The sequence below is a fragment of the Onychomys torridus genome, chromosome 2, assembly GCF_903995425.1.
Source record: "Onychomys torridus chromosome 2, mOncTor1.1, whole genome shotgun sequence".
NCBI classification, from domain to species: Eukaryota; Metazoa; Chordata; class Mammalia; order Rodentia; family Cricetidae; genus Onychomys; species Onychomys torridus.
Window position 1 is genome coordinate 75,695,927 of NC_050444.1, and position 72,089 is coordinate 75,768,015.

The 72,089-nt window shown below is 41.4% G+C and overlaps 1 protein-coding gene and 1 non-coding gene across 2 annotated transcripts; one reads left to right on the forward strand and one right to left on the reverse strand.

Moving 5' to 3' along the window:
* The first annotated feature begins 4,967 nt into the window (after positions 1 to 4,967).
* Rad23b (RAD23 homolog B, nucleotide excision repair protein) lies at positions 4,968 to 50,277 on the forward strand. The gene is made up of 10 exons (XM_036179323.1): positions 4,968 to 5,403; positions 25,414 to 25,495; positions 27,218 to 27,297; positions 32,015 to 32,283; positions 40,377 to 40,432; positions 42,885 to 43,012; positions 44,598 to 44,733; positions 45,738 to 45,865; positions 46,625 to 46,825; positions 48,660 to 50,277. The coding sequence occupies exons 1-10, from the start codon at positions 5,338 to 5,340 to the stop codon at positions 48,771 to 48,773; spliced, it is 1,260 nt and encodes a 419-aa protein (XP_036035216.1). The 5' UTR covers positions 4,968 to 5,337; the 3' UTR covers positions 48,774 to 50,277.
* On the reverse strand, positions 35,408 to 35,491 carry Trnat-agu. The gene has a single exon. It is a non-coding gene; the product is annotated as a tRNA-Thr (tRNA).
* Positions 50,278 to 72,089: the final 21,812 nt, after the last annotated feature.

Genomic DNA, 72,089 nt, shown 5'->3' on the forward strand with positions numbered 1-72,089 from the left:
TATTTCCTGAAACCAATTGAGTGCTTTCCAAAACTGCTAGTGCTGAGGCATTGATGGTATAGTACCACAGCTGCCTTCCAGAATGCTAGTGAAATCCCTCACCTTGATTCCCTTTTCTTTAGCCTGATAACTGCAGAAGGGAGCTCTGAGGCTTTGCTGACAATTATCTCACCTTAGTGGCCTTTGTGTTATGGCATAAAGATGACATCGTATTATCTAGCATGTGAACTGTGGTACTCTGGGATTGGGCAACTACATCGTATAAGGACTCAAAAAATGTATTCAACCTATGCTATTGGGTCAAGAGTAGGTACGTATAATGTTGAAGTAAAAACCACAGTTCTCATCTTAAAGGGAATAAGAGATGATTTATTCTGGAGCCATTCTGAGTGACAGTGGCCAGGGAACACAGATTTAGGTTACCCCAAATTCCATGTTCCAACACGGAAATAATTTCATGAAGCTTTTATAGTTTTACAGAACTGAGAAGTAACAAATCAAGGCAAATGTAAACTACATTGGTGGGTACATCAGAGATGCAGGTACAGTGAGATGGGGGTAGCTCTTCTGCAGGTTCAAGGTTCTACCTGATGGCATTCTCAGCTTTTGGATAGGTAGAAGCTAGATGCCCAAGTCAGTAGATTCTAAAAGGCTTTTATCTGTTGCCACAGATGTTAGTTCCAACACAGAAGGGCAAGGGATGGCTGGTCCAGAGGGCCAGAACTTGGCCCAAGATAAAGTAATTAGCTTCTGGATCTGCAACATTTCAGTCTCTCCACAGTACTGAAATTCTAACCAGCCAATCAGTGTCCTCTCAGGAGCTTTCCTTCATAGCCAGACACAGCTTCTTCCCAGAAGGTTTTGACCACAGTAACACGCAGTCTTTCTAGAAATCAAAAAATTACTCACACAAAATATTTAACACTGTACCACTCGGGATGCTAAGATCCAAGCACAGCAAGTTCAAGATCAGCCTGGTTACATAGTTTCTCTCTAAACAAGAACATCAAGGAGCAACAGAGATGCCTCAGCAGTTAAGAATGTTCTTTAAACATTTTGTTTTCAAAATTGGTGTATGTGTTATGCCCAAGATTGTCAGATGGGGATGCTACCTTTTACATTTTCTTATTTATTGGTAGAATGTTTTGGTTTAAAATTAATTATTTTTCCTGGAAGCTCTTTGTTCTGTACTGAAGGCAGCCCTGTCTGTGTTTCTATGCTGTTAGGAGGGGGCCGACTGCTGTTCCCAGGCTGTGTTGACCAAAGCAAATGTGAAATCAGCTGACATCCTGTTGATAGCTACTTCAACAAACCATATTTTGGGCCTTTGTTTTGTATATAAAGAAAATAAATGAAAATTTAAAAAGAAAAAAGAAAAAAAGAGTGTTCTTTATTCTTCCAGAGGAACTGAGTTTGCATCCCAGTATCCATGTTGGGCAGTTCACAATGGCCAGTAACTGCAGCTCCATGAGATCTCACACCTTCTTCTGGACTCTGAAGTCATCCACACATGTGGCATTCTCTCTCTCTCTCTCTCTCTCTCTCTCTCTCTCTCTCAAATAAAAACAACAACAAAAAAATCTTATTTTATTTTATTTTGAGACAAGTTTCTGTAGCCCCAGCTTTTCTAGAATTAACTTTGTAGATTATTAGCTTGGCCTTTCAGAACTCAAGAGATCGGCTTGCCTTTGCCTCTCAAGTGCTGGAATTAAAAGCCTGTGCCACCACCGCCCAGCCTAAAAATAAAAATCTTAAGAAAAAAACTTGTGACCCAAGCTAGAGAAGAATCTGAAAATGAAAACTAGCCATTTAACTATTGGGAAAGACAGAGGAGTATCCAGCCAAAGAACCCCCAGGTGCTGAGGCCCAGAGAGCAGGAAAGGCTGTTTGAGAGATGAAGGCAATCTGGAGGATGGCAGTCAATGGGAGGGAGACAGGGAAAGAGACAAGCTCAGAGACTTTGGCAAGAGTCAGCTCATGAGGGCTCTCAGAGGCCAGGGATAGTTTGCATTTTATTCTAATGTACAACTAGGGATTGTTATGGTTTGAATCTTAAATGTCTCCCTAAGGCTTGTGTGGTAAAGGTGGAGCTGCCAGCCAGTGGAGATGTGTGAGGTGGGAGGGAGTTAGGTTATGGGGGCGGGTGCTCTTGAAGGGAGTGGAGAACCTGTGCCTTCCTTCTCTTCGCTTCTGTATACTGCAAAGCAAGCATCTCCATTGCCATGCCCTCCCAATACAACATACTGTGTGGGCCATAGGTCCAAAAATGCTCAAGCATCCATGGACTGACACTTCTCAAACCACGGGACAAGGGAGATCTTTTGTCTTAAATTGATCACTGTGGCATTTTGTCTTATCAGGAAGTCAAACACAGAGATTAAGAATAAATGTTTTTGGCCTTTAATCCCAGCACTCCAGAGGCAGAGCCAGGAGGATCTCTGTGAGTTCGAGGCCAACCTGGGCTACCACGTGAGCTCCAGAAAAGGCTCAAAGCTACACAGAGAAACCCTGTCTCGAAAAAACAAACAAACAAACAAACAAACAAAAAGAATAAATGTTTTGATTTATGGTTTCAAAAGACAACTTTGATCCAGGAATAGTGGTACACCCTCTAATTTGAGACCTCCTCGAGAGGCTAAGGTAGGAAGGAGAATTGCAACTTTCAGTTAAGCTTGGGCTATGTAGTTGAGACTCTGTCTTAAGAACCAAAGCCAAGTTGCAAGGGGGTGGTGATGCACGCCTTTAGTACCAATACTTGGGAGGCAGGGGCAGCAAGTTGATCTCTGAGTTCAAGGCCATCCTGGACTACAGAGAGAGTTCCAGGACAACCAAGACTACACATACAGAGAAACCCTTTTCTTGAAAAACAAACAAAAAACAAAAGAAGAAACAAATAGTAAAACCCAAAGTTTAAGGTATTGGATATTGGATGCTTTGACTGCTGATCAAGTTGGGGTAGGAATTGGAATTAAAGACTCGTTAGGAGACAGGTGACTGATGATGGTTGTAAAAGCAGAAATCAGGGGAGGAAATGGCTGAACTTGAAAGTTTAGATTGGAGAGTAAAATGGTTAAGATTTGACAGTAGTTTGGATGTGGTGGCTAGCTATCAGGAGTCAGGGAAGAAAGAGACTGGAGGATGAAGACTAGGTTTTGATCTGAGTACCTGGAGAAATGGAGATGTGATGCACTAGGGGACAATAGCAGAAAAATGGTTTGCAGGGAAAGTCCACAAGGAAGTCAACTGCTACCTTTGCCTATATATATTTTTTTCCGGAGTCCTGTTACCCAGAGAACAATACTGCTTTTGCCTTTGGCTAACCCTAGGGCTTAAGGGAGAGATTCCAGTTACCAGCTTTTCAGAGCAAGAGTTGAGATCACCTGGTGACTAAGACTAGATCCACAGGAAGACAGAAGGCAGAGAATTATACATATTTTGGTTTTTTTCAAGACAGGATTTCTCTGTGTAGCTGTACGCCTTTTCTGGAAATCACTCTGTAGCCCAGGCTGGCCTCAAACTCACAAATGTGCCTCCCGAGTGCTGGGATTAAAGGCGTTTGCCACTACAGCCCAGCTGAGAATTAGATATTTATCACAGTGCAGGGACATATGTCAGAAGAGAGGGAGCTTGGCCATGGAAAGTTCCATGAAAGAATTATATCCTAGGATCCATGAAAATCCAAATAGTGATACTGAGGATGCTGGCTCAGAGAGGAAGTTTGTAATTGTTCTCACTGTGGTCCGACTATAACTTCTTTTTATTCATTCTCTCGTTTTAAGTCTAACTGGGGTCACTGTACTAGTAAGAAGCAGCATACAGACAAGCATCTATGGTGTCACTTACTATCCTGGTGACTGAGTGCATAATACTTGACACCTCTGCATTCCAGTCTTCTTATCTCAGTGTAAATGGGCATACTGCTAAAGCTAAGCACTTAATTTTATGTTCCTTGACACTAAGATTTAAATGCATCATCCCACTCTCTCCAACCATCAGTGAGCTGAGTGGCATCTCACTTTTACTGCTAGGGAACCAGAAGCACATCCACCCATTCCTCTAATGTTTACCTTGTACCTACCTACCCCATGCCAAGCGCATTTTGTAGGCTCTGGGGTATACTGTGGACAGAACAAAATCTATGCCATTGTGCAGCTTCAGCCTGGGCATTAGGGTAAGGGAAGAGATGACACGCATGCCAAATCCACGCATTGTAATCAGAAGGTGATAAACGTTACAGAGAAAAGTAGAGCTGGGTAATGGGATCTGGAGAAGCTGCTAGTTTAAGTGGGGGTAGGCAGGATAGACTTCTCCAAGAAGGCGACCTCTGAGCAAAGGATTGAAAGGGCCCAAGTGTAAAAGGAAAGCGCTTGGGGTGAGACAGAGGTCAACTGCTTAATATATCCACCAACAACCGCACAACAGGGAGAGCAAAAGGAAGCACTGAAAGGCGTGACATAACCAGGCCTCCTTAAATCCGCCTTTTTTTTTTTTTTTTTTTATAGGTCGGAGATCCCACGGCTAGTGAGAGAACGCAAGGTTCGAGAGCAAGCAATGCAGCGCTGGAGTCAGTGTCGCAGGATCAAAGAAGCAACCCGCATTACACAGGCTCGGCTGGCGGCGTGCGCCCCATCAGGGCCGGCCCCAGACAATCCTTGCACAGAGGCTCCGCCCGCTCCACCGCCCTCTAGGTCCCATGCTCCCAGCTCCGCATCCACTCAGGCCGATCTCCACGTAGCCGTTCCCCGGCTACGGATTGCGCAATTCGGGCCGCTAGGCGGAGCCTGGACGTAGGCGGAGCGACGGAGGGCGGGCGGAGCGGATTAGGCGGCCCCTAGCGCCGCTGCCCACAATGTGCGCCTGCGCACGCCCGCAGCGCGCCGCGGACGTTCCAGCACCTCCCATCGCCCCGCCTCCAATTCCCGGGCGGAGTTCCTGTTCACGCCTGCGCACTGCGTCGCCGCACCCCCGCGCCTGCTCAGATCGCCCGGGTCTGGCCCCAGCCTCCGGGTTTTTTTTTCTGGTGGGGGAGGGGGCACGTCTCGGCGAGTCACGGTGATGGCGGCCACCATCCTGTGGTGAGGTAGCGGGCTCTCTGCGGCTCTCGGGGAGTCCCTCGCGCCTCCTGCGGGCCCGGTGGCTGGCGCGTGAGGGAGCACCGCGGGGCCGAGCTTGCGGGGAAGGCGGCAAGGACCGGCGGCGCGGCCAGGGAACGAGGGGCCCGGGGCGAGTGAGACTCGGCGGGGCGAATGTGACAAGCCCCCCCCCCCCCACCGCCTTCCTCCTGAGAGCGCGAGGATCGCGGCCACCCCGGGGCGCCCAGGCCCCGGCGCAGGCACCATGCAGGTCACTCTGAAGACCCTTCAGCAGCAGACCTTCAAGATCGACATCGACCCGGAGGAGACGGTACGCGCGCGCCGCAGGGCGAGGGCAGCCAGCGCGGGCCCGGGGGTCGGGGTGGCGCGGGAGGGCCCCAGGGGGGGCGTGAGGTCACCGCGGGCTTTGTGGGCCGGGAACCGGCAAGGCCTGGAGGCAGATGGCGTGGAGCAGCACCGGCCCGCGCGGGCCACTGGAGGCCGCGGCCCGGAGCGCGTGGTCGTGGGGCCGGAGGGGGAGGGGGAGGGGAGGCCCCGAGGCCCCGAGGCCCCGGGCGCTGGAGCCTGGCCCGAAGTGCACACACAGGTGGGGGAGGGAGACCCGGGCGTCGCCGCCACCCTCCGGTGACCTGGTTGGGTGCGGAGGTCCAGGGGTCGGTTACTCAAGATGACGGGCCTTAAATGTGCCCGGTTTTGTCTGCAGCCAGGAGAGATGGTGGGGAAAAATGAATTCTTTGCCTCTTAGAAGGAACCCTTTTATTTATGTTTTGTCTTGGATAGTTTTTACGTGTCGTCCCCCCCCCCCCCACCCCTCGCCCCCGGCCAGCTCCCCAGCCACCGAACCCACACCCGCAGGTAGATGACGCTTTGCGGTCTCGTTGGTGGTGAAGAATTTTTGCATTAGGAACCTTCAGATCCGGATATAAACGAGGTCTCTCCGTCGTCTTGGGAACCAGCACGCTCCTCGGACTCCCAGAACCAGTAGCATTTGAAGGGAGGGGAAAAAAAATAAAAATAAAACTTTGTGTTCTGCAGTTGAAGCAGATTACGCTGAACGAGTTCACGTGATAAATTCCAATGCTGTCGTCTTCAGTTCTGCCCATAAAAAGATGTACTATATTGAAGTTAATACAACTTTATGTCAGGAATCTTAAAAAAAAAAATGCCATGCGTGTAAGTTTCCTCACGTGCTTGTAGTAAGCCAGCAAATTACTGCATATTTGTGGGGTTTTTTTTTTTTTTTTTTTTATATGACTGATTCTAGTTTGAAGATCTACGGATGTGGTGTTAATTAAATAGGTCGGAGTTCTATTTGTGCCTCTGTAACTCGTTTACTGCGACGTGGACATATTACCCCGTTTCATTTTCTGAAACAGGAATAGTACCAGCAGCAATGTGAGGATTAAATGCCATTTGGTTGGTTCATAAATTAGGCCTACTCTGTAATCAATATAGATGTTTTTGTGAAGACACGGTGTTAGGTTTTACCTGTCTTATCTAATATTCTAAAGTCTTGTACATCTTTAATAAGAAGCTGGGACAAAATGAGTTTATATGTAGTTATTTAATTTGCAGACATAGGCAATAATTCTTGAAGGTACAGAAAATACCAATTACGTGTGTGAACTCTGCAGTCTTCTCAGAAGCAGTAGTTATAACCTAGTGGACTGTGGCCCAATAGAATAAAATTCTTACCGAATTTTCCTCTACTACTGAAAGAGTACTGAATAATAAATTGAAAGATGAAAGTGCCTGGCTGGAGATGCAAGCATCTGTGAGTCCCCAAGGTCTATCACCAGCACCTTGAAAAAAATTACACATAGCTACCTGTTTAATGATGTTAAGCAAAATATGTAAAATGCCTGCTTGGCTTTAGTTCATTGGGGGTGATAAATGGTATAAGTAAACTTTTTAAGTTTATAATACTGCTTTAGCTCAGTGGTAGAGCACTTGCCTAGCAAGCACAAGGCCCTGGGTTCGATCCTCAGCTCAAAAAAAAAAAAAAAAAACTGCTTTATCCCAGAATCACTAAAACAGAGAATAGGTCTTTATTTCTTTAATACATAAACTTCACACTACTGAAATAAATAAATAAATAAATATACTGGGTTTTTTTTTTGTGTGTGTGTGTGTGTGTGTGTATACGCTGTATAAAATTTGTGCCACACTTTAGCCCCTCTACATGTCTGCTATTATCTTTAAGCTAATGCAGTATTAAATTCCTAACTGCGCTTAATGTTTACAAAGTTTATTTTCAGGGGATGTAATATTTTACACTTTAGAAATACATGTTTGGTAAGTTGTTAGTGACTTCTTCAACTTAGAACAAATATATAATTTGTTGCTATTAATGTAATATAAAAATCAGTATTGCAAAAGATATTTTATAAGGCATGTTTTGATTCCATATTGCATGCCTCCCCTGTTTCTTTGTGCTGGGGATCCAGTCCAGGGACTTTTGGGCTTTATGCACACTAGACAAGCTTTGTACCAGTATTTGCATCATAGCATCTTTATTTACATCTATAGTGAGTTTTGATTAGTTCATACACTTTTTTTTGAGCTGAGGATGGAACCCAGATCCTTGCACTTGCTAGGCAAGTGCTCTACCACTGAGCTAAATCCCCAACCCGCACATTTTTCTCTGTTATTTTGTTTGTTTGTTTAGTTGCTCATGTATTTGAACAGTGTTTAATTATGTAGTCCTGCCTGGCCTGGACCCCACAGAAAACTACCTGCCTCCACCTCCCCTGTGCTGGGATTAAAGCTGTGTGCCACTACCCAGCAAGGTTTAGAGATTAGTTGGTATTTTTTGTTTTGTTTTTCCGAGCCATCTCTGTGTAGCCCTTTCTGACATGGAACTCTCTCTATAGACCAGGCTGCCCCCGAACTCAGAGATTTGCCTGCCTCAGCCTTACTCAAGCGCTGGGGTTAAAAGGCTTGGACCACAACACCCAACTCAATTTTTTTTTTTTGATACAATGTTTTAAAAGATTATTTAGTGAAGATTATTTTAACAATGGATGATGAGAAATACTTTGTTTTTAATTTGTTACAAAAATGTAACAAGGGATTTTAGAAGAAGCTCAGTTTGGGGATTTATAAGTGGATGGGCAGGTTTGTGCCGCCAAGCCCCATGACCTAAATTCAATCCCCTGGACCTGCATGGTAGGAGAGAAGTGGATTCTGAAGGTTGTCTTCTGTTGGGCAGTGTGGCACTTGAGCACCCATCCCCATGAATGAATGAATATGTTTTAAACTAGGATCTTAGGAAAGCTTGCAATTAACACGTTGTACGTTTTGTGGTTACAGGTTTGTCCTTAACTAGTTTTGTTTTTAGAGCTGAGGATCGAATCCAGGGCCTTGTGCTTGCTAGGCAAGGCTCTACCACTGAGCTAAATCCCCAACCCCTTAACTAGTTTTTACTTAGAAGGATCTGAGGAAATTAAGTAATTTAAGGCACCTTATTTAGAAACTCTAGGGAGTGCTGGGCATGGTGACCCACGCCTTTAATCCCAGCATTTGGGAGGCAGATGCAGGTGGATATCTGAGTTCAAGGCCAGCTTGTAGGTGGATTTTTCTGTCTCTCCTGCCAGCCCCCAAATCACAACAGAAGACTTATCATTGAACTCAGCTGAGAGCTTAGTCTTGTTCCTAACTAGCTCTCACAATTTAACCCATAATTTTATTGATCTACATTCTGCCACATGCCACATGACTTTTACCTCTATCTCATTTTGTCTGACTGATTTTTCTACATCTATCTGGATTCTCCACCCACCTTCCCTGCACCCGCTGCTCAAAAAATCCTGCCTAGCTATTGGCTGTTCAGCTTTTTATTAAACCAATCCTAGTGATACATTCACAGTGTACAAAAAAACCCCTTTAGAAAAAGAAAAGAAAGAAACTCCTGGGACCTTGACATGGACATTCGCAAAATGAGAAAGAATTGAGAGCTAAGGGCACTCATGGAGTGATTGATTCATTGCTGGACTGGTCAGTGCTGTGTGAACTCCGCTGGTAGTGCTTAGTGTGGGGACACTAAAGCTATGGTTTGGGTTTTCTGGAGTTTTATCACCTAGTTGAGGCTCAGTGGTTAAAGGGCAAGGGGCATGTTTTGTTTGCTCTTGCTTTTTGAAAGCTGAAAGTCCCTCTGACTTTTTAAAATGACAAGATCAAAAAACAATTTGAGTTTTTGTTTTTTTTTTTTTTTTTCCTTCGAGACAGGGTGTCTGTGTGTAGCCTTGCACCTTTCCTGGAACTTACTCTGTAGACCAGGCTGGACTCAAACTCACAGAGATCTGCTTACCTCTGCCTCCCGAGTGCTGGGATTAAAGGCATGCGCTACCACGGCCCAGCGGGATTTTATTTTTGTGTGGGTGTTTAGGGACACGAAAGTCTTTGTGCCACCTGTGTGCCTTGCCTGTGGAGGCCAGAAGATGGCATCAAATTCCCTTGGACTGGAATTAGGGACTATTGGTAGTCACCATGTGGGTGTTGGAATTTGAACCTGGGTAACCACTGAGCCACCTCTGAACCCCACAGCCTTTTTAAAAAATATTTTGAGCGCTTACTGCATTGTGCATTTACTTGGCCATTACCATATACTGTTTTCACCATTACCCTTTTTTAAGAATAATTTATTTTTATTTTATGTGCATTGGTGTTTTGTGTGCATGTATCTCTGTGTGAGGGTGTCAGATCTTGGAGTTACAGACAGTTGTGAGCTGCCATGTGGGTGCTGGGAATTGAACCCAGGTCCTCTGGAGGAGCAGTCAGTGCTCTAAACCGCTAAGCCATCTTTCCAGCCCCCATTACCCTTTTTTAAATGATAGTAACACATTCTTTATGGAATAGCCGAGCATTAAGAAGCAAATTGAGAAGTGTTGGGTGTAGGAAGAGAGGTTTTTAAGAAGATCTGCTTCATTTTTTTATAGTGTTGCAAGTAGACGATTACGGAAAAAAATGATTGTATCATATGTTAGTGCAATTTTGAAATGTGTAATAGAACACTTCTGTAAACTTTTTATTGTTGCTTTGTTGGTTTTGTTTATTGAGTGTCTGTAGTCACTGTATAGACCAGGATGGCTTGACTCTGGTGATTCTCTTGGGACCACAGGCCTCATTGCTGGATGGTATAAAATAGCAGTTCTCAACCCATAGGTTGCGACTCCTTGAGCATTGAATGACCCTTCAGGGGACACATAGCATATCCTGCATATTATATGTTTACATTATGATCCATAACAGTAGCAAAATTACAGTTTGTGAAGTAGCCACGAAAATAATTTTATGGTTGTAGGTTATCACAACACGAGCTATATTAAAGGGTTGCAGCATTTAGGAAGGGTGAGTGTTAATATTCTGATCCTGCCTTTTGGCGACACCCTCTGTCCTGTTGTAAAAGCCCATTCTTAAGGGAAAACTGCTCATTTCTCTCTTCTCTCTTCTTCCACTTTCCTCCCACGAGGCGCACACCTCTCAGAACTCCTTGTCCCCCTCTCTCTATATCCCTCCCCCCCTCCTTTCTTCCCCTCACCAAATAAAACTCTTCACTATCTATCTGTATGACATCTGTCTCTCACCCATCACTGGGCACCTTGGCTGCAAGAACTACCCGCCAGCACGTGTAAATAAATCATAATAGTGAGAACCACTGGTTTAAAGATCCTTAGCGTTTCTGCAGTTTGGTGCCAGTAAACATTTAGCAGGAGAGAACAAAGTTTTTAATCCAAAGTCCCTGAGCTGTTTCAGAAGTTTTGCTGCTGATTAAAACTGTTAAGAACAGGGAGATTGCTGGGTGGTGGTGGTGGCGGCGCACGCCTGTAATCCCAGTATTCGGGAGGCAGATCTCTGTGAGTTCGAGGCCAGCCAGGGCTACAGAATGAGTTCCAGGAAAGGCGCAAAACTACATAGGGAAACCCTGTCTCGAAAAGAAAAAAAAAAAGAAGAAAAGCAAAACTCCTTTCTTTTTTTTAATTTATTTATTATTATGTATACAGCATGTATGACTGCACACCAGAAGACAGCACCAGATCTCATTACAGATGGTTGTGAGCAACCATGTGGTTGCTGGGAATTGAACTCAGGACCTCTGGAAGAGCAGTTAGTGCTCTTAACCTCTGAGCCATCTCTGCAGCCCAAAAATCCCTTTAATATGAATACATTATAAGTATAATATTAAAACTATGCATTTGTATGTTTTTTGCTTTTCGGTTTGTTTTTTTATGAATGATACACACATTGTGGTTAGTTTTTATATTTTTTTCATTGTGTGGGTACTGTGTGTGTGTGGAAGTGCACGCTTCACTGTGCGTGTATGTGTGGGTCAGAGGACTACTCTGGGGAGTTGGCTCTCTTGTGGATGCTAATCTATGGATAAAACTCAAGGGCACCAGGCTTGTGTGCATGTGCTTTTACCTCCTGAGCCATTTTGCCAACCTTAATGTTTTTGATAAAATAACTATAAAGATAATTTGCATCTCTAAATAGGTAGTTTGCTATATAGTAATTACCCCCCTTTGTGGTTATCTCTTAGGATTTTGGAGATTGTTATAAAATAACTGCTTTAGTTTTATTCTGTACAATATTTTTGCTAGCGATTACTTTTTAGTGATTTTTTTTCTGTTTTGGTTTTTTTTTTTTTTTTTTTCAGTATAGTCAGTGCCTGATACAGTGCTTTCTAGGTTATTAAACATGAATAGTAAATATGTTAAACTATCATATTACAAGGTGAATTTAAGGGTTCTTGGTATATAGATAGGGCAGATACAGTAAGACTGTAAAATCTGGTTTAGTTTTTCTCAGACTTTTGCTTTTTCTGTGCTTACAGTAAGGCTTTTGTTTTCCTTAGGTCCTCAATAAAGATTTTCACTGAAATGGATGCATACTACTTATAAACTATGAAGCTACTAACATTCTGCGTGTGTGTGTGCATGTGTGTGATAACTGCTCTGCAGAAACTGAAATAGAGTGAGGTGATGTGATGATGGTACTTGATGAGGTGGCTACTTTAAAGGCCTTTCTGGAGAAGATAGACCCCTAAGATTTTAAGAATGTCTTTTGGGAATCTGAAAGACCAGTGGTTTTTTGTTGTTGTTGTTGTTGTTGTTTTTGGTTTTTTTGGTTTGGTTTGGTTTGGTTTGGTTTTTTTGTTTGTTTGTTTGTTTTTTTTGGTATGTGGAGCTGAGGATCAAACCCAGGGCCTTGTGCTTGCTAGGCAAGCACTCTACCACTGAGCTAACTCCCCAACCCAAGACCAGTGTTTCTAAGGTAAAGGCGAGGAGCTGAGAGTTAGACAAGGGCTCAGAGTATGTAGGCTGCTGTAGGATAGGGTTTTTCAAAGATAGAAGCCTTTTGAAAAATTGTGGGGTTTCCTCTTATTTTTTGAGACATGTCTAACTCCATAGGCTAGTCTGGCCTCAAACCTATGGCAATCCTATTCTACCTGAATGCTGGGATTATGGGCATGAGCTCATTTATGATGAGAAAAAAAGGTTATCTGATCTCGTGTGGGAAAGAAAGCAAGGAGAGGGGCTTGTGCAATAATTTTAAGCAATTGAACCTTTGACCAGAATTGGAGAAGGAATTGAGAGATATTTTGCAAGGTAGAATTGTGAGAATTTTTTGGATGGGTTGACATTGTTAATTTGGTAATGTAAATTGTGTGAATAATTCCTTTCCAGAAATGTGGAAGACTGAAAAAAAAAAAAAAACAGAATTGGAGAGATGGAGTAGGAACATTGAGGTACAAATGTTATTTGTTGAGTCTGGATTACAGAGAATTTTAGATGAGAGATTACATGGAGATATGAAAAGAAAGAATTAAAGGTCAAGGTACAGGCAAGACCATCTTTCATAGGTAATCAAACTAACATCATTTACTTTTCATGATGCACGTTAATCACTTTTTTTTTTTCCAGCAATATGGTGTTCATTTGAAAATAATGCCTACCTCCATGTTATGATGCTGAGAAGTACTATGTTCAACTTCATATTTTTAAAACCACAAATGCGGAAAAAGGATAATAGAAAAGAAAATGAACACTATCAGCCCATTGTTACTGCTCTACTTCTGCACATGACATCAGCTTCTGGCTCCATTTCCACTAGGATACTGCTCACAGGGTCAATAATGATCTTTATTCTGTCTTGGCTTCAGTCTCATTATTAACAGTTAGTTCTTAACATTACTGGTAACTGCTGTTTTCCCCAACCCCAGTGTATTAACTACTTTCTGTTGCTGTGACAAGACACTCATAACCAAGAGCAGCTTCTGGAAAAAACTGTATTTTGCCTTATGGTTCTAGAGGGAGAGTTCAGAATGGCCAGGGAGTCAGGGCAGCAGAAAGCCAGAGCGGGAAACTGAAAGAAAGAGAATATTTGTCCACTTGCAGGAAGCAGAGAGAGAGAGAGTGAACTAGAAATGGAGTGAAGCTATAATTATAAACTCTTAAAGCAACCCCCAGAGGTGTACTTCCTCCACAAAGCTCCACTTCCTGAAGGTTCCATAACCTCCACAAACACTGCCACCAACTGGGGACCAAGTGTTCAAATATCTGGGCCTATGGGGCATTTCTCATTCAAAACACCACACCCAGAATGTTTTTAGCTTTCCATTCTATTTTCATTTCCTGATTCCAACACTGATGAGATTTTTTTTTTTTAAAAGATTTATTTATTTATTTATTGTGTATACAGAAGAGGGCACCAGATCTCATTACAGCTGGTTGCTGGGAATTGAACTCAGGACCTCTGGAAGAGCAGTCAGTGCTCTTAACCTCTGAGCTATCTCTCCAGCCCCAAAGCTCTTTGTTTGTTTTCAGAGCTGAGGACTGAACCCAGGGCCTTGTGCTTGGCAAGTGCTCTACCACTGAGTTAAATGCCCAACCCCTCTGATGAGATTTTTTAAAGCGTTTGATAGTAATTTATTTTCACTGTCTCTCAGTCCTTTATCTTGCTACTGTTCCCCAGCTGTGTCCTCATGTGGAAAATGAGAACAACAGTATGGGAAGTGTTACATGATAGTGTTTTGAAGATTCTGTGGATTTGAAATAATATGTATGTGGAATTTGATGTCAACAAGTACTTGGCGGTATGGTCCCACTCCTACACCACTGTTGCAGTTGGGCATTACAGAAGCTGTAAAACTCACCTTGGTGTTGCACTTGTACTTGTGGAGTCAGGCACTATTTAGTTGCTTGGACTTGTCTCAGACTCTTGAACGTAAACAGCAGTTGCTTACCTGACAATCATTCTAATCCATTCCCTTTTCCGCTGCTGAAGGAAGATTTAACTTTCTCTTCCTTATTTTTAGCTGAAAAAATCCTAGTTTTTTTCTTACTGAGGATTTTGACAATACATCTATAAGGCCCTATTACAACTACCTACTTGTTACTGTTTTTTTTTTTTTTTTTTTTTTTAATTGTAGCTGCCTGACTATTATGGATGTCCACTTAAGGCTAGTCTCTGCATTTTTTTTTTTCACTGTATCCTATCTCCTGTCTTCTGAAAAGGACACCTATATTAATTACCTTGAGTGACAGTGACCAAATATATCCAAGAGAGCAACATAGGGAAAGGTGATATATTTCCTTCATAGTTTCAAAGGATTCAACCCATGGTTGCTTGGCCTCACATACTTTGGTAGAACATCATGGCGGCTGGAGCTTGTGGAGGAGGAAGCTGTTCACCTCATGGAATCAAGAAACAGAGAATAGAAATTACAGGTTAGACTTCAAAAGGAATTCCCCCAGTGACTTACTTCCTCCCTGAAAGTTTCCAGAATCTCCCAAGATAGTGCTACTAGTAGCAGACTGTTTTTTAACACACGAACCTTCTGGGAGCTTTTCATACTTGACCCTAGCGTTTCTGCTTCTTTCGGTTTCCAGTTTTAGAGTGTATAGATGTTTGTCTCCATCATTTATTACTCCTCTTCCCCTTCTCATCCCCTTTGAGTTATGGCTCTGTTTCACTGGTTTCCATGTCTCACTGTCTTCCTAGTGCCCTAGACAGTGTGCTTAGAGAATTGTGTCTCTTATTCTGCTCTCCCACTTGCCCAGTTGTCTTTGTCCTTGATGACAACTTTTGAAAATCTCTCTCTACTTTAGAAAGGGAATATCATAAATTACCTGCTTGCTTTTAAAGTTGGTATGAAAATCAGGTAATCTGCCTAAAAATATATTGTGGAAGAAGTTGTGCTATATTTTTGAAATAAAAATCCACTTTCATCAATTTTATTTTGATCAGTCTATCCTTTCTGTAAAAACGATTCTTTCAGCTTTACTGTCAGTGGCTTTGAAAGGTATAAGCTGGAATCAAGGTCCCACCATTTCGACTTGAAAATTAGATTTTGGGGGGGGGGGTAGTTAATGTATGAAATTTGCTTTTTAAAGAAGTGTGTTAAACCTAAACCACCTATAGCAGACTGAATCCTGAGAAATGATGCTATGCCATCTTTTTTTATGAACACTTGGGTAGTGAAGTGAGTCTCACTTCTGAATGAATTTTGTAAACTCTTTAATAAATATCATGTAAGCTCATTCAGGCAGTGGAGGTGGATCTGCTGCTAATGACTGATGCATGTGATCAAATACTAGATGCTCCAACAGTGAGCAAGACTATTTCTCATCCCCTGCTTTGGTTGATTGATTAAGCAGGCAGGTTACCCTGACCCACACAATAAAATGGTTTATTTTTGCCCTTTTAGAAACTTTAAAAGCTGTAGCTAGTGTGCAATTAACTTTATACACTCTCCCATTTCTATCTCCTTTGATCTTGTTAAAATCATAACATCTGGAATGTATTTTAAGAGCAATTAAATTGATGTATATAGGTTGACTTAGGAACATAGTTTCCCATAGTTTCTATGGGAAAAATAATAGCCTCTGGGTAATAACTCTAATGAAGATTGCCTTTTAAAATAATTACATTTATTTGTCCACAAATACCACAGCCCTCATGTGGCAGTCAGACGACAAGCTGTGGGAATTGATTCTCTCCTACTTCCACCATGTGGGTCCTGGGAATCAAACTTAGTTTGCCCTGCTTGGTAACAGAACCCTCTACAGCCTTTGTTTACTGTCTCTTCTCACATAATGCTCTAATATCATCAGTTGCTGTTTTAGGAGAAAGTCTCTCACTTGAGTTCAGTGGTGCAGTTATCCTGTTTCCATTGCAGTTGGTAGAAACTTTACTTTTTTTTTCTTTTTTCAATCCCTTATCCCCCACCCCCCGGTTTCTCTATGTTGACCTGGCTGTTTTGGAACTCACTGTGTAGACCAGGCTGACCTTGAACTTGGAGATCCACCTGCCTTTGCCTCCCAAGGGCTGGGATTAAATACGAGCACCACTACTGCCTGGTAGTAGATACCTTATAATCAGTTTTGTTTCTGTAACTATTCAGAATCTGCTTTGGAGGAGAAATTTAGCAAACTCTTAGGTGTCTGTCTCAGGTTTTTTGGATACCAAAGAAATTTGGGTAAATTTGAAGTCCCTTGTATACATATTTGGCTTTGGAAATTTTTTGTGTGTGTGTCTTGGACAGCAGCAGCATGCCATGGTATGCATGTTGATATCAAAGAACAACCCGGTTCTCTCCTTTTACCTTGTGAGTCTCTGTGGTCTAACCCAGGACCTCAGCACTGACCATTACACCTTTACTTGCTGAGCCATCTCTCTGGCCAAGGCAGGGTTTCCTACTATTTGCAATTGTGTTGCACATCAGGCTAGCTGGCCTGTAAGTGCTCGTGTGTGTGCGTGCGTGTGTGTGTGTGTGTGTGTGTGTGTGTGTGTGTGTGTGTGTGTGTGTGAGAGAGAGAGAGGGGGGGGGGTTTTTCCTGACTCCCCCCTTCTTACAGTAGGAGTGCTGGGATAACAGACATGTGCCACCAAGTAGAACTTCTATATGGATTCCAGGAATCCAAATTCATGTTGTCTGTTTTGTTTTTCAAGACAGGGTTTCTCTGTTTAGCTTTGTGCCTTTCCTGGAACTTACTCTGTAGCCCAGGCAGGTCTCGAACTCACAGAGATCCATCTGCCTCTGCCTCCCGAGTGCTGGGATTGCAGGCGTGCACCACTACCGCCTGGCTATGTTGTCATTTTTGAATTCAAATTATGATTGTAGCAAGCAAGTCTCTTGAAGCCATTTAATGCTATTTTAATTTAGATTATATAGTGGTATAGTCGCCCCCTTGTCTATTCCCTCTTTTTTAATCTAAAAAAATGCAATATTTTTTGAATATTGTTAGTAAGTATTGATGAGCAATACAACATTTTATTTCAAGCTCTACTTTTCGCTTTAATTAAATCTAGGTTTGTTATGGTTAAAAAAAAAAAAGTACAAACTTTTGTCCTTAGTTGATTAACTTCTTTAGAATCTCTTTCAAGTAATGACAGCTATTGTAGGTTTGTTTTCAAAAGTAAATTGTACGGCTACTAGGTCTTTTTCCTTTAACAATTTTGTAGACATTTCTCATTCACTAATACTGCACAGTATTCAAATGGATGTTTGTGCAATAATTACTATTCCAGCTTGATGAGTGTTTAAACTTGTTTTCAGGTTTTAGTGTTAAAGCTGTGTATGTCTGCCTTGGGAAGACAGTGGGGAAAATCTCATTTGCATTGAATTACTGCCTCAGTGGCAGGTTCATTGCCTTTAAAATGGCTGTGTCAGTGGTCATAAGTATTAGCAGCATGTTCACCAGTAACTTCTATGTAAGTACTTGCCTGTTGTAGGAGGATTCCTTCCAAAATGGCTAACTCCTTGATGCTTGCTATTGACTTAAAACTGCAGTTCCTTCCCATATCCCATACAAATCTCTCCTGGCTGCTTGGGTGTCTCCATGACATGGTGGCTGGCTGACATTCAACTAGTACAAATCACGGAGATGTAATGTGGGTGAGAAGAGCTAATTGCAGTCACATCTCAGCTATATGCAGACAGAAAGTTCCAGACCACTCCCCAGCCCCAAACAAAAATTCTCCGGTACATAAATCCCTCAGATGAGTTTCACTGATGAACATTCTCCCTGTACTATAAATTTTATCTAGATTACTTGAATACCTAGTGTAATGTAAATGTTATGTAAATAGTGGTTATACTGTGTTCTCTGAGAATAGAAACAACTATTTCAGTCACTGTTGAGTCTTGGAATATAGAACTTGTAGAAGTAAATGGCTGCCATATTGTGAAGCTCTTTCCTGACGCATGGCAGGTTCACCATTAGCTTAACCAAATTGTCTGCTCCTGTCATTTTACTGTTTTCCTACAGGTGCCAGGACTATTTTGTACTGCTTCTTAATTTCATTTGCATTTTTTTCCTATTTGAATTGCATATTCAGATAATCAATTTTTCTTTGTTTAATAATGGATGTCTAGCGTTATTCTATTGAATACCCATGGTTCCCAGGGATTGCGCTACGTCTGGCATGGGATATCAGAGGGAAAAAAAAAATCTGTGTACACCATGCTGTTATGTCTGTTAACTTTATTCCTCTAAGACAAAATTCTATCAATACACCTATAACTCCATCAGGCATTCAAGGTAGGAATAACTATAGACATACCAAGCTCTATATCCATCTATTTTATTTCTGTGGGGTGAAATCCGGTCTCCATAGCTTTAGTTCCATCCAGTTCCCTATCATAGACCTGCTAATGACTAAACTCCTATGCTTCCAGCCTCATCTTTGTCCTCCGTTTCCTAATTCTCCATTTCCACTACTCTCTACTCCTGGCACTCAGAAAACTCTACCCAAGATCTGCTTACCCTCTACTGTAGATGTAACCGTCTTTTAAAATAAGAAACACAGAGCCAATGCAGAGATGAAAGTCCAAGAGGTCAGAGTAATAGCTAAGAGCTATAAACCTTACCCTTCCTGCTGCTCCTGTCCTTCCCTCAGCAAGAGACCTACTCTCTGTGTATTTGTCTTTTATAGACTTTCTGTTCTGCCTTCTCATTGGTTGTAAACCCAACCACATGACCTCCTCGTCACGGCCTGTCTGTACAGACCTCCAGGTCTTCTATGGTTGGTATTGAGATTAAAATCATGTGTTTCCATGTTGGCTGTATCCTTGAAAGCACAGAGATCTGCCTGTCATGTGATCTGGATGAAAGGTATATGCCACCACTGCCCACCTTCTGCTATGGCTTGCTACTCTGACCCCCAGGCAACCTTATTTATTAACATACAAATAAAATCACATTTCAGTACAAATAAAATATCACCATATTTCCCCTTTTCTATTTTTATAAAAAGAAAAAAGTTATAACTAATATAAGAAAAACTATATGCAAAAGTATGATAATTATAAGCAATAAATACCTAAACAATGTCTCAATAACTATAACTAACTGATTTTCAACTCCCTCAGAGACCTAAGAAGGAAATAATATTACCCAATAAAAATAAAAACAGGAAGTGCATGCAAGCAGCTTCCAAAAAAAATGTGAGTTGACAGAAAGCCAGCTGTCTCTGTCTACTCTCGCAAAGAGTGCCTTTGGTGGGAGATATGAAAAAATAAGCACCATTTCTTAGGAGCTCTTGGGGTATGTGTAAGGCCACTGTCCATAGATGAGCTGTAGGCATTCCTAATATTGAAAAGTGAAATAAAGGGTACATTATTTTATAGTCATAAATCATAAGGACATAGGCCTTATGGGTGAGCTTATAGGGAGAGAATTTGTAATTGTTAGGCATAAGAAGGTATAAGTATATCCTGTAGACTTACCTGACAATCTATAGACTCCATTTGTATTTGACAAATTCAGAGAAAATAATTCCATTATCTATCCTATTTTGGTAAGTCCATACTGTTCCCTGATTCACTTTCTATCCTAACTTATATTACTAACAGAACTGTCTTATAATGTCTTTCAAGTTTATACATTTACACCTCTTAGTGAGTTTCTTTTCTGAAATTCTTAAAGGAAAACTATAACTAACTGATCTTCAACTCCTTCAGAGACCTAAGAAGGAAATAATATTACCTAATAAAAAATAACAGGAAGTGCATGAAAGCAGCTTCCAAAAAAACATGAGTTGACAGAAACAGCCAGTTGTCTCTGTGTACTCTTGCAAGACTCCGGAAAGTTGCTTGCATCCTCCCATTTCTCAGGTAGTATTATATCCTTCTGAGTTCTTTGATGTAGTTAAAGACTAGAGATAGTTATAATTTTCCTTAGTTATGATAAAAGAAGTTAGATATGAAACCTTAGACTCACAAATATAAGATAGATAGAATATCGTCTTTAATTTTGCCAAATAGACTAGTTATTTTTTTAATGAGTTCTTAGGACTGGCATTTAGACTAGTTATTATAAATAGACTAGATATTATAACTGTAATTCTTGCTTGGTAATTGTTTTGTTATGTGAAAGTTAAAACCTTCCTTTTTGAAAAAAAAGGGAGAAGTGCTGTGGGATGGTCTGTATGTCAGCTGTGTTGCTCTGAGTGGTTAATAAATAAAACGCTGATTGGCCAATAGCCAGGCAGGAAGTATAGGCAGGACAAGCAGAGAAGAGAATTCTGGGAAGTGGAAGGCTGAGGCAGAGAGACACTGCCAGCTGCCACCATGACAAGCAAGATGTACAGGTAAGCCAGGAGTCACATGGCAACTTATAGACTAATAGGAATGGGTTACTTTAAGATAGAAGAACTAGATAGCAAGCAGCCTGCCACGGCCATACGGTTTGTAAGGAATTCGTCTTCCTCTTTTTTCTATTGCCATGCCGTTCTGTCTCTTCTCTGCAGAAAAATGCCTATCTTCTCTCTATGGCCTCCTCAGGAATGTTCCTCCACCCTACCTTCCACTTTGATATGTGAAAACCTCTTCTCTCAGTCAGTTGCTCTGGGGAGCCTCTAGGCCTCAGGGCCAGGCGATGCTCTGAGGTTTATTTGCACAAGAAACAGAGCTATGCATCTCCTGCCAGCTTGTCTTTGCCTAGGTGACCTGCCTATGTGACCTTATCCAAGTACTGGCTCCAGCAGGGAAGTTCAGCAGATCTGGGGAGCTGACCTGTTAGCCAAATGGTCTGGAAATACTTTGGCACGCAAGGATTTCATAGCAGAAGACAGCTGAAATATCAAAAAACTGGTTAGCACCAAATAAATGGCTTGCCTTTTGACAGACCCTTGCCTGGTCAAAGTATAGCTTTAATACACAACTGAATTTCTTTATCGTTTTCTTGTATAGTAAAAAAGGAAAGTTTAATTCTCTCTAGGGCAATGAATGATGTGGATAAATATTGAGTTTGGAGATGAGTGAAATAAATGATAAGTAATGGCCAGTAAATACTGATATGATCAATATTTGTATCAGTAATATATACTTATCATCTATAAAATATATTTATAATCAATAATCTACATAGATGACAAGCTGAGAATTAGTTTAACCATCTGATAGCTACATTTGTATATAATTAAAATATCTCTGTCCCAAGAAGGGGTGCAGAGGAATAACATAAAAATCTATCATTAGCTAGTATATCATAATATGATTAAATGTGTCTAAGTACTATGATTCTGACTTATCAAAAAGAAATGTTTAGAGGGTGATGGTGGTGCATGCCTTTAATCCTAGCACTTGGGAGGCAGAGGCAGGCAGATCTCTGTGAGTTTGAGGCCAGCCTGGTCTCCAAAGAGAGTTTCAGGAAAGGCGCAAACCTACACAGAGAAACCTTGTCTGAAAAAAAAAAAAAACCAGATGGTTAGTTTGGAACATTGACTATTTATTAATCTCTGGTAGTGGTATGAGTTTGACTAGACTGTATTTTAAGGAGGATAAAGTTAGATAAAGTTACCTGAATTATCTGTGGGACCAAGGCTGCAGCTGCAGCTTACCTAATAGAAATTTGTAATCAATGCAGTATTAAACCATAAGCTATGAGAGGACAGTAATAACTTGTGTCAGGGTATATACAGCAAGACTTACATACAAAACAATTGTGAAAAAGTACATGGAGAAATATCTGATAGTGCATATATTTCAGGATAGAATGTATATAATTAATAATAGAACATTTTTTAAGGGCAGACTAGTCCCTGGGCTGGAGAGTTCATTTCAGAAAAATGGGTGACAAAGTTACTTCCTGCTGATATGGAGGTGAAGCTGAGGGTCTTGAAGGCTGGAACGCAGTGGAAACCCAGGAAGTGCAGGCTATTTTAGGCTCTGTGAGATGTGTGTAGCAGGATTTCTTGTTCCGTGGGCTGGAAGGTGGGGTGCAGGCTTGAACTGGACAGTACATCCATGGTGAGCTGGAGGAGGACCTGTAGCTAGACAGCATGTCCATGGTCCAGAGGGTGACAACCTGTAACTCTTTAGATGATTAGAATTTCTGCTAGGAATAAACATAGGTATTAAAAATGGTAAAACATGCAGGTGAGGAGTTTTTTAAAGATGAGTTTTAAAGAAGAAACTTTACATGTGGAATATTAGATGCATGGTTAGCAGATGAGAGAAGGGGGTTTTAGTCCAGGGAGAGGGAAGGTTCCCCTCTCCCTGGAGAAGAAAAAAAAATGTAAGTGGGAGATACAAACTGAAGTCAGGTTATGTTTCTCCTGGTCTGTCTGTCTTGGCTTGTGAGTGGTCCTTGGCTTGTGAGTGTTGGTGAATTTTTTTATCTCCTAAAGCTTATAAGAACCTTCTTAAAAGACAAAAAAAAATTTTTAGACATATTAGCAACATAACAGTGGTGAATTTTGTCAGAACAAAATTATGAATCCTTGGGATCTTTCTTTTTAGCGATGTATTTATTTATTATGCACACAGGGGGCTGGAGAGATGGCTTAGAGGTTAAGAGCACCAACTGCCCTTCCAGAGGTCCTGAGTTCAATTCCCAGCACCACCATGGTGGCTCACAACCACCTGTAATGAGATCTGGTGCCTTCTTCTGTGTACATAATAAAAATAAATCAATCTTGGAGAATTATTATGCACACAGTGTTCTGCAGGAGTGTATGCCTGCAGGCCAGAAGAGGGCACCAGATCTCATTACAGATGGTTGTGAGCTACCATGTGGGTGCTGGAAATTTAACTCAGTGTCTCTGGAAGAGCTGCCAGTGTTAACCTCTGAGCCATCCCTCCAGTCCCTCTTGGAGTCTTAATAAAACAACAGGATAGCCAGAGAATGAAATCGGAAATGTTTCATTCATATATGTATCTTGTTTATTTTGGATCAGAATTAATAAAATACGTTTGGAATGGAATTATTATTTATAATCATTCCTATAAGTTTGATATCATTGATAAACAGAGTTCATCACCTGGAATTGTGTTCATTTGTTCATAAAGTCGAAGCTCAATATAAACAATCTATGAGTAACTAACAGCCTGTAATTAAGCTGGCAGCTATAGAATGCCTCTGTCCTGCAGCAGCCTAGTATATGGCATGGCCAGGCAATCCAGGATTCATAAAGGTGGGTTAGTGCCCTGTGAAACATGGAAGCATATCTTCTATTAGACGTTACGAAAACATTAGGACCTTTGAGAACATCAGTGAGAAGGTTTTAAAGACTTATATGTAAGGCCACTGTCCATATATGAACTGTAGGCATTCTTAATATTGGAAAAGTGAAATAAATGGAGTATTTTATAGTCATAAGTTACAAGGACATAGGCCTTATGGGTGAGCTTTCATAGGGAGAGAATTTTAATTGTTAGGCATAAGAAAGTATAAGTATATCCTGTAGACTTACCTGACAATCTATAGGCTCATAAGTTTTAGCTTGATATATCATCCGTGTAATAAATGTATTGCAATATGTATGTATATATAGAGATGGCCGTTGAAGAGGGCAAGCCAGTCTTTAATAAATTTTATTTAGTTTCTTAAGGTCTTGTAACAGTCTGTATGATTTTCCTAAATACAAAATATTGGGGTGATTTAAGGGCTGGTGGGGGGCTTTATATGCCCAATATTTGAGTTTTTTTTTTTTTTTTACTCCCACCAGACAGGTAGCAATTACAATTCTTTTCGCGTTTAAAGGTCATTGCTTAACCCAGATAGGAGCATCAGTTCTACAAGTAATGGGGTCAGCAGTGGACAGTGGGCTCTAGGATAAATTTTACTGGCCCCAGATGGCTTTTTCAAAAAAAAAATTTTTTTTTTTTTTTTTTTTAAAGGAAGGGCTTTATTATGCAACTGTAGCTGATCTGGAACTACTGTGCAGAGCAAGCTTGAGCTCTGTCTTAGGGTTTTTGTTGTTGTGATGAATATGACCAAAAGCAAGCTGGGGAGGAAAAAGTTTATAAATTTGACTTGCACTTCCACATTGTAGTCCATTATTTAAGGAAGAGAGAACAGGAACTCAAAACAGGAAGGAACCTGGAGGCAGGAGCTGATGATGCAGAGGTGAAGGAGGGTGCTGCTTGCTGGCTTGCTCTCCTTGGCTTGCTCAGACTGCTTTCTTACAGAACCTGCCCAGAAGGGCCTGGTTCCTCCCCCAGCAGGAATGCCTATGGAAATATTTCTCAATTGAAATTCCCTCATTTCAGATAATTCTAGCTTGTGATAAGTTGACATGAAGCTAGCCAGGTCAAGCTCCCTAGAGAACCACCTGCCTCCAAAGTGCTGTGTGTGCCATTATGTCCTGCAAGAAGACATTTGTTTTGTCTAGAGGGTTCTCTGTAATAGCCCAGGACTGTCCTGGGAATTTGCTTTGTAGGCTAGGCTGGCCTTGAACTCAGAGATCCACCTGCCTCTGCCTGGGCGTACAGGGATTAAAGGCATGTACTACCATGCCTGGTCCAAGAACTTTTTTTTTTTAGCTGAGGATCGAACACAGGGCCTTGTGCTTGCTAGGCAAGCGCTCTACCACTGAGCTAAATCCCCAACCCCGACCTTTCCTAATCTAAGTAATACGCTCTAAATTTTATGAAACAAAATGTTAGAATTTTTAAATTTTTATTTTAAATTGGCTAAATAAAAAAATGACTATTTTTGCTCGATGTTTGTCTGTGGTACTGGGGATTGAATTCAGGCATCATGCATGCTTTAGGTCTGTGTGTGTGTAACATGATAGAAAGTTCATGCCAGAGGCACCTAATAATGCAGGACGGGTCTTTGAATAAAATGTTGGGAAGACAAGATCTTTGAAGTGCTTGAAGCACTAATTAAAATGTGAGCTGCCATGTGGGTGCTGGGAATTGAACCTCTCAGTCCTCTGGAAGAACAGGCAGTGGCTCTTAGCCACTGAGCTATCTCTCTAGCCCCTACACTAATTAAAATATATTAGAATTTTTATCTTTTGTTCTGTTTTCAGCATATATTGTAATTTTTCTGTTTAGGCTTAATTTTCTTTTTAACTTTTCCTATAGGTAAAGGCACTGAAAGAGAAGATTGAATCTGAAAAGGGCAAAGATGCCTTTCCAGTAGCAGGTCAGAAGTTAATCTATGCAGGTATGAATTCAATTCTGAAATTAATTGCCATCTCTTGCATATTTGATGTTCTAGTTTTAGAAATGTTACCTTAGAAATTACAGTATTTTCAAATTGACTTTGTCAGAAACATGATTTTATAGAAGCAGTTTTTTAATTATGGTTTGATGTCTTCTCTGCACATTTGCCTCCTGTGTCTATGGAGTGATGTTACTTAGTCTGTGAGTACTGTGACTGACTTCTGTGTCATTCATAAACTGAACATCATTGCTTTCAGTCTATTAAGAACTTGTGTACTAGTTGACTAATGTGTATGAAATCGTTTCTGTCAAAGAAAACTTTGGTGTCTTTCTAAACTACCTACCCAAGTTGAAGAATGAAGGCTTGTTTTGTTTCATATATCAAAAGACCTTCATGATAGGATCCCTTCCCCAAAAAAGAATTAAAATACAATTATATAGAGTACTTTGAAATCGATAAGGAAAAGAGGCTCCAATAAGAAAGTACCCAAGAGTATGACTAGGAGCTTGCAAATTTAATTAGCCTCACTGATGCCTAGGAAAATATGTTAAAAATAGACTCGATGGCAAAGTTTAGTAGAGAAAAACTCATCTGTTCCATTGAAGGAACTACTAAACACTGTTCTCGTAGGTGTTAGTGAAATGGGGTGTTAGCCTGTTCTTTTCCTTCTGTGGAGCTCTGTAGTATTGCCTTTGGTTTCTCTCTCTCTCTCTCTCTCTCTCTCTCTCTCTCTCTCTCTGTCTCTCTCTCTTTCCCTCTCTCTCTCCCTCCCTCCCTCTCCCTTTTTTTGTTGTTGTTTTTGTTTTGTTTTGTTTTTTTGAAACAGAGTCTCAGTTACTCTGTAGCCCTTGCTGTCCTGAAACTTACTATGGAGACCAGGCTGGCCTAGAACTAATGGAGTTCTGTCTGCCTCTGTCTCCCAAGTGCCGGGATCATTTGGGAGGTGCTGGGTGTGCATCACTGTGATGGGCATACTGTTTCCTCCTTAGGAAAGAGACAGTTTAGAGTGACTGATAGTTCTCTGATCTAACCCCATTGTTGTTGGTCAGAATTCAGACGCCAGAACAAAGGGATAAACTATAATTTTTGGTGTATAGCCTCTTGTCTCATTCCCATTCCTTTTTGTGCAATTTGTATTGATATTTTTAGGCAATGGCTTTTTTAGAATGAAGGACTAAATTCAAGGGAAAGGAACCATCCAGGAGTCCTGACCTGAGCGTTGCAGGCGTTGCCTTGGTCTTCTGCAGTGTGCTTACTGAGTTCTACAATTCTTCCCCTTTCTTGTGTGCTATGCTGTGTTTCTGAAAGGTTTTGTTCACCTGGCTTGTTTATTATAATTTTACTTCTAAAACATTGGAACATTTCTGATTCATCAAGTGTTTGGTATTTTGAATAGGAAGTTGCTTATCCCTTTTTTCCATCAGAAAAAAAAAATACACTTTATTTTCAAAAGGATGACCAGGCAATTGAAAATGTTTAATTTTCTTTGTCTTTATGGTTTCCCTGTTTTCAGGGCAGAATTCAAATAGACACAGCTAATAAATAAGAAAACAAATCAATCAGGTGTTTATGTTTTTAAAGTAGTACATGTCCATTTATATTTATATTAGCAGGTTGCCAAAGTTTTTGTTAGAGGTTTTACTTAATAGAATTAATGTTGCTGATAAATTAAGAGGTTTTTAAATGTGTTTTTAAATAACATTTTCTCCCCTGAATTATTAGGCAAAATCCTCAGTGATGATACTGCTCTCAAAGAATACAAAATTGATGAGAAAAACTTTGTGGTGGTCATGGTGACAAAAGTAAGTTTCACCTCCCACTGTGTCGTTATGCCTTGAATCATCTCAGAAGCACAGTGTGTGCACTTCTGTAGCACAGCACATGTAATAAAGAGCCTGGTGTACTTAACTGCTTTTCAGATGTAGGGAGATTTACTGTGGTCTCCTGTAAAGGTAATAGTTAGATATCTGTAGTTCTAAAGTCATCTTTAAGATAAAACAATGTCTCTCATTTTTAAAAGGACATTTCTCCCTTGAAGCCCCTGAAGAGTTCTTTATCACTTTTCCTTGATCTATGTTCACTCTGCTTTAAAGAGGTGCTAGAGTAGTTAAGTCACCATGTGATTATTTAAAAATATGGTTAGCAATCAATGTCTTTCATTCTGTAGCTTTTAGTATGTAGCCCTTCAGGTACATATGTTAGACCTGACAAACTCAGGGCAAAAACATGAATGCAAGTTCAGTTTTCCGTGAAGAGATGAGTTTTAGGGAAAAAAAGGAAAAGTCAACTAAAGAAATGATGGAATGATTTTTTTTTTTTTTTTTTAGTATCTCTTAAGTAAAAACTGTTTTGTTTTAATGATGTTGAAATATATTGGGCAATTTATGAAAGTAATAAGGTAAACCCTCCCCCAATAGAGCATGAGGGCTGGGGTAAAAGCTCAGGCAGTAAGGTGCTTGCTTACCTTGGGAGCCTGGGTTCTGGTTTCTAGCTCCAGAGCCTTCATTGAAAGGATATTGTCACATTACTGGCAGCTCAACACTGGCAGGCAGAGACACGCATAGCCTGCCACTCACTGGCCTTCTAGTCTAGCCTGCTTGGTGAGCTCCAGGCCAATAAAAGGTTTTTTGGTTTGTTTGTTTGTTTGTTTTTATAAGAGGTAGCAGGCCTTTGAGAGATCACATCTGCCCTCTGGCCTCCACATTCCTGCCTGTACACATTTACAGCAAGAGCTTAAGCATGGATTCTTAAAGAGACTGCTTTGTAGTCTTGCTTATTTGAAGATACATAACCTCAGAAAGAGCAGTGTATACAGCAGTCATCTTTTCATTGCTGTAATATCCAAGACAGAAGTGTAAAGTAGAAAAAGAGTTATTATTAGCCCAGACAGAATTTTGGAGGATGGAAGTCCACACAGCATGGTGAAGACCACACTAGGACCTCTTGTAGCTGGATTGTTGTGGTGGAAATATATATATATGTGTGTGTGTGTGTGTGTGTGTGTGTGTGTGTGTGTGTGTGTGTGTATGTATATTTCTATCAATGTGTAGTTTTTCTTCTGTCCTTATGAAGCCACCAGAATTATTCATGGAGGCTCTGCTGTAACCTAATCTAAAAGGCCCTACTGCCAGTACCACAGTCACATTTAATTTCTACCCTTTTCGTATTGGTTTATCATAAGACTTTAGGGTTTGTGCCAGGTGTGGTGATACACACCTTGAATCCCAGCACTTTGGAGACAGAGGCAGTCAGATTGAGTTCCAGGTCACCCAAAGCTATATGTAGTAAGACCATCTCAAAACAACAACAGAAGACTTTAGTTCAATTGCCCGAGTTCAGGGGGAACAAACATAGCAAGCACTCTTTGTAATAGTGAAAGTAAGTTTAAGTGGGTGCTTGGAGTTGACTAATCAAAGACTAGAAGTGGAATAAGTGGGCTTTCCCTAAAGTTACCAAATAATAATAGTAGTAGGAAGTGAAATGGATGATGACAATCTGGTACATATAAAATGGAATGTCACTCATTCTAAATAATAATGAAATCACAAAATTTTCAGGAAAATAGACTTAGAGTACATTACATGAGGTAACTCAGTCTCAAAAAAGAAAAAAAATGCATGTTCTCCTTCATTGATGACAGTCTTTAATGTACACATTTGTATATGTAAACATACATGTAAGTATAGTTAGCATGAGACAGAACATGAAAGGTAATAAAAAAGATAAAGATTCATATGAATTAGCTTATATACATACTGAGTCCTCTGCTCGCACAAAGTATAACATTTTCAATACAAAATAGGTTCCTAAATGAGCAGTGTTCCCATGTGATTCTGTTGAGGGGCTGTTACCTTACTGGGAGATGAGAAATTTTCCTTTTCATTGTTTGAAAATTCCTTAGGCTATATTTCTTTGCAAGCACTGCTAAACTTGGTGTGTTTTATTCTTTAAACATGAGTTTTGGCTACTGAGTAATAGAGAGTGCAGATTGTTAAAAGTATGTTTAAGGTAATCATATGTTTGAAATTTCTTAGAATTCCTGGGAATATTGATTTATTATCCCTGAAACTCAAAGAGTAACATTCCAGGAATTTGAAAACACTGAGAAACTATTATTTTTCTCACTATTATTACTCTAAAATGTTTATCTTTTTTTTTTCCCCCAGACAGGGTTTCTGTGTAGTTTTGGTGCCTGTCCTGGATCTCGCTCTATAAACCAGGCTGGCCTTGAACTCATAGAGATCTGCCTGGCTCTGCCTCCTGAGTGCTGGGATTAAAGGAGTGCGCCACCCAGCAGAATGTGTCATTGTTGCTGAATAAATATACTTAATTTTTTTTTTAAGAAAATACTTTAAATTCCAATTACTAGATATTTTTGTACTCTGAAACCAAAGGCAGCCAAAGCAGACATACGTGTTAGGTATTTTTGGTTTTTGTCTTTTTAGAAAGGTCTCTATTAGCTCTGGCTGTTCTGGCTTTTCTAGAACATGCTATGTATCTCAAAGTGCTGGAGATCTACCTGCTTCTTCTATCACGCCTGGCTAGGTTTGAAAAATTTTAAACTAGTAAAGATTCAATGGTTTTGCAATATTGAATTCCTTGCTCAAAGTGTTACACTTGGTTGAGAACAGCCATGCAAGAAAACAGCATTTCTCCTTCTGTTTTATTCCCCAAATTATTTAAAACAAAAACAAAAACAAAAAACCAAATTTACCAACTTAACTTTTTTTTTTCCCCCTCCAGGTATAGGGTTTCTCTGTATTCTGGCTGTTCTGGAACTAACTCTGTAGACCGTGCTGACCTCTGAACTCAGAGATCCACCTGCCTCTGTCTACTGAGTGCTGGGGTTAAAGGCATGCGCCACCACCATTGCCCAGAAACTACTTTTAAGTATGAAGTACTTTGGGAGAGGCACACGTTAGGGTAGTTGTGCTGTATTTCCTTCAGTATTCTCATCAGTATAGTGAAGAGTTAAACAGAAAAGGTCCATCTTGGAGTGGATATATACTTATGAGGAATAGATGCCTGATGCTTGTCAGTCTTACAAGAGCCAAAGTAAGCAGAAAACCTTGAAAAAGCAGAGGTGTGGTGCTTTCTGTAATTAGATTTAAGTAGCTCTTTGCAGAAAAAGCTCACAAATACTTAAAGAAAATACTAAGTGCATTAATATACATTTAATATACCAATACACATTTTATTAAGATTAGTTATTGTAATATTTTGATGCTTAAAATTAAAATCTGGCTGGGTAGTGGTGGTGCACTCCTTTAATCCCAGCACTTGGGAAGCAGAGCCAGGCAGATCTCTGTGAGTTCGAAGCCAACCTGTTGTACAGACAGGCACCAAAACTACACGGAGAAATCCTGTCTTGAAAAACAAAAACAAACAAAATTTAAAATCTGCATCTTTGTGATGTTCCATTTTATCCAGAATAACTTATTGTGAAGTTTTAGTTTACTGCAGATTTAGAAACTTAATAAATAATCTTAAGAGGTGGCAGGGAGTGGCTGTGGCAATGCATTCCTATAGCTTTAGCACTCTGGAAGCTGAGACAGTGAGACCCTCTCTGAAAATACAAGCAGAATAATCTTTGCAGTGTTCTGTTTGCAGTTAAGAAGTAGAAAAAGAAAAGGGGGTATATGCTAGCAGTGTTTTAAAGTACACTACTTTGTTAGCTTCGCCCAACAGTTGGTTAGCTCAGCTTAAGCAAGACAGTTCAGCTCATTGCTTTTGTAGCTTATTGAGTTGGAACTGTGGGAGGTTTTGAACCCATCTTTCGTTAAAATATTTACCTTAAGTATACTGAAAAATTAGGGACTGAATAGACTGAATATAGGGTTTTGGTAGAGTAAAATTCAGTATGACTTTGATGCGTATGTAATTGAATTTATTGCATGGAAGGTTTTATGGCTGTTCTTTTAGTTAAGGAAGTGCTGAGCATAGACATTGTTTTGCCCTGTGTGTGTGTGTGTGTGTGTGTGTGTGTGTGTGTGTGTGTGTGTGTGTGTGTTTCTAGTCCTTTTTGTACTTGATGCCTGTTGGTTTATAGTCAACAGTTCTTTTCCTCCTAAAATACAGCAGATTATTTGGTATGTTCTTAGACAATCTACTTACACTTCAGTGCTAAAAGTTATTTTGATAATGCTTTTAAGTGGCAATACAGTCTTCAAAGTTATAAGCAAGGTGCATAAGTAAAGCTTTGTAGAAAACTATATGGTTCTTTGGAGTATGTGTATTCTATATTTAAGACCGTGCTTTCCTTGTGTTCTTTTTTTCATATTGAAATGTAAGGATTGTGATGAGTCTAATGTTAATTGCACTTGATAGCTAAGATAATGTAAATTATCTTAGGAACTTTGAGGAGTAGTGAAGTGCTTTTATTTGCTAATGTTGATCGTTTATGATCCAGTTGCAAAATTATGTTTAGGTTACTGGTTATTAGGCTGTTCTTATTGCTGTCATAGTCCAATGAGTGATCACATAATGCTTTCTATTTACTTTGTGTTTTAACACATGCAGCCCAAAGCAGTGCCAGCACCAGTGCCAGCGACAACTCAGCAGTCGAATGCTCCCACCACTACTGCAGTCAGCTCCTCCACAGCAACAGTTGTGGCGCAGGCTCCAGCCCCCACCCCTGCTTCAGCTCCCACTTCCACACCTGCCTCTACTACTCCAGCCTCAACTCCAGCATCTTCTGAACCCACACCTGCTACTGCAACTCAGCCTGAGAAACCTGCAGAAAAGCCAGCACAGTCACCAGTGGTTACTAGCCCAGCACCAGCTGACAGGTAAGGACTACATTTTAAGAAATTACATCACAAAGTAGTTATATTTTTGAATGCTTAAAAATCAAACTAGGGTACATTTTAATTTCTAAGTGACTCTGACTGAATTATGCTTATATCTGTTTTTCATGTTTGTATGTGCATGTACACGCTTGTGTAGAACACGGTTGATATAATGTGTCTTCCTCTATAGCTCTCCACCCTATTTATTTGAGACAGGATCTTTGAATCCAGAGCTTGCCAGTTTGGCTAGGCTTGTCCTGTGAACCTTTGGGATCCACCACTTATCAATCACCCTCATAGTGCTGGAGTTACAGGAGCATGCCACTGACCCTGCTTTGACATGGCTTCTGGAGATTCCACATTAGGTTCTTAAGCTTGCATGGCAGGACCTTTATCGACTGAGTTCTTCCAGCTGGCTTCTGTCTATTTTGATAGTTTACTATTAATAATAAAGGCATATATTCCATCATACAGATTTCTATATTTCTCATTCTTAAAAAAGACGTATTGAAAAACTTCTTCTCATTTTGAATAGAGATGTTTAAGATATATAAGTTACAAAAAGAATAATATAAAATAATATTGGCAGCCAATCATTTTTATTTGTTGTGATTGTTTGTGGCCATTGTTTTATATATATAACATAAGCATCCTTTCATATCAATAAATAATTCAGTTGCTGTATTGCATTGTATTTCCTTCTGACATTTGTTAGCTCTGATAATTTAAGAAAAGTAATTACAATCTTTTGGTATTTTCCTCATCTACAAAATGGAGGTCATACTAAGATAATATAAAGTTAAGTGGAAAGTGGCACGTGTGTAGTGACTGACTGCTAGGTAAGAGTCAGCAGTAGTTGCTGTTTGACCTGACTCCCTTTGTTGACCCAACAGCTAGAAACAACATGGGCGCATTGATTCAGAAGTGCTGTTTTAGGAGATGCCTGCCACCTGCAGCTTTCCTAGAAGACTCTTAGCTATAGCCACCTAGCCAGAGCTTCTTCCTCATTTTACCAAAGTCACTACTCCTGACTGAAACCTGGTCAGTCAAATGAGAGGGCTGGGGAGAAATTGCAGTGAAGATTATTGAGCAGTTTTTTGACAGGATTGTGGCGTGGGTTTTGGGAGGGTGGGGAGCGTGTTCCTTAAGTGATAATGATAGGGCCAAAGCAAATGCTTCATTCATAGTAATTTTGGCTGGAAACCATAGAAGGGATTCCCTGTGCTATCTAAAATATGAGTTCTATTACAGCCAACCTGAAACTGGCACTAAGCTATTTCTGTTTTGTGTCTTAGTATAACTTGGAATACCAGTAGAAGTTGCGTGACCTTAGAGTCAGAACCAGTCACTGTGGAAAACAGCCAGTGATTGGAAACGATTTGAAAGCATGGGAAATATTTATGGTGTTCATGGCAATATATACACACACAGATTTGCCCCTTATATAAGGGATGTGTTCCAGATGTCCAATAGGTACTTGAAATCATACAAAGGGAACTAACTCTATACACATGCCCCTGGTAAGGTTTAATCTATAAATTTAAATTAGGCATAGTAAGAGATTAATGACTAATGAAATTAGAATGTGAACCAGCTGTTCATGGCTAACCAGAGCACTCCAGAGGCCGAAGCAGAAGAATTGCAAGTTCAAAGGCAGAATGGGCCTACATAGCAAGATTACGTTTGCAGCAAAAAAGTGCCTTGAGCCAAGTCTACGAGGCACACCTTTAATCCCAGCACTGTGGAGGCAGAAGCAGGTAGATCTCTCTGAGTTTGAGGCCAGCCTGGTCTAATAGTCAGTTGCAGGGCAGCTAGGGCTGTCTCCAAAAATAAGTCTTAGGAATGTACTCTCTTAAAATGTCTGATGGTCCTGTAGACTTGCTAGTCTGTACCCCTCCACCCCTAGTTAAATTGAGAACTTTCATTCAGTCACTTAAGGGAAGCTTCTCCAGCGTATTTCATTTCCCAGCATCACTGCTCTTAATTTTGGGGGGACATTATTAAAATAAAAGTTTCATGAACACTATACTGTGACACCTTAACAGTGGCTCTGGTAATTGAGACTGCTTAAGTGACCAGTAGGTAAGTGAATATATAGCATGGAAATAATGGGCAAAAGATGGGCTCATGACTCAGGTAGAAGCTGGCAGCACAGTATTTCATCATGCTGCTCAGAATGACACACTGCTTGAAACAGTTTATGATTGCTTCTTCCAGGAGGTTTATGTGTTTTTAGAATACAGTTTGACATGGGTTATGGAACCCCTTTGCTTTAGCATTTTTGCACCTAAATGTGACTTGCATTTGTAGCGAGTTTTTTTGGGTTTTGTTTTTGTTTTTGTTTTTTTTTTTAATCCTGCCAGCCAGCTCCCAAATAATGACAGGGAGATTTCATATTAATTATGAAAGCTTGGCATATAGCTTAGGCTTGTTCCTAACCAGCTTTTATAACTTAAATTAACCCATTTCCTTAATCCATGAACTGCCACGTGCCATTACCTCCTATTTCCTCTGTGTGTCTCCTGGCACCTCTGATTTCTCTCCTCCATCTTTCTCCCAGAAGTCTTGCCTATACCTCCTGCCTTGCTATTGACTGTTCAGCTTTTTTTTTTTTTTTTTAATTAAACCAATCACAGTAACATTTTTACACAGTGTAATCAAATATCTTGCAACACCATTTCTGACCCAGTCAGCTGTGTTTTGAAAGAGTCTAGAATCTCCTGCCCATTGTTGAGATATAGTATAAAGCTTAGAGAGTATAAATCTTGTGTTAACCTGGAACACTTTTTTTCCAGCATCTGTGACACCATCGCCTAACCTAAGCCCTTTCTCCCCATACACATCTAGAATGCATTCTGTTCTCTTGCACACTGGAAGATCACCAGAATCAGGTTAAACCTTTGCATCCTTGTGCAGAAAGGATTTTAGTAAAAATATAAACATGAAGGTAGATGGGAGGGGGAAAGTTGGGGGATATGTAATAGCAGAGTTGGGTGGAAATGATCAAGAGACATTAAATGTATGTTATACATGTATGAGCTTGTGGTGAATAGGAGCAAATGGGTGGATATGGTCATAATATAGTAAATACACATGAAATTGCCAAAGAACATTTTTTTTTTTTTTTTTGAGCTGAGGATCGAACCCAGGGCCTTGTGCTTACTAGGCAAGCGCTCTACCACTGAGCTAAATCCCCAAGCCCCCAAAATTTTAAATGGCTAGGAGAGCAGACTGTAGACTTTTTCTGTTTGGATTTTTTTTTGAGGCAGAGTTTCTCTGTGTAGTTCTAGCTGTCTTGGAACTCACTATGCAGACCAGGCTAGCCTTGAACTCAAATATGCACCTGCTTCTGCCTCATGAGTGCTTGAACTAAAGGTGTGTGCCACTGTCTGGCTGACTGTAGACTTCTTAGTTGGATTTATACATTAGTTACTTAGTCTCTTTTTAAATTATGGAACACTTAACGATTTTGCGTGTCATTATTGTGCAGGGACCATGCTAATCTCTATTGCTAAAATATGCAGTTAGTTAGTCTTTTTTTCTCAAAGTAATGTAACTTCAAGGATAAATGTGTCCTCTTAAAGCACAAAACTCAGTGTCTAGGTGTTAGGTATACTGGAGGCGTCTCCATCACTGCTGGCCAGACATTTTGTTTGTGTTCTTGGTAAGCTACCTGTGAACAGTACAGATCATGCTGCTGATTACTGCCATAAAGAAAATGCACTTGTGGGCTGGAGAGATATTGCAGGGGAGGACCTGGGTTCACTTCCCAACAAGCACATGGTGGCTCACAACCATCTGTTACTCTAGTCTCAGGGGATCTGATGCCCTCTTCTGGCTTCTGCAGGCATCAGGCAGATGTGTGCTACATAGACATACATGTAGACAAAATACATTAAATCTCAAAAAAAGGAATGAAACTGCATGTGTGCTTTGTGAGGTCAGTATTGTTTTGTCAAGGACACATTTGAGTCAGCCCAGATTCTGTCTTACCAATGCTGTCATTGAACTTGGAGCAGACCTACTGAGTGCTGACTGCAGCACTGTTGCCACACCCAGTCGGAACTTTTCACTGTGTGGCAGAGGCTATAGAACAACATAAGCCTGAAGCAGAAGCTAAGCGCTACAAAGCAGGGTTTACATTTCTGTGAGCGTGTCTTGTGATTTTTATTATATCTCCCTGGTGTCTGGACATGCCTTTCAATGTATAGGGAAAATGTGGTGATGGTCTGATATACTCAGTGAGGAGTGGTTGTCCCTGGTTTAGGAAGGAGAAGTGGGGAGACAATCAAGAATGAGGAATGGTGTTTAAAGTACACCATAGTTTTAAGTGCTTAAAGGGATTTTTGTGTGTGTTTGTGTGTGTGTGTGTGTGTGTGTGTGTGTGTGCGCGCGCGTGCGCGCTGAGGATTGAACCCAGGGCCTTGTGCTTGCTAGGCAAGCGCTCTACCACTGAACTAAATCCCCAACCCCTAAAGGGATTTATTTTTAAAATAACATTAAAAATTTGTACAAATTATTGCAGAAGAGAGTACTGTATTACACACAGTAGTGACTAAACATTTGATTAGCTCTCATTAGCTGGAGGGCTCGATTAGCTGAAGTGATCAGGGGATAGACAGCACTGTAGACAAATACCTAAGTACAACTTAATGTAAAGATCCATTAATAATGCCATACTCTGTAAATGCTTCATCATCTGGAGGGTTCTGGAGAGACATGCATTTCTCATTCTATACTATCAAGAATTAGTTATTAAAGGACAAAGATTCCATATAAGATGAAGTTAGAAACTAGAGGCAAAGAATAAATGTTAGAAACCAACCTAGGTGGATCTTAATAACCGTAGAGCTTAGTGGAGCATGTTTGGGCCCACTAGATGGACTACAAATTTGTAGGAAAATACTGATGTAGACATGTTGACATAGATTACATTTTAAGTTAAACTACAGAAAGTGATAAGGAGTGGGGTATGTGTGAAGGTACATGATTATAATCCCAGCACTTGGGAGGCTGAGCCAGGAAGATCATGAGTTCAAATCCAGCCTGGGTAATATAAAAAATAAACATGAAACCTCATGCAAACAAAACTAAGGCATAATTATTCCTTAAAATAGAAACTGGTGGGGCTGGAGAGGTGGCTCAGTGGTTAAGATCCCTGGCTGCTCTTCCAGAGGTCTTGAGTTCAATTCCTAGCTCCATATGGTGTCTCGCAACCATCTGTAATGAGATCTTGTATCCTCTTCTGACATAAAGGCAAACATGCAGGCAGAACACTGTATAATAATAAATAAATCTTTAAAAGAAAAAGAAGAACGCTGGCTAATCCTGGAGATGACTGGAGTTCCCAGCACCCACATGGAAAAAAAGAAACAAAACTGGTAGCTTGGTGGTTGTCTCTAGTTAAGGACCTCGGGCAGGGAAGTACTTGACTTTTATATATTCTTTTGAAACTTTACCTCTTTTATATGCTTACTATTTTTTTTTAAAGATTTATTTATTTATTATGTATACAGTGTTCTGCCTGCATGTATGTCTGCAGGTCAGAAGAAGGCACCAGATCTCATTATAGGTGGTTGTGAGACACCATATGGTTACTGGGAATTGAACTCAGGACCTCTGGAAGAGCAGCCAGTGCTCTTAACCTCTGAGCCATCTCTCCAGCCGCCCCCCCCTTTTTTTTTTTTTTTTTGGTTTTTCGAGACAAGGTTTTTCTGTGTAGCTTTGTGCCTTTCCCGGAACTCACTCTGTAGCCCAGGCTGTCCTCGAACTCACAGAGATACACCTGCCTCTGCCTCCCTAGTGCTGAGATTAAAGGCGTGCACCACCAATGCCCGGCTTATGCTTACTATTTTAAGAAACTCTAAACATTATGCCACAGTATTGTTTTAGTTTGATAATGGTAATGGGTGTTATGGTGCTGGGTATTTTTCTGCATATGTTACTAGCAGTAACTGTGCCTACAATACTTGGAGTATATGCGAGATCTTTTTTTTGTTGTTGTTGTTTTGTTTTTTGAGACAGGGTTTTCTCTGTATAGCTTTGTGCCTCTCCTGGAACTCATTTTGTAGAGCAGGCTGGCTTCGAACTCGCAGAGATCCACCTGCCTCTGCCTCCCAGATGCTGGGATTAAAGGCATGCGGTGAGATACTATTTTTGACAGTACGGTATTGATGAAACCAAAGCTTGAAAATGTCTTAACTTGGGATGTGAGTCCTTAATTTCACCTGTAAGAGCTGACTTACAATGTATATGAATGGGTGCTTGCATGCGTGCGTGCATGTTTTATCTTTACTATGTACCCCAGGGTGGCCTCTAACTTGCTGATCCACTATGCTTGGCTGTGTTTTTGTTCTTAAAATTGGTATGGGGGCTAGTGAGAAGACTAAGTGGGTGGAAGCACTTGATGAAAAGCCAGACAACCTAAGTTTGATTCACTTGTCCACATGATAGAAGAGAACCAGCCCCTGCCTGTTGTCCTTTATCCTTGGTATGCACTATGCCCACACATATACATATGCACACAAATGCATTTTAAAAACAATTTAAAACCTAAATTGGAATGAAGTGTAAATGTATGGAATGCATGTGATAATTAACTACTGCTGTAACTTTAAAAATTTGTAATAGTAGGGCTGGAGAGATGGTTTAGCTTTAAGAGCACTGGTTACTCTTGCAGAGGACCTGGGCTTCAGTTCCCAGCACCCACAGGGTGTCTTATAACTCTGTAACTCCAAGTCCAGAAGATGTAATGCCCCTTCTTACCTCCAAGGCACCATACACATGCACATATACACTGGAAATAAAACTTGTAATTGCTTGCTACTTAATATTCATAAATCTATATTGTATACACTGAGCATAGTCCCTCCCATCACTTCATCCTCCCTTTCATTGCTCCTTCCATTTGCCATCTTGATTCCTCTAGATTTCTCTGGATGGCTTCACGTCTACTTTGTCATGTATATACACATGTATCCACTGTCAGCATCTCCATGGTGTTTTATGGTGCCTTGTTTGTCAGCCTTTTATTTTGAACTTAATCTAATTCACCAACAGAACAGAGACATAGGGGTGTGCATGTGTGTTGCTCAGCATTAACCAGAGACCTTACTTATGCCTTTAAAATTGGTTTCCTTTAAGTTAGGACAAGATCTGTACCACCACCTTCAGTTTCCTTCTTTTGTGTATGCTGTATTCCCTAACTTGTATGCCTTCTTTCCCTATCATTGTTGAAGATTTCCTTAGAAAACCTCACTGTGAAAGACTTGCCAGCCTCATTTGTTTCTACATGTGCCTCTTTATCATGTGCTACTTGGATAGTTCTCCTGCTGTGACTTGATTTATGGGGGTGATTTTAACTGCAGTATCATTTTCATACTTCTATAGAGCAAGTTTTCTTTAAAGGCATTGTTTATGTCCTTTTTCTTTTCTTTTCTTTTTTTAGCTGAGGATTGAACCCAGGGCCTTGCGCTTGCTTAGGCAAGCACTTTACCACTGAGCTAAATCCCCAACCCTGTTTATATCTTTTTTTGTTTGTTTGTTTTGGTTTTTCGAGACAGGGTTTCTCTGTAGCTTTGAAGGCTGTCATGGAACTTGCTTTGTAGCCCAGGCTGGCCTCAAACTCACAGAGATCCACCTGCCTCTGTCTCCCGAGTGCTGGGATTACAGGCGTGCACCACCACCGCCCGGCAAAGAAAGGCTGGGTTTTTGTTGTTGTTGTTGTTGTTGTTGTTTTTCTTGTTTTGTTTTTCGAGACAGGGGTTCTCTGCGAGTTTTGGTGCTGGCCTCGAACTCACAGAGATCTGTCTGGCTCTGCCTCCCGAGTGCTGGGATTAAAGGCGTGCGCCGCCACCACCCAGCCTGTTTATGTCTTTTTGATGTTATTTAGAAGGACAGATTCTCAGAAGTAGCCATAATAATGAAAATGTTTTCTTAACTATAAATCCTACAGGTATGGGCATAATCGCTAAGAGATTAATTTACTTGCAGGCTTTAATACTTAGAGAATTCTTTAGAAATTAGTTACTCTAATAATTTACATGAATTTTGCATACTTTTTGAAATGTGATTTTTCTAAAATCCCTTTACAGTACACCAGGAGATTCTTCCCGGTCAAATCTTTTTGAAGATGCAACAAGTGCCCTTGGTGAGTATCTAACTTAGAAAACAACTGGTCAGACAGTGCAGTTTCACCTTCTGGTCCAGTTCTTGTTTTAATGTTTATTGGCTGGTATCCCTGTCCTGTTTGGTATGGTAGGGAGAGGGCTGGGATAGGTGTGCTCACTTGTGTGACTGGCTTCTGGACTCCTCAGCAGCAGCATTCCAACATCACTGACAGTGCTGGTTACACATTAGTCCTGAGCTAGTTGAGTTTTAACTCCTTCCTATCCTCATTGTATTTAATGACAAAATGTAGATTTCCTGGGTGTGTACCAAATTCAGAATTTCATCTTTTGACTGTCCTGGGACAAAGCTGCCACCAAAACTATCAATAAACATTCATTCATGAGACTGAAGACATGTGACTTCATACACAGACAGCCCTCAGTTGTAGAGAAGAGGATTACATAGAGAATGGTAAACTGTTCTAGTTTCAGAGCCAGAGCCAGTTGGCACTTGTCTCTAAGGTTCTGGATGTTACCAGTCTTGCCACAGTAGAGTTGAGCAGGAGCCAAGTAAATTATGCCTTTTGCTGCTGTTGCTGCTACATTTTAAGTTTCTGGTCATAGTGTTGATGGTTTTACTTAACACTTTTTTTTTCTCTCCAGACAGGGTTTCTCTGTTTAGTTTTGGTACCTGTCCTGGGTCTGGCTCTCTAGACCAGGCTGGCCTCGAACTCCTAGAAACCAGCCTGGCTCTGCCTCCCAAGGGCTGGGATTAAAGCCATGCTTACACACTTTTTTTAAGGAGGGGCATAACATAATTTCACTCGTGTTTCAGTCTGTAGGAAGCAGAACATTTTCTGAATTGGTCAAGAAGCCAACAAATAGGAATGCTAGCACCTTTACATTTGTGTCTTTATGTCACCTGGATCCATTCTTTCTCTGCTTTGTAATCACTCCCATGGTCTCTGCTCTGCAGTCTCTGCTCTGTTGAGTCTCTGCTGCTTTAACTTCCCATTCGGCTTTTGTGATGCCTCTCTTCCCATTCTGTAACTCAGACCATTCTTCTCAGGTACTCTGTTAAAATCTTATTATTTCTGACTATAATTATATGTTTTCTGTGGTTCTGCTTTAGACCATAGTTAAACATTTAGACAATGGGAGTGGCTAAATACCATGTGTATGCTGTAGGGATTCCCCCTGTGCTGTTCATCTCCCTCTTAACTTGCAGACTTGTTTATTCAAACTTCCAAATAGGAAATCTGCAGCCTCCACAAAGGTCTTTGTTCCTCACTTGTTTGCACCAGTGTGCTTGCTGTTCTTAACATGGCTGCTGGTCAGTTAAATTAGAGGGCAGAGCTGGGGGTAGAGAAGGGAGACTGGAACCAAATCCACTTTCTGAGATGGTAAGAAAGGCAATGGTACCCAGAACACAAGTGGAAAAGAGGATAGTTTTAATAGACATGAGTTGAGAGTGGGTGTAGCTTTCTTTCATTAAGGCAAGATAACATCCATCTGGGAAGACTGGAGCTAGTCCGTGCCCAGTGACTCACTCACAAGAAACTCCATCCTTGGGTGTGAAATTGTATCTTACTAGCCTCTGTTTCCCATCAGTTTGAAAATGCAAAGCGTCAAAAGAAGAAAGTAAAACACAATCTTATTACATCAGAATTGATTGTTTGAAATACATACAAAAAAATAGACTGTCTCTTGGTTTTTGTGAGACAGAATTTGTCTTTATATCCCACACTGTCATTGAACTTCTGTAGCCAAGGCTGACCTTAAACTCCAAGCAGCCTTCCAAATAGTGAGATTACAAGATGAGCCATTTGTTTGTGTCTTTTTTTTTTTTTTTTTTTTTGTCTCTTATTAACAGGTTGCATTCCCTGACCTGTGAATTCTTTGTTGTATTTATACCCGATATTTCTACTATGCTTATAAAACCACTTAATTTTCTGTTGCTTTTCTAAGTTACCACAAACTTAGTGCCATAAAACAGTTTGTTATCTGGCCATTTTGTAGTTTGGAACTTTGACACTGTTCTTGCTGACTGATACCAAGAAGTCAGTAAGACTGGGTTTTTGGAGACGGGGAACCTTGTCAGATTCTAGAGGCTTGTAGATCCTTTCTCCACCTGCAAAGACAACAGCAGAGCTCTGATTGTGCTTGTATTCTCATCATCTCTAACCCTCTTTCTGTCACTATTTTTAAGGACCATTGTCAATGACATCAGGCCCATCTGGAGAGTCAGCTGATAAGCAGGCCCACTTCCCTTTGCCACATAACCTATGTGTTTATAGGTTCTGGGAATTAGAACATGGGCATTTTTTTTATGGGAGGGCATTCTGCCTACTTGCATAAATAAATGTTGACTTTTATATTGTTGTCTTTGTTTAGCACAGTAGTATAGAAAACACTGTAGATGGCAAGAAGTGTGGAGAGAATGTTTCTTGGATGTTCATGTGCTTTTTCCTTGTCCCTCACACACCTGTTTAGTGACAGGTCAGTCTTACGAGAATATGGTAACTGAGATCATGTCAATGGGCTACGAACGAGAGCAAGTAATTGCAGCCCTGAGAGCCAGTTTCAACAATCCTGACAGAGCTGTGGAATATCTTCTAATGGTGAGAAGTGTATTTTCATTCTCTTCTCTTTTTTTAAGGTTTATTTATTAAGTATATAGAAGAGGGTGCCAGGTCTCATTACAGATGGTTGTGAGCAACCATGTAGTTGCTGGGAATTGACCTCTGATCAGTGCTCTTAACCTCTGAGGCATCTCTACAGCCCCTCATTCTCTCTCTCTTTCCTTTTTTTTTTTTTTTTTGAGTTGAGGATCGAACCCAGGGCCTTGTGCTTGCTAGGCAAGTGCTCTACCACTGAGCTAAATCTCCAACCCTTTTCTTTCTTTCTTTCTTTCTTTCTTTCTTTCTTTCTTTCTTTCTTTCTTTCTTTTTTTTTTGAGCTCCTCATTTTCTTTAATATCAAACTCTTTAAAGAAAATAAGATGAGTGAACAATTAAGTGGCAAATACTATATGCTAGATAGTTTGCTTTCCCCACCCTAGTGTCTACCTTTTGTGTTGATGAGATGTAACCTTTTGAAAATGATTCTGAAGTGATTTTAATTAGAAAGTGCCATGATGGTGAGTTATGAAGTGGCTCTTTGGGTGGTACCTTACACACCAGTGAAGCTCTGGGGAGGGTGTCTTTCTAATTGAGTAGAGTAACATCTTAGTAGATTTTAGCTGTTCCTTTAATCTATTATGAATTATCTAGAGCAGAATGTTTAGTTGTCCTCTGTGAGGAAGCAGCGTTAGCATTTTTGTTTGAGAATTGGATGGAAGCTCTGGATCCTGGACCGATAGTTGTCCTAGCCTTCAGTGACTCCACATCAAAAGCAGCCGCTTTCAGGGCCTCCAGTGTGGGTGCACTGTAGCCACTGCTCACTCTACCTGTCTTTCCTCAAGTGGGTGTGCCTCATGTCTAAGAGCAAGTGGACTTCATCACCATCTGTTGAAGTCTTAAGATTTGGATGGATTTTTAAATAGGTATAACTGCTATTTCTTTAAATCTTGTGCACCAAAATAGAAACTCTGAGTGCACTTTTAAGCTGTAATAATTTTAAAAAGATAAATGCTTGAAATACAAAAAGCATCATTTGAAGTTTAAACTATTGAAATTTACATGCCTATTTTGTCAATTTTGAAAGTTTTTATATGTGGCACTTTCTAGATGATACTTGCTCAGAAACATGTCAGTAGAGGAGTTGTCTGGTATTCATTTCTTCAACCAACAACCCCCCCCCCCCCACCCCAGTCATTTCAGAACTGTCACCGTTATCCTAAATGTTTCTGATGTTATAAATACAACCCTTTGTGTCACTAAGTGACGACTTCCAAAAGCCTCTGCAGCAAAAAGGAACCCCACGAAGATGGAACGTTTTGGTTATTAATATTCTTAAAACTATTCTTAAAGTTTAATTGGACAGGATATCTATCACTGGGAAGTCTGTTGAGCAGTGATGCCTTACTACAGCATTGAGTTCTGTACACTGTCAACCATTTCTAAAATTAACACCTTCTATGTTTGGTGAAGCAGACATTATCTTACACATCGACAGTGATGTTCAATAAGCCGTAGATGTCTGACTGTATATAATATTAGCCTGTGTGTTTGTGAGATGTCTTAAAGCTTGGAAATTGGGTTGCAGGGAATCCCTGGAGGTAGAGAAAGTCAGGCTGTGGTGGATCCTCCTCCCCAAGCAGTGAGTACTGGAACTCCTCAGTCTCCAGCAGTGGCGGCAGCTGCAGCAACCACCACAGCCACGACAACAACCAGTGCTGGAGGTAAAGTGACTCTTTCTGATAGCCAACGATCTTGAGTTTGCAGTGTAAGATGGTTTAATCTGAAGTACTTCCGAGGTGAGGTTCATTCCCAGAGCTTTTGGATAAGTCTTAGTGTCTTCGCTAACAGTAGACTTGACCACATGTATAGTAGTGTCTGCCGGTGTTGCTATGTTGGCAGAGCTCACTCCACTTGTTGATTCTAAGAAAAGATATTTCACAATTAGAATTCAATCAGTCTTCATTCTGAATGGACGGCTCACTTTATTAAGAAGCATAAGTTCAGGCAGGGTGTGGCCATTCATGCCTTTAATCCTAGCACTGGGAGGCAGAGGCAGGTGGATCTGCGTTTGAGGGAACCTAGTCTACACAGCAGAATTCCCAGAGAACCAGGGTCCATAGAGAACCCCTGTCTTGAAAAGAAAAAATGGGGGAAAGACTAGAATTTCAAAGCCACCAGAATCTTAATGCTTAGACTGCTAATTTTGAAAAGGCTGTGTTTTGATAATTTCTTGCTCTTATTTTGGCCGTCAATTGGGGCTCTGTGTTATATAGTGGAATGAGGAGGCACAGCTCTGGCTCAGATTTTAGTATTTCCATCCATCACCTATTAGGTAACTTAGTCTTTGAATCTCGCTTTATTTAATATTTACCCATATTATGTGATGTATATACATACATGTTTCTTACTTGTGAGCAACCACAATAATATGCTAACCTTTTGTTTTGATGTAGGACACCAGTTTCTTGTGTTTTCTGTAACAGTTCATGGGGCATTGTGGGTGAACTTGCTTCTCAGCGTGTTCTGTCTTTTTGCTGGTAGTGTAACTCCTCCAGATCAAAGGTAGCACACTGGGGTTAGAGAGTCAGTGACTGACTTTCTCTACTGCACCTGAGAACTGAAGTCACTTTTATTTGATGTATTTTCTGTCTGAATGTATAGTTTCACTACCTTTTTGTTATATGTATTTACCATTTTTGTTTTAAAATGTTTATATCTATTTCAGGCCACCCCCTTGAATTTTTACGGAATCAGCCTCAGTTTCAACAGATGCGACAAATTATCCAGCAGAATCCTTCCCTGCTTCCAGCCTTGCTACAGCAGATAGGTCGAGAGAATCCTCAGTTGCTGCAGGTGATGATCCATGTTAATTTGGAAAATGGAGTTGGAATGTTGTTTGTTTTTAACTACATTTAAACCCAGAACCTGTTGTGTTCTAGCTAGGCATACTGAAGAACAAGTTGGGATATAAAGCTTGAATCAGTTTATGTTGGTCAACTAATAAGTTTGGGAAATGTTTTTATTTCCATTTTCACGGTCCTGAAGCACATTAATGTATTAGAGAAGCTGAGAGGGTGTTGAACTTTGTAAACCACTTTTCATAAACTTACTACTAGTGAGACATTAACTCTTAGAAAAATCTACCTGTGGGTACATTTTATGCTCAGATCAGGAAATATTTGAGTTTTGTACACAGAATGGCCTACTAGTGTGGAAAATGAAATATACATAAAGAGTAAGTTCTGTTTCTAGGTCCATGGTAGCTTTTTTGTGGGTGGAGTATTTTGTAAGACTTTGCATTCTCTTCGTTAACCTCTCAGAACTATTGTGTTTCTTTAATAGTAATAAAAGAAATCGTTCTTTTTTTTTTCTTTTTCCTTTCTGGCTTTTTTTAGATAGAACTGTCCCCAAATTCAAATTCGTTATGGTATTCAGGCAAGCCTAAGACTCTCAGTGATGATTCTGCCTTGGCCTCCAAGTGCTGGAATTAAAGTGTGAATCACCATGTCTGCTTAGCTTTTTAGTTTTATTTAGAATTGTCTTTTTCCTGAAGACAGTTATGATCGGTATGTTATGGTGTGTTGTTTTTTTGTGTTCTTTAAATCACTACAGCAAATTAGCCAACACCAGGAACATTTTATTCAGATGTTAAATGAACCAGTTCAGGAAGCAGGTGGTCAAGGTGGAGGAGGAGGTGGTGGAGGCGGAGGAGGCGGAGGAGGCGGAGGTGGAAGTGGAGGAATTGCAGAAGCTGGAAGTGGGCACATGAACTACATTCAAGTAACACCTCAGGAAAAAGAAGCTATAGAACGGGTGAGTTTAAATCAAAGGAGATTTGAGTTCCTTGGTCACCCTAGCCAGGCTAGTGGCTTCTGCTGGGATGTAGCTGCAGCATTTCTGTATGCCAGAAACAGTTTGGTTCCCTTGTCCCAGGACTGCAGTAAAGACGCTTAGTCCCACCCCTTGCTTTTTGTCCTTTGTTGTCCCCCTCCCAACAGCAAAGGGCCTTCTTGCATAAATCAGGTAGGTATACATTAGTAGACTAATGTTTTCATGCAAGAAAATACAAGAAAAACAGTAAAGCATTATACCTAATTCAAAATCTTTCTATATTTCAAATTTTAGTTCTCAATAATATGAATTCTATGAGGGTTGTGTACAATAAACATCAAACACTAGCTATCTTGACTACCTTTCTATCCTCAACAAGTGGATCAGTGTAGGTTCGGGCAATACAGTAACCTAGATTTTGTGATACTGTGGTCAGTAACCCTACCTCTACCTCATTTTTACTTATGTAGGTAGGAAAGTACCATACTTGCCCATTTCTTGCAACAAAGTATTTTGAGATGGTAATCAGATGGAACCTTACACTTACATGGCCACAGAGACCCTGAGTATGGTGCTCCACCATGCCTAGCTTTCATTTTCTTTTGAGCTTAGGTTTAAATTGGTTTCTCATTTCTCCATTGTAGACTTTCTTTTCTTTCTTTTTCTTTGTGATTTTGTCTGTCTTCTTGGTGTTATAGAACATTGCTTAATCTAAGTGAAAATAAGGTTTACTAATTCTTAAGAAGTCACCACCAAAAAATAAATAAATAAAAAAGAAGTCACAGATCACTCTTAATGTGTAGGTCTGTGATCTGTTCTTTGTTCTTTTATTATGAATATGAGGGGTTCGTATAAAAAGTTAGTGGTAGCCAGGCAGTGGTGGCATATGCCTTTAATCCCAGCACTTGGGAGGCAGAGGCAGGCGGATCTCTGAGTTCGAGGCCAGCCTGGTCTACAGAGCGAGATCCAGGACATACTTCAAAGCTACACAGAGAAGGGGGGCGGGGGCCAAGTGGTCCATGGCCGTCGGGGTTAAATTTGGCTTAGTTTTAATCCTTTGATCCATTTTATCCATATGCCATTGAGGCCAATACCTCACTTTTCACTGCTGTTACTGCAGGTTTCTAGGAAATATGAAATCAGAAGGTGTTAAATGCTCCAATTTTGTTTGTAAAATTGTGTGGCCCTTCCAGATCCCTCATCCTTCTGTGTAAAACTCAGGATCAGCTTGTCCAGTTTCTGGGGCTGAGATTTATAAAGATGCCTGAGTTTAGAGCCCTCATATGTTCAACTGGGAGATGTATTTGAGAAATGTCCTATATAACATCACACAGTAGTACTGAAATTGGTCACCCACTTTTTTTTTAGTATAAAGTGTTTAAAGATACAAGCTGTGTTAAGAAATGAAACATTCTTTTACAAAAAGTTAGTGTGTAAGTTAAGGTCTTTCTGTGTTCTTTCCCCCTTTCCCAACCCTTCCCTTACTAAAATCATTCGATGCCCAGGTGTCTATATGGTCATTTACTTTTAAGTCAGGACAGTTAACCTACTATTTTTTAGTGAGAGTACCAGAAGATGTTTAACATAGTACGTGTTAATTTAATCTCCTTAACTGGAACAAAATTGAAAAAAATCTAGGTGTTAAATGTTCTCGTGAATCCAAATTCAAGTGGGGCTGACCTTGTGTAATTTTCAGGAGCATTTTCTGTGGTTCTTTTTAAGGTGTTTAGTGTCAATGCTGCAACCTCTAGAGTATAAAGCAAACTAGATGGATCATAATTGATGAGTTGAGTTTAATTGCTTCCTTTTCTTCCAGTTAAAGGCACTAGGATTTCCTGAAGGACTTGTGATTCAAGCATATTTTGCTTGTGAGAAGAATGAGAATTTGGCTGCCAACTTTCTTCTACAGCAGAACTTTGATGAAGACTGAAGGGACTCTTTTGTAACTCACACTCACACCAGTGCATTACACTAACTTTGTTCACTGGATTGTCTGGGGTGACTTGGGCTCATATCCACAATATTTGGTATACGGTAGTAGGTTGGGGGTGGGAGGGGGGAGCTAGGACATAGGGCAGGGATACATACCATGCATGTCTGCTTCAATTAGCAGATGCTGCAGATCCACAGTGTAAAATACTATACAACCAAACATCCGCCTTTGCAGGTCTTTATTCTTCTAAGCAGTAGATAACATTTCCTGGGTTTCATTCCTCTAGTGTATTAGATCCAGAAATTTAGTGTGATGCCCTGCTTTCTCTTTTCTTTGACTTAACATTGGTTTCTGAAAGAATCTTTGCTACCTAGAATCTTCAGTCTGTTATATGGCAACACTGGATAATGGCTTTTTGAAATTGGAGTACCTGTAAACAGAAATGCCAAATTACTGATGGTCATTGTTGCTGCTTCACGTTGATATGAAATTGATGCGAAAGGAAGCCCATTCTTCATGTTCAGTCCTTGGGGTGGGGAGGGTAGAAAGGGGACTTTTTCTTAAAATGAAAATAATTACTGCTATTTTAAAATTACCTGATTATTGAATGTGAGACCCTCTAACATGATTTGAGAAGCTGTACACATATAGGCAGAGTTATTTTCCTGTTTACATTCATTGTTTGTTGGGGGAAATTGGTAGGTGTCTAATTACTGTTTACTTCATTGTTGTATTGCAGTAAAAAGTTTAAAACAACCATTGCATGTTTGCTTTTGATGTATCCCTTTGTGAAATTAGCACTTTTGGGGCCAATGAAGAAATGCAGCATTCAGTCTCCTTATCCTTCCCTTTCCTCAGTAGAAATGCATTTGTCAGCAGGTCATGAGTCAAACTGCTGCCTTTAAAAAAGCCACAAAATGCTGATTCAGTTCAAAATTAATGCAAATCTTTCAAAGTTGGGTTTCTGATACTTGTGGATGTCTTCATTAGATAAGAGTGTATTACCATTACATCCATTAGTATTACATTTCTTTCAAAGAGGAGGTGGGTGGGGCTATAATCCAGCATCTTTTACTGCATTTAAAGATGGGAGAAAACTTTTGTATGGACAGGAGATGTGGCTGGAAAGTACTTTGGAAAATATACAATCAAGATATCTCGTGGCATATTAAAAGAAAAATCTCAATCACAGTGTTGACTTTTATTTGGAATTTGCTCATCTCAGATTTTCTTTGGAAACTCCCTCATTAGTATTGCTGTTTGATGGTAAGAGGGGCCACATGCTATCTTGTTGAATTTGTCAAATCTTCTTTTCCTGAATATAAAAGTATTGAAAGAAGTAATGTCTCCTACCATCTCATTCCATGTGAGAAGATGGCGTTGCAGACCCCTTGCCCAGTCTGTGCTCAATACCACTTGGTAGTGACTCTTAAGCCTGCTCGTCATGCGCTCACAACCTGTTTCATGAAAATAAATGAAAACATGATTTGCCTTCACCATATACCATGTTTAATTTTCATGTATTTATTCCATAAATGTGGTAGACTATTGGATGGTGTACTGCCCGTATGTTTTCCAGTGGACGATTCGTGATGTCTCCAGAGAATGAAACAGAGTTGGTAGATGCATTCTTGTGTCAAGGCAGAGCAGAGTGGGTTGGGGAAGAAGAGTGATGCATTTCCAGTGGAATAGGGGGAGTGCTTCAGTTTGTTTCAGTGACATTCTGCCTGTTCCTTTACTGCTCAGGATGTTAGCATAGGACTGGACACCGGAGCTGACAAAAATAGCAGCTGGTGTGGAACTTCTGTCCTGGGACACAGAACTGCAAGTAGTAGGAGTAATGATTTCCAGAGGACAGTGTGACCATTTCTTCCCCAGTCAAAACACCACATGAGTTGAAGTGGGCTTTTAAGCCTGCTGTTACAGGTTTGTTAAATTAGGGATCGTTTTGGGTAAATCTCTCTTCTCTGTTGTTGTTTTGGTACCTGTCTGGATCTTGCTCTGTAGACCAGTCTGGCCTCGAACTCACAGAGATCCACCTAGCTCTGCTTCCCAAGTGCTGGGATTAAAGGCGCCAACCACCACCTAGCAGGAAACTCCACCCTTATTTCTCCTTAGCTCTTAAGAGGATTTGTGTGAGTCAGTGCTCTCCAGAAACATGGGACCAATAAGATTGGTTGAGAGAGGTGGGTATTAAGGAATTCTGCAGGCTGGAGAACTGGGAAAGCTGATGGTGATTCAGTCCAAGACTAGAAACCCGAGAAGGCTGGTGCGTTGGAGTGGGATTTTTCTGGTACACAAAGCACCACAATGGACAGTGCTGATAGTGAAGAACTGGGTACAGTTGGCCCAGCTCCAGAAAGCAGAACGTATCAATACCTGCCTGTCTTCCAGTTAGCTTCAGGGAGAGGTCATGTTGCACACCTTGTAATCCTAGCACTTAGGATGTGTTGGCAGAAGGATCAAGGGTTCAAGACCAGCCTTGAGTGCACAGTAAATCCAAGACCAGCCTGGGCTGTCTGAGTACCTCCAGAAATTAAAGAAAACAACAAAAATATTGGATGATATGGTGGGGGCTTTATTCTTAAATCCACAAATTTCAAATTCTGATTGCCTAGACCAGTGGCTCTCAACCTGTGGGAGTTAATCAACCCTTTCACAGGGATCACATATCAAATGTCCTGCATCTCAGATATTTACATTATGATTTATAACAGCAGAATTCCAGGTATGAAGTAGCAATAAAAATAACTTTATGGCAGGAGGTCACTACAACATGAGGAACTGTATTAAAGGGTTGCAGCATTAGGAAGGTTGAGAACCACTGTTTTAGGCCCTTAGACACATCCAGACAGCACTTTGCTAACTCCGAGTATCCATCCCCTAGCTGGGTCATACCCATGTTGATATTGCAACTAGCCACCTCAGACTGATTACTGTTGCTAGCCCTCCATACTTACATGGGTCCTTAGAACTGAATCTACTGTAAAACAATGGCTGAGCCAGATGCACGATTTCATTATTAACAGCTTTCACTCCAATTTGAAATTCCAAAATTATTTGAAAACTGCTCCCCCCCCCCCTTTATTTATTTTTTCTTTCCTTTTTGTTGTTTGGAGACAGGGTCTGTGTAGCCTTGGATGTCCTGGAATTCACTCTGTAGACCAGGACTGGCCTCAAACTCACAGAGATGCCCCTGCCTCTGCCTCCTGAGTGCTGGGACTAAAGGTGTCTGCCCCCACCACCTGGCTCTGAAAACTGCTTTTTAAGGTGTTCAGCTGTACAGTTACAGAAGCTGTGCACACAGCAGGTGACACTTGGTGTGTCGTCACCTCCGAACTGAGGGATAATGTTGACTGGTGAAATAGTTCCTTAGGCTGACTGAGAAGTGGAGTCGGCATTCAGTTATTTTGTGAGCCTGGGGGAGCTGCTCAGCATTCATTTGTAGGGTTTTGTTTGGTTTTGTTTCACATACTAAGCCTTGACTTTAAAAAGATGCATATTTATTTCATTTTCTGTCCCTGCATTTGTTGTGCCTTCAACACTTTGACAACAGTTCTCTCAATAAGGAAAGCTCGCTTGATCCTGTCACAGACACACTTGGCACACATGGAACCACTCTAGGCCCTGTTGACATGTTTCTTTATCTTAGACAATCTCATTAGGGTATTCAGTCTCACAGTAGGAACCTCTCACGTCTGCTTGGGCACACACCACATACAGATTTAGGTGCTTTCCCAACCTTCCTGCTGTAAAGGTAGACAGCACTCTACCACTGACCTAAATTGCCAACTCCATTCAGTTATATTTTTTGTGATAAATCTTACTGTGTAGTTCTGGCTGTCCTGGAACTTCTAGAAATCAGTCTGGCCTCAAACTCACAGAGAAACATCTGCTTTTGTTTCCCCAATGCTTAGACTAAAGGTGTTTGCCACCATGCACAAGGACTCCTCATTCTTAACTATTGCAATTCAAAAATTTTATAATTTTACACCATTGTTTAATGAGGTACCATATATACATACGTGTATGTGTATGTAACATGAATCTTAAAATGTCTTCTAATAAACCCAGAGCCAGATATTGGGGTGAAAGCTGAAAGATCAGAGAAGCAGAACAACCATCCGCTAGCTTACCTCTACGAAATCCTCAGTCTCAAGAGAGTGAATTTCTGTTTCTTCGTGCCTTATATACTTTTCTGTGTTTTCTGGAATTAAAGGCATGTGTCACCATTGCCTAGTTCTGGTTCTTGGTAGCCCAATGTGGCCTTGAACTCAGAGATCCAGATGATTCTCTGCCTCCCAAGTGATAGGATTAAAGGTGTGTGCCACCACTGCCTGATCTCTGTGTTTAATTTAGTGGCTTGTTCTGTTCTTTGATCCCCAGGTAAACTTTATTGGGGTACACAATATATCTACATGACTAAAAATGATACATAATACATCAATTAGCATTTAATTTGCAGAAAAATTGGAATTGAACAAAGAACTCTTATAACCACATGTCTGCCACAGAGAACCCTTTTTCTGTTTTACCATTCCAGTAATGTCCACGGTAGCCAGAGACCCAGGCAGGTAACAAGCTGCTGTTAGTTTGTCTCATTCAATGCTTCATATTCCAAGGCAGCTGCCATAAAATGTCACTCATCACTAGACTTGGGTACACCTGTAGGAGGAAAGCCAGGAGTGCCGCTGTGAAGTAATCAGTTTGTCTCTCTTGATGCTTCTTTGCTTGAAGGAGGTGGTCCCGCCAGGCTTCTCCCCTGGAATGCTAACCCGTGTCAGAGGTAACAGAAGTTGGACAGGGGGCATGCCAACCTTTTGTAGATACCTTGTTTGTCATCCACTAGTTTTAGTATCTATTGATACTTCGGGATCATTAATTACTGTAATGATTGCCATTGGTGACTCAAACCTAGTACATTTGTTAGTAGTGAGTGTCCTGCTTTCTTGCATATGCCTAATCCCATTGATCTCTCTTTCTCAGGGCTTGAACTGCTTTACTCCTAGTTCATAATTGTTGTTCCATATATCAGGGCTGGACTTGTCTGGCTCAGGCATGTGTGTCCTAAAGCTGGCTTCTTTGTCATGCCCTGTCCTAGCCATTCTGACTAGTTCCTCACTTTCTGGCACAGCTGTAAATCCCAGCCATTTGCACTTTGTGCATCAGAGCCCTGAACTCAGCCCTTTCCCTGGGAGCTTATTCCCTTTCCTGGAGAGTCTCCTTAGAAATAAAAATTTGCCTTATTTGTGGTTACTGCAGCCTTCTGTTTCTTAGACATCCTTGTGTTCACACAATAACTGCACGTGTGTGAAGTATGTCTATACACACAAATACTAGAGTTTGGTGCTGTTTTAATCTAACACCACAAGGTTGAATCCTCCTCCTTCTTCCTCCTCTTCTTCCTCTTCTTCTTCTTCTTCTTCTTCTTCTCCTCCTCCTCCTCCTCCTCCTCCTCCTCCTCCTCCCCCCCCCCCCGCCATGCTCTGATGACAGGCATGAGCAGAAACACCTGCCACATTTCTATTTCAATAGAAGATGAAGGTGAATGCCTTTAGGTCATCTAATCTTGCTTTCCATCAGTGGAGAAAGCGTGAGATAGGGAAGACCTTGCTTGACCTGCTGCAGTTGTGTACCATCTAGAGGTTACCTCCTCCATGGTGTTGGAGCCCATGGGTGTTGTGGATAGTGAGGGAGATGGAGAGAATGTGCAAGTCCCCCCCCCCCCAATAAACTGCTCATGGTGGTCCCTGGAATCTTACTCTCTGTCTCACCTCTGCCTTGGTTTGTAGTCAGTCACTTTGATTCGGAATGGTTCCCACCTTATAACTAAATAGTAAAATGGCCCCTTTAAAGAGCTCTTCCTTGATGCTCTTAAAATTTCCACCAGGGTCCTTACCTTCCCCATGACCACTCAGTGCCTGCCATAGAAGTGAAACCCTGACTCCAATGCTTTATTGCTCAGCTCATTAATATGCAGTAATGGGAGAGGGAGGCCTGGGTAGTGCCATGGAGTTCATGCTATGCCTTTCATCTGAGTGGTGACCAAAGTCAGCCAAGGACTAGATAGAAGGAAACTTCATACAGTCCTGAAAGACAATGTCAGGTATGGCAGCTTTTGCCTTTGCTGTGGCCTTGGGCTCCTTGCCTTTTCTACCTAAGCTCTAAAGGGAACTAAGGAGTTGGAAGAGCAGTCTGAGGAATCAGCCTGTTGAGCTCCAAGAGGAGCCAGCCAGTCTCACAGCAGGAGCTCTCGCTGAGCAGTGCCACCAGTGTCCTGTCCTAGTGCTGCTCAGCAGCCACCAGGTGAACTTGGAGGATCCAGCAGACTGGCTGACCAGTCTCTTCTGCTTTTCCCTGGTGGCTGCGCAGATCGCTATGCACAGAACCAGAAGAGCGATGTTGGGTGGCAGGATAGCTTGCTGCTGAGCCCAAGGTGCTTGAGACCGCCACAAGTGTGGGATCTTGGAACTAGAGTCACAGCAGTTGTGAGCCACCAAACGGGTCCTGGGAACCAATTTTGGGTCCTCTGTATGAGTAGTATGCACTCTTAACCACTGAGGCATCTCTCTTGCCCCTGCAAAAATCATTACTTTATTAAAAGATACTTTTAGAATCTTTTTATTAAAAGATTTAAAAATTTTAGAGATTAAATTAAAAAGCCAAGCCAGCATGGACTCTGTTTCTAAACAAAGAAACAAACCACACATCTTGACATTTAATGTAGGTAAGTAAAAACCGACACAAACTGAAATCTTATGTTTCTCAGTGAATTTTAAAGAGGAAGGAGCTTCTAGGACCCGTACGTTTGACTGTTGCCATGGGAGATGATGGGTTTTCCATTTCAGACTTAAATGACTCAGAAAAATGAAATGTTACCTCCTCTCTTCAGGAGCCTGCTGGAAGATGGGATTCTGGGAGCCCCTGGGATACTCACTGCTACACTACTCTCCTTTCCCACCTGCAGGAAACCCCCTCAAAATTCTCCTTCCAGGCTCCCCCACCCCTTTCATTTTCTCTTTTGAGAAACGTTAAATATTCTTTAATTTTTGACACACATCACACTAAACTATTTCAGTGAAGGGTAGCAACTTTCAGTGCATGCGTGTGTTTCTGGGGTGGGGTGTACCTGTGATTCTAATTAAATTGGGATAAGCAAGGAAAATGACACTTTTAAAAAAAAAATCTTTAACCATTGTCTGTTCCTGGCTAATAAACACAAATTGAAACAAGTAAGTCTTGCTTCTGAGACTAGACTCTTCCATAGTCATCTAAGTAGCTGTGTAACTAAAACCAAGCTTCAACAGATTTTGAGGAGGCATCCCCCATCTTTGTGAAAATTGGACATTGTTAATTAAGTCCAAACATCTTTAGAAAGGGAAAGCATTGACATTATTTACAGACCTGGAGTCATTATTATTATTATTATTATTATTATTATTAAGATCATATTGCCTTTGCTACAAGCTGATTTTACTTAAACCAGGATCGAAAGAATCTTAAACGCCATTCACAATCTGGATTCTGGTCTATGAACTAGAACATGGTTAGTTAAAAGCAAGGAGACATCGTGGTGCAATAGATAAAACAGTGGCTGTGTCTCCTTAGTGGCCTTTTAAAGATGCACTAAGTCTGCCTTTTCCTAGCCCTGGTTGAGTCATTTCTGGTCCAGAGATTCACTGTTGGATTCTGCAAAGCTCCAACTGCGGGTCCTCTCTCCAGCCTAGCCCTTTGCTCTTAAACTCACTGTGTGCCCAATGATGACCTAGAACTCCAGTTTTCCTGACTCCACCTCCTAATAGCTGGGGCCTCGGGTATACACCACCATGCTCAGTATATGTAGTACTTGGGTTCAAACCCAGGGCTTTGTGCATGCAAGGCAAGTGCTCTACCAACGGAGCTACATACCCAACCACCTCTTGGCTTCAGCCTTCTTTACAAACCCGATCCAGTGTACACTTTCACACTGGCCCCGGAATATTACTCCAGGTCTTTGAACACTCCAGCATATTTACACATATTAACCATTCCTGCCTAGAAATTCTGTAGTCCTTTCAAGGAACTCCTATGCACCCTTAAGATCCCACTTGAATACCAAAGGCTCTGTGGAGACTTTTGTGTCAAGAGCTAGCAGAGGATTGCTCCCTTGGTATACTCTGAAGGAAAGCCACACCTCTGACCATAGTTCTTTATTTGCATAGTTGTTTTTATGGACATTGTAAGAAAGTAAAAAATTAAAACTTGCATTTTCAGTCACATGGGGGCTGAGTACCCCAGGAATTATGGCTTGAAGCCTTTGAATGCTATTGGGTTGGGCTGGTTCATCTGACCCTGAAGAGCGGTAAACAACCCTCAGTGTTGGTCAGAACAGTCTAGAAAAAGGGAGGGAGGAAAAAATATTCATTCTGCCCTGTCTCGCCCCCTTGTGGTGAGGGGGAGCTGCGGAGACTCTCAGGTTAGATGCACAGGGAAGGACCTGACAGGTGAGGAAGAGCTGGCTGCTCTGGAGCCTTGGAAAATCTGGGGTTACCAGTGAGAGGAAGGATGCTGGCCTGAAGACTCGGCACATAGCAGCATGGATTGTCCAGGCTTTTCTGTGGAAGGGCGGTGGAACTGGACCCACAGGGCTGCAATCTGAAGACGGCATTGGCTTGCTTAATCCTCAAGAGGCTGCCTTGGAGGTGGGGAAATTGAAGTGGAGAGAGCGAGTGAGCTGTATGCACCAGCTATCATAATTAGAACATGCAGATGGAGAGTGGGAACTCACCCCCGGCTCCTGGCCTCCACTTTCTGCTGATCTGTCTAGAGGAGGTAAGGGTCAAAGATGCAGTGGAATTTTCTTTCAGTTTCTGAGATGGTCTTAGACCTTTGACCTAATACATGCCTGGAGGAAGGAGCACACAGAGAGCTAATGAGATTTGGAATCTAATGGATGCCCTATGGCTCTCTTGTTTATATTGCTGTAAGCTGGCTGTCAATTTAGAAGAGCTAACCTGTTCATTGCTCGCTTTTAGAACTCAGCCACAGTGGCTCAAAGCTCATGCAGTCAGGGGGCGGGGCCTCCCAGCTTTGGAGTGGGCATGAACTATTGCCAGACCCTCTGGCCTGTGATCTCACTGAAAGCCCCTTATTCCCATTATCCATCTGCTGTAGGATGTTTTGTAAGTCAAATGTGTTGCTCTGATTGGTTAATAAATAAAACACTGATTGGCCAGTAGCCAGGCAGGAAGTATAGGCAGAACAAGCAGAGACGAGGTTGGGTCTAAGCTGCTGTGGAACTGGCTGTTGTCCTGACCATGGGCCAGACAGGACTAGAAAAACTCTAGCTACAAATTGCGCCCAATGGCTCAAGTTTCCACCTTAAACTTGAGGATATTTAATAAGAAATTCAAAATGGAGCTAAAAACAGCTTCCTAGTTGTCTCAAGTTGGCTGGTTCCTGGTGTGCGCGTTTGGCCAGCAGTATGGTGGGAATGAGGCGTCTACAAGCGGCACATTACACTTCGCTGTGTGGTGGATTTAGCCTTTGCTAGTACAAAAAACAAAAAAACAAAAAAAACGGTTTCTGGGCTACATGCTGCTTTAATAAAAGCATAGACCCACTGTTTCTAAGAGTTGATGGCTCTCAGAGCTGGTGGGAAATGTACCACCGCCATGTTGGGAAGCTGAGGTGGGTGGAGCCACCAGCCACAGCAGCCATTTTGGTCTTACAAATGCTGCAGTTTAAAGCAATAATTACACAATAAGGCAGATTCAGATGAAACAAGACTTTAAATGCTTTACAATGTGTAAAAATGTACGTAGGCTTGGAAGAGAGAGAGAAAAAGGAATATATACAGTTATACAAAGAAATATTTTTTAAAAATAAAGTCTTTAAAGAGACAATAAAGGTAATATAAAAAATAAGCCTGGGGGCTGGAGAGATGGCTCAGAGGTTAAGAGCACTGAATGCTGTTCCAGAAGTCCTGAGTTCAATTCCCAGCACCCACATGGTGGCTCACAACCACTGCAATGAGATCTGGCACCCTCTTTTGTATACATAATAAATAAATCTTTTTTAAAAAAGCCACGTAAAGATGGATATTACACAGAGAATCTGGATTGTGTTGTCTGGGATTTTAACTGCAGAAAAGCATTTGATCGTAAAAGTTGTTGAGTTAAACCAATATGTATATTTTAAAGGTACCTTGACTTTAAAATTTGGATCTAAGGATATGTTGCTTTGGAAAGGAGACTCTGCTTTTGTTTCCACAGAAAGCCAGAGGCTATGGATTTTTGTTCCAGATTAAGATAAATCAGGTTTGACCAGTCAAGGCCCCCTGGAAGGTCTCCAATGACACCATGGCCCAGATGATCCAACATCCAGAATGGTTTCAAGACAACTGGCTCAGAAGATACACCCTCACAGATTACTCCATAATCCTAAAATTTTCTTTGTGTCCCCATAAGATACAGAGCCCCCCTCTAGCAGGAAGTAGTAAGAGAAGCTATGCCCAAATTCCCAAATATACCAAGCTGGCTTTGGAGATGATGGAATTGGCTCACTCCTTCTCTAAACCCAAGCATATTGCTAAAAGAAAAGGTTAAGAGATTCCTGTGTCCCAAATCAGAAGAGCCTTCTGGTGTAGGACAGAGAAAAACCAATATTTTTATTTATAACAGGTTGATTATAAATGCAATCTCTTTCTAAAGAAGAAAAGGGGATAGTTTAGATATGATAGGATGAAAGGGTAGATTAATGAACCTACTTTTAAGAACAACAACTTGAAATGTTTTACATTGGTATAGGTTTTAGTTTATTGATACAAGTTTAAACTTAATTTTGTTATACTGTATATATATTTCTAATCTTGTTTGAAATATTATGTTTATATAACTCATTTAGAATGGATAATTAAGAAATACAGATTAATAATTAGTCTTCTATGATAGTCAAAGTTGTAGCCATATTAGTTAAGTTTTCTAGGTATACATAGACATATTTCAGATAGATAGGTAATCTTCAAATACTTCAAAGACCTACAGAATATAGCATTTAAAGCAGAAAATATTTTTAAAAATTTAGACTTTCTGGACAATGAGACATGTCTGCTCCTGGCAGCACCGATTTACTTTAGAGAGGAGAATGGGCATCAAAGACACTCCATATGGAGTTTATCTTCACCTTGGAAAAAATAGCCATTTGGGCAAGAAACTGTTCTTGCCAGGACTGCTTGAAAAAATGTATCAACTGGACATGCAGGACCCCTGGGAATGTGACCACTGAACTTTGCTTAGCAAAATGGTCCTTCAGGTTCCTGCTTTGCAGAGGAAACTGCCAGACATTCTACAGGACACAGAGAGAAGTGATCGAGAGACTTTAGACCTGTGGGCTGAAGACAAATGCCCCAACTTTACAGAAGAACTTTGGATGATTGTCCAGGATACCAGCTGTCTCTGTCTACTCTTGCAAGACTCCCAAAAGTTGCTTGTATCCTTCTCCCATTTCTCAGGTAATATTATATCCTTCTGAGGTCTTTGATGTAGTTGAAGACTAGAGATAGTTATAATTTTCCTTAGTTATGATAACTTATGTTAGATATGAAACCTTAGACTCACAAATATAAGATAGATAGGATATCTTCTTTAATTTTGCCAAATAGACTAGTTATTATAAATAGACTAGATATTATAACTAATTCTTGCTTGATAATTGTTTTGTTATCTGTAATTTTACTATGTGAAAGTTAAAACCTTCCTTTTTGAAAAAAAGAAAAAGGGAAGTCCTGTGGTATGTTCTGTATGTCAAATGTGTTGCTCTGATTGGTTAATAAATAAAACACTGATTGGCCAGTAGCCTGGCAGGAAGTATAGGCAGGACAAGCAGAGAAGAGAATTCTGGGAAGTGGAAGGCTGAGGCAGAGACAATGCCAGCCATGGCCATGACAAGCGAGATGTAAGGTACCAGTAGGCCACGTGGCAAAGTATAGATTAATAGAAATGGGTTAATTTAAGATAGAAGTAGATAGCAAGAAGCCTAAGCCATTAGGCCAAACAGTTTAAATAATATAAGTGTCTGTGTGTTTATTTTATAAGTGGGCTGTCAGACTGCCGGGGCGTGGTGGGACTCGGAGAGAAAACTCTCTAGCTACATCCATCCCTGGCTCAGCCCAGGTGCCACCTTCCAGCTGGAGCAATAGCTCTCTCTTGACTATCTTGATTCTTTATGGAGAGGCGGCTATTGGGCAAGGGTAGGAGGAGGCTGAGAAAAGGGAACCAAAACCGCTTCCAAACAGCTGCTCGTTCCTGTTACCCAGAATACTTAAGCAACTTCATGCATCCAGAAACACTACTGGGCTTACAGCAAGCCAGTAAATCCGAACTGAGACACGCATGCACTTATACAATGCAAATGGCAGTCTCCATGCTTCAAGAGTCAGAAAAACAGGACTAGACTTTCAGATCTTTGTTCCTCTGGACATGCCTTCCCATTGTTTCCCAGGCTCACCCAGCTATTCCTTCCCAGCTTTACAGGATATCCCTTGTTGCACTGGCACTTCCCATGACCAGAGAGAGCCTCATGCTGGAAGAACCAGGACTATGGATGTATACCCCCTTGCTTAGCTTTTACCGGAGTGCTGGGGACCTGAACTTGGTTTCTCAGGCATGCACAGCTAACTCTACTTGCTGAATCATCCCAGCCCCTCTTTTGCCTCTAGTGCCTGGATGAACAAATGCGAATTCCCTGAGGCTCCCCTCTCCCAATCAATGATAAAGGATTTTAAGTGGCAGATTAATTACATCCATGAAGTCTTCTATGACCCTCCCCTTTCATAGTAAATAAAAGAATAAAATAGATGAATGGCTTATTTTCAAAGCCCCTGAAATGAAAGGATGAATGTTTTAATCAAGCAGCTATTCATTTAGCTGCAAACACTTGGGTAAACTGTTCCATCTCTATAAGCCTCATGCCTCAATTTTATTATTGTTGCAGTGATCAAATCCCCAGACTATAGACGAATTTCTAAATGGTCTTATTAGATAAAAAATCTTGGAGCCAGATATAGGAGTGAAAACCTGAGAGACCAGAGGAATAGGAACAGTCACATACTAACCTTACCTCACCAACTCCACAGCTTCCCAAAGCGAGACTTCCTGTCTACCCACGCCTATATGCCTTGCTGTTCTACCATCTGATTTGCTCTCTCTGTCCAGCTACATCACTTCCTCTTCCTGCCTAGTTCTGTCACTTCTTGTCTCTACAGACCGCCAGACCTCCATGGTTAACTAGTGTTTGAATTTAAGGCGTGTGCTACCACACCTGGCTCTGTTCCCAGTGTGGCCTTGAACTCACAGACATCCAGATAGATCCCTGCCTGACAAGTGATAGGATTAAAGGCTTGTGTTACCATTGCCTAACTTCTATATAGTGGCTGGCTTTTTCCTCTAACACTCAAGTAAATTTTTATTGGGAGATACAGTATATTGGGGGACGCAATACATCACCACACCAGACAAAAGCAACTTATGGGTGAGAGTGTTCATTCTGGCTCATAGTTCAAGGTACAGTCCATCATTGTGCTAGTTGGTTTTATTGTCAATTTGACACAAACCAGGGTCATCTGGAAAGAGGGAACCTACAGCAAATTAACCTGACTGTAGGCAAGTCTGTAAGGGCATTGCCTTGACTAATGATTGATGTGGGAGGACCTGTAGTAGAGTATTATTATTATTATTATTATTATTATTATTATTATTATTATTACTATTATTATTGGTCTTTTGAGACAGGGTTTCCCTGTGTAGCTTTGTGCCTTTCCTGGAACTCACTTTGGAGACCAGGCTGGCCTCGAACTCACAGAAATCCGCCTGCCTCTGCCTCCTGAGTGCTAGGATTAAAGGTGTGTGCCACCACTGCCTGGCTAGAGTATTATTTTAAGGTGTGTTACTTTTGTTTATTTTACAGTTGTTTAACTCTGTGAAGCTGTGTTACTGTGCCTGTGTAAAACACCTGATGGGCTATTAAAGAACTGAATGGCCAATAGCAAGGCAGGAGAGAGAGGGGGGGAGATAGATAGGCAGGGCTGGCAGGCAGAGAGAATATATATATAGAGAGAGAAATCTGGGAAGAAAGAAAAGAAGGCAAATAGCCAGAGAAGGAGGAGGACTTCATGGACCAGCTACCCAGCTACATGGCAAGCCACAGAAAAAGAGTAAGATTTATAGAAGTAAGAGAGAATGGGAAAAATCCAGAGGCAAAAGGAAGACAGAATAAGTTAAGGAAGGCTGGAAAGAAACTAAGCCAAGCTAAGGCGAGACATTCATAATTAAGAATAAGCCTCCATGTGGTATTTATTTAGGAGCTGAGTGGGTGGCTCCTCAACACTAGAGCAAAAACAAACAACATAATGGTGCCCAATGTGGGGCCTTACTGCCACACAGGCCTTAAGAAAGCTGAGTTTTAAAAAGAAGTATACAGCTCCTTTATTTCTGCCAGATAGTATGTGCCAGTCAGTGAGCTCTTGGCTAGTATGTTAAGTAGAAACAATCAACAACAAAAAACTAAGTTAAAAAATGCCTGCCTCAGTGCAAGCATTGGCAGTCTAGAGATTTAGGAAGGTTGAATGTCTGACCTGTTCCTGGTCAGACAAACCTCAGACTGGCTGTGAGTTTCATGCAGCCATGAAACTTGGTTTTCATGACCCAAGAAGTGGGGCAAAGCCAGCTGAGACCTGCATGTGGATAATCCAGGTGTAAGTTAGCAGTCTAAGGTTCGTTTGTATGATCAAAAAATGCTGAAGATAGGTAATAAGAGAGGTCTAGAAGGAAAAAACTCTTAGCAGGTTACAGTGTGTTTAACAATGTGTGTAGGCTTAAGAAAAGGAAAAGGGGCCAGGCAGTGGTAGTGGCGCACACCTTTAATCCCAGCACTTGGGAGGCAGAGGCAGGCGGATTTCTGTGAGTTCGAGGCCAGCCTGGTCTCCAAAGCAAGTTCCAGGACAGACTCCAAAGCTACACAGAGAAACCATGTTTCAGAAAAAAAAAAAAAAGGAAAAGGGTATAGTCATAGAAAAAAAGAATAGTTTATAAAATAAGGTCTTTAAAGAGAAAGTAAAAGAAAAAAGCCATATAAGATGGGAAATATACAGGGAGTCTGGATCCTGTATAGTATTTTGTTGATTTTGAATTTTTTTTTTTTTGACTGTTGAGAAGCAAAAGACAGCTGCTAGGACACGGGGATTATGACCTGGACTGCTAAATTAAACCAATCTAGGTATTTAGAAATGCCTTAGCTTTTAAAAAGTCAAAAAATGGGCTGGAGAGATGGCTCAGAGGTTAAGAGCACCGACTACTCTTTCAGAGGTCCTGAGTTCAATTCCCAGCACCCACATGGTGGCTCACAAGCATCTGTAATGAGATCTGGCACCCTCTTCTGTATACATAATAAATAAATAATTCTTTTTAAAAAAGTCAAAAAATATATTTGTCAAATGGAAATCAAAAATGCTTTGGCTTTTTGTTCCCATAGGAGATAAGAGGCTGTGGATTCCTTCAGGGTTAGTATGGATCAGGTTTGATCAGGCGCGACCTCCTGAAACTTGACAGGTGATACCTATCAGCAAAGATTACTGCTGGTCTTTCCAGTTCATTATCTCAAATTTTCTGAGATACTTTGTCCACAGACAACAAGAAGAAGTATGGAGAAAACTATGCTTACATTCCCAAGAGTTGTGTGTGTGTGTGTGTGGGTGGTCTTTGGTTATTTGGTGGGTTATGGATGTTAGTTATCATTTAGGGGAATATAGAATATTGATATAAATTGAAAGTTATTTTTGTTACAATGTATATATGTTTCTACTCTTGTTTAAATGATTTTTGTATATTGATAAAAATTTAAGGTTATTTTTGTTACAACATATTGTGTGTATGCTTCTATTCTTGTTTAAGGTATTATACCTATGCAGTTCATTTAAAAATGTAAGGCAAAATTCTAGTTTTTGAAAGCTGTTATTATGAACTATTAGGATAATCAAGAAACACAGGCCAATAGTAAGTCATTTATAACAATCAAATTTGTAGATGTTAGGTATGCTTTCCAGATCATATAGAGATATGTTTTTTCTTTTCTTTTTTTTTTTTTTTTGAGCTTTATTAGCAGAGAGGGAAAGGAGAGAGGGAGCACAGAGAGAGAGAGAGAGAGGAAAAAGGGAGAGAGAGACAGAGAGAGACCCCATGGAGGGAAGAGAGTGGAAAGAGAAAAGGGAGCGAGATATATTTTAGATATAGCTTCAGATCTTTCAAAGACCTACAGAATATGGCATTTAAAATGTTTTGTTAACATAACGTTTTTTCATGACAATGAGGCACATCTGCTCCTGGCAGCACCAATTTATTTCAGAGAAGATGATGGACATTGAAGAAACTCCTTTTGGGTGTGTGTGGTGGGGAAGCTGAGTACTGTGGTGATTGATATTGTGTTCCCCCAAAATATTGTGTACCCTAATACACTTATCTGGGGGTTCAGAGAACAGAACAGCCACTAGATACAGAGGCTAGAAACAGTGGCACACACACCTTTAATCCTATCACTTGGGAGGCAGAGATCCATCTAGAACTCTGTGAGTTTAAAGCCACACTGGAAACAGCCAGGCATGGTGACTCACACCTTTAATCCCAGAAAGTGAGCCTTTAATCCCTGGAAGTGATAGCAGAAAGCAGAAAGGTAAATAAGGAGTGAGGACCAGGAACTAGAAGCATTTGGCTGGTTAAGCTTTCAGGCTTTCGAGCAACAGTTCAGCTGAGATCCATTTGGATGAGGACTCAGAAGCTTCCAGTCTGAGGAAACAGGATCAGCTGAGGAACTGGTGAGGTAAGGTGGCTGTCACTTGTTCTGTTTCTCTGCTCTTCCAGCATTCACCCCAATACCTGGCTCTGGTTTATTTGTTTGTTTGTTTGTTTGTTAGTTTGTTTTGGTTTTGGTTTTGGTTTTTCGAGACAGGGTTTCTCTGTGTAGCTTTGTGCCTTTCCTGGAACTCACTTGGTAGCCCAGGCTGGTCTCGAACTCACAGAGATCCACCTGCCTCTGCCTCCCGAGTGCTGGGATTAAAGGCATGCGCCACCACTGCCCGGTGGCTCTGGGTTTTATTTTCATTAATGAGAACTTTTAAGATTCATACTACAGAGTGCTTGCATGGCTTCATCCCTGGGTCAGGGGATTACCTGCATGCACTCATTGCTCTCTGCTTCTTGACTATGGGTGTGATGTGATGAGTCTCCTGGACTCCCTTATCATGACAGATTGTACCTTCAACTGAGAGAGAAATGAGTTTTTCTTCCTTTCAGTTGCTTTTCTCAGGATATTTTCCCATAACAAGAGGGGAAGAAACAGAGACACCTTCATTCCTCCTCTAAAAACAGAGAAATGCTTGTACTTATCCTCCAAAAATCTGATGATCAAAACTTACCCACTAGCATCTGGAATGCAATGGGCACTTAATGAAAATATGTCCGTGAACATAGCCTGTCATGTGGCCTGTTTTTGATGTCTTCTATTAGAGTGGTGCTCCATCTGGCCTCTTGGCCATCCTGGGCTATCCTGGGCCATCCTGGGCCATCCTGGGGCTGCTGGAATGATGTCAACTTTTATGTCTCCAGAGATTTGCTGGGTGTTCAATGCTCCCTGACTTGAAGAAGCAGCCCATCTCTCGGCAGTCCTGTGGGCAGCAGATAATGATGAACAAAGCAGCACCCTGGACCTCTGAAAGACTACCCTTTGGGAAAGGGATTCAGAGTAGTCTTGGGGACAATGCTGCTGTTAGCATCTGTTGGGTAAATAGCAAGAATCCAAAAGAAATGCAGGAGTTAGGATGTTGGAGAAACTCTTCCCCAGCCTGGGGCCGGGGAAGAAGGGGATGGGACTTTTCCAGGGCCTGGGGCAGAGCTGGCAGAAAGGGAGGCAGGCATATAAGAAAAGAAGTCTCTGGTCAGGAGAGAGCTCCTCCAGGAACAACTCCTGATTGCCTGTTGCTTCTCAGCAGTAGATGGTAGGAACCCAGCCCTCCATACCCCCAACCCTCTCAGACTTTGAGGCAGAGTGTGCCGTCATCTCTAAGGTGACACCTGTTGTCAAGTGTCCACCATTGCTGCTTTACCCAGGAAGTCCATCCTGAGCTGAGTCCTCCAACGATAGACCTTTACAGGGGAGATCATTGTTTGCACAATTACGTGTCCAGGCCAAGTTGTGGGCTCATTTATTCTTGTTTTCATGTAATAGGTGTTGAATACCAAGTACCAGGCCAAGTGCTAGACTGAGTACAGGAACGAAGTACCCCCGACCTGCCATGAAGGGAGTGACAGACAATCTTCCCAGAGCCATCACACACACACACACCACAGTAGATGATGTATCATCCGCATCAAGACAGGGTCTGCAGAGGAACTGGCCAAAAATTAAGGAAGCCTTCACAGCAGAGGTGATCATGATCTAGGCCTGGAGGTTCATGTAAGAGTTCACACAGCAAAAGTACCAGCATTTTAAGCCAAAAAGTTAGGTTTTGTAGAAAGATACAAGAAATCACCAGGCAAGCTGAGGAGTGGTGTGTGTTGGTGTGACGTGGGTCTTTCATGGTGGGGTGGGGAGTTGGGAGGTGGGAGGTGAAAGCAGGAAAGGATGAGATTTCTAAGTGCTGATCTACACTGGTCAGTGGATGAGGTACTGGTTCCATGGCGCCGGCCCACGAGTCTTCCTTTATTGATTTTGTATTCTACCAAGCATCTACTATATTCCAGGCTCAGAGACAAGAAAGAGCAGGGGAGGACCCAGACCCCCTTGCTTCTGAAGCCACATGCACTTGTCATTTTATTAATTGTTGCTGCTTTTAAGCCACGGCTGTCCAAATCAGCAACTGCAACTCTGCCACTACCAGTAGGGGCTACATGGTTAAGCCGCAAGGGCCCGGAGGGAAATCTGTTCCCTCAGGCTCCTACTCTTGCAAACCTATGAGGGGAACTTAACTAAACCTCTGTCTTCCTGAAGAACTCAAAATTCAAAGGTTAAGGTGGACTTCTGCTCCTCAGAGAGGCTGAGTAGCAAGTAGCTCACCTCCTCTCCTTGTTCACCTCCTCCAAAAAGCCCTTGTGCTTCTCCTCACCCTCCTTAAAAACACTTTCTCACCTGACTCCTCCCTACCACTTCCTGTCAGCGAGTTGCTGACTCATCCTCCTGACTGCAGGTCAATTTTATTTAATCAAACACATCTTTCCATCGTTAAACAAATGTTTCTGAAAGATTCCCGGGGGGGGGGGGATCTTCCCTCAGGAGAGACCCCGAACCCAAGGAACACACCGAAACCATCCATCAGATGCAAACAGCAAGAGGGTTTATTTGAATACACAGGTACCTGGGGCAACAAGTCTCTCGGAGGACTTGCGCGCCTTCCTAGGGTAAGGGGGACTTTTTTATAGGATCCCAGGGGCAGAAGCACGGTTACAGAAGCGAGAAGCATAGTTACAGGGTTCCCATTGGTTGATTCAAATAAGGCCAGGGTGAACTTGGGGACATATGCTTAATTCTCGGAATTTGGATGTGTGCGGCTGACTTGGCCTTGTCTAGGGCACAGTGGTGTTTTCCTAGCCCAACTGTCTATTCCCAAGGCCAGGTGGCCCATCATAGATATCCTGTTTTGACTCAATGGTTTCTCTCCCAAGGCCGGGTGGCCGACCATAGTTATGAACTCCTGTTTGGCCTTCTTCCCCTGAACCGTAAACAAAAGTAACACACCTTAAAATAATATTCTATAACATGTACTCTCACACCTGGGACAGTTGTGTGTAAATCAATCGATTGTAGGAAACAGATATACGGGCCTATTTCAATGGGGAGAAATGGATGAGCTTGGGTATTTTCCTCCTGGAGAGGGAAGATGTGTTTTATCTTGTTTTTGACATGTGCTTTCAAATAATGGACGTAACTATTTGGCTCCCCAGCCTCCCTACAGACAAAGCGAGCGATGCAGGGGTGCCCTCTGAAGCTAGGCTGCACTTTGAGGCCCTCTCTCAGCACTGGTTTCTTCCCTTGGCTTTGCTGGGCATGTCCAAGGACAGCCAATGGGGTGGCTTCTCAGTCTGGGCCCCAGGGCCAATGTAGAACAGCAGATCCTCGTGGGAAGGGACTCTACCTCCTCTGAGGCTGAGAGCATTTAGCCAGAGCAATCCAGCATTACCCTACTCCTCTTTCTTTTCTGGACAAGAGGGCTGAGTTAGGAAGACTGAGTCAGGATGGCCTCAAAGTAACTCAGACCTGCGTTCAAATCCTGCCTCGCACACCTATCAGCTGTGTGATCTTAGACAACCCAGAGTTTTCTAAGTCTGAATACCTTCATGTATCATGATAATTCTCAGTTCTTATTTTATGTGCATTAGTGTTTTGCCTGCATATGTGTCTGTGTGAGAGTGTCAGACCTTAGAGTTACAGACAGGTATAAGCTGTTGTGCTGGGAATTGAACCTGGGTCCTCCGGAAGAGCAGTCAATGCTCTTAACTGCTGAGCCATCTCTCCAGCCCCGATAATTCTCAGTTCTGATACTTAGTGCACTTAGTGGTTACTGACAAATGATAAAATCACGTCAAAGAAGTTACACAGTACAAAGCACACAGAGGGGACAAAACAGAAAATTCCCAGAGGCACTTTGACAGCAGGGCCATTTAGCAAGATCTCAATAGCAGGGTTTCCCGAGGGCCTATGACCTCCCCAGCCATGGGCCTTTGATCAAGATTATGGCTCCAGGCATGAAATCCCTCCCATGGAGCAGGCTTCAGATCCAATCACAAAGTGTTTTGTTATCCCATAATAGTCCTGCCCACTGTTGTACCAGTAGGCACATTTTGCCTGCCAGGTTAGTGTTACAGCACGCAGGGGCCAGTGCTGGATGTGACCACTGATGTCTTTTCTCTCCCAGAAGCTTGCACGGCACATTCTGACTCTGTGAGAGCTAGCTAGCAGGTATAGCTGGAGAGTTTCTCTCCAGCTCCCACCAAGCCCTGGCAGTCCCACAGCCCACTTATAAAATAAACACATAGACGCTTATATTATTTAAACTGTTTGGCCTAATGGCTCAGGCTTCTTGTTATCTAGTTCCTATATCTCAAATTAACCCATATGCCGGGGCTTGGCGGGAGAGGCAGGACGTTTGTGACCTGCAGTCAATGCATGAGGTGTCCTTGGTCAGAGAAGCATCTTTTTGCAGCGGGCAGCAGCCAGTACAGAGATGTATATGTAGGCAAAGTGCTTAGAAAAAGAAAGTGCTTAGTTCATGCACTGCCTGGTTTCATGTCCACTCAGCACAAGCCAGAGTTATTTGGGAGGGAACTTCAATTTAGAAAATGTCCCTACCGGATTGGTCTGTGGGCAGTCCTGTGGGTCATTTTCTCAATTGATGATTAGTGTAGGAGGCCCTAGTGCACCGTGGGCAGGTGGTCTGGGGGTTGTAGAAGAAAGCAAGCTAAACAAATCATACAGAGCAAGCCGTAAGCAGCATTCCTTTGTGGCCTCTGCTTCAGTTCTTGCCTCCAGGTTCTTGCCTTGAGTTCCTACCCTGACTTCCCTGGGTGACAGACTACAAAGTTCCTTTTGGTAATGGTGTTTTATCACAACAGTAGAAAACCCAACTAAGTCCTAAATGGGACTAGAATAATAGACTGGCTGAGGGAGTAGGGATCTAGCCTATCTAGGGCCTCAAAGAATAATTTTAGAATTTTAGAAAATGTTGCAAAGAGGATAGAGATCTTGGGCACTGTCTCAAAGTTATCCTAAATTAACACTTCATGTAACTATGGTCCATTTGATACAGTGAAGTTAGTATTGGTACATTACTATTGACCAAACTAGACAGTCTTTGGGTTTTTCACTGATGTCTTTTATGATTCTAGGACTGGGGACATGGCTCAGAGGGTACAAGCCTTGTGGCTCAAGCATGTGGACCTAATTTGGATACCCAGAATATGCATTAAAAAACAAAAACAAAAACAAAAACAAAAAAAACAGACGAGGTACACACTTTTAATACCAGCACTCAGGAGGCAGAGGCAGGTAGATCTCTATGCATTCAAGGCCAGCCTGATCTTCACAGTGAGTTCCAGGACAACCATTGTTGTAGAATATTATTTTAAGATATATTACATTCATTTATGCTGTGGAATGTTTGTTTAATGATGAAAAGATATACTGCATTCTTTTATGTTGCATTTGTTTAACTTTGTGAAGCTGTGTTACTGTGCCTGTCTAAAACACCTGATGGTCTAATAAAGAGCTGAATGGCCAATAGCAAGGCAAGAGAAAGGATAGGTGGGGCTGGCAGATACAGAGAATAAATAGGAGAAACCTGGGAAGAAAGGAGAAAGAAGAAGGAATGATAGAACAAGGAGAGAAGGACACTAGGGGCAGCCACACAGCCAGCCATGGAGCAAGAGTGAAAGTAAGATATACAGAGGTAAGAAAAGGAAAAATCCCAGAGGCAAAAGGTAGATGGGATGATTTAAGAAAAGTTGGCAAGAAACAAGCCAAGCTGAGGTCAGAAATTTATAATAATAAGCCTCCATGTGTGATTTATTTGGGTGCTGGGTGGCAGGCCCCCAAAGAATAAAGAGTAAAAAACAACCAACAACATTTTGGCACCCAATATGGGGCTAGAGTAAAAAAATCCAACAACAAACCAGGGCTGCACAGGGAGACCCTGTCTCAACAATATGGACACTGGCAACCCCAATGCTGAAAAGTGGGTCCTAGGAACTTGCTGTACAGCCACTCTAGAGGAAAATCTGGGGACTTGGGGTTCAGTAAGAGACCCTGTCTGAAAGGCATGAGGTCAAGAATGACAAAGCAAGACACCTGCATATCTCTACTCTGGCCCTGGAGCCCTGTCATACATATGCACCCCCCCTCCCCCACACACACACCAAATCTAAACTACCACCTCTGTTTGACAACTAAAGCTTTTGACTCAGGTGTAAACTTTTGACTTTATCTTATGTTTTCCCACAGAAGCATTCTGGTCATAAGTTATTCTGGTGTTACTGGCTCTTGCCCCAGGTGTATGTTGGGAGCCCCAGAATGTGGCTTACTAACTGAGTCACTGTTGAATCCAGAGTGTTTTCTCTATGCTGGTACAGGGGAATACTTCTATTAGCCCAGACTCAGTGGGGGTGCTTGTGTTTGGTTGGACCATCCATCAAGCATCCTTGGGTTCTCTGTTGTGCATATTCAGGTGGGTAACATATGGAAGCTTCCAGTGAAATTTAGACTAGATCCTTGACTGAATGAGAAAGCCCTTCTCCAGCT

What these genes read in the sequence shown, in the direction of transcription:
- Rad23b (XM_036179323.1), top strand. Translation starts at nt 5,338, where the DNA reads ATGCAGGTCACTCTGAAGACCCTTCAGCAGCAGACCTTCAAGATCGAC. An exon ending in GACAACAACCAGTGCTGGAG is followed by an intron (nt 44,734 to 45,737) that starts GTAAAGTGACTC and finishes TATCTATTTCAG; the next exon opens with GCCACCCCCTTGAATTTTTA. An exon ending in AGAATCCTCAGTTGCTGCAG is followed by an intron (nt 45,866 to 46,624) that starts GTGATGATCCAT and finishes AAATCACTACAG; the next exon opens with CAAATTAGCCAACACCAGGA.